Genomic DNA, 53,328 nt, shown 5'->3' on the forward strand with positions numbered 1-53,328 from the left:
GAAACTCTCCTGCTTGGAATAAAGGAGCAATCCAGTTCTCTCATTCATCAGATGATGTAATAAGGGCTTTTGAAGCTCAAATTTCTGAGGACATGGACTGCTTCCTCAATGCGACGGCAAAGAAATTGTGTGCGGAGGACTCATGGTACTTATAGTTGCAGGACGGCCCGATGGTATTCCTCATTCAGAATCTTCACTAAATGTGATCTACCACCTTTTAGGATCTTGCCTCATGGAAATGGCAAGAAAGGTAAGCAGCGCAATTATTCAATTAACATGATTTCTCTAGGTTTAATTTGTTTTAGAGTATGCCACATCATATCCATTGGCATTAATTGTTTTCCTGCAGGGAGCAATTAGTGAAGAGAAAGTGGACGGATTTAACATACCTATGTACTACATGCCGATCTCCTCAAGAAGTGAAGGGTGCTGTAGAACTTAATGGACGTTTTAACATAGTGTATGGAAACCTTACCTCGTCTCTCCACAATTGACAAAGTCACTGAAAGTGCCCAGCTGATTACATCTCACGTTAGAGCTGTCACGGAGGGTCTCTTCCAGCAGCAATATGGAGATGAATTCTTAGATGAGCTCTTCGATTTGTATCGTAAAAAGCTCGAAGGGCAGCCTTCCATCTTTGACCCAATGAAGGCTATAAACTTTCTTCTTGTGCTTAACGTCATAAAAAATTGTTTTGAACAAAGCTCTTTTGGAATCAATAAAACTTTATTGTCCGTCCAAGCTTTATTCTAATGGATGGTTAATTTAGATTTCTTGAAGCTTAAGAATTAAACTTAAGGATGTGGTGACGTACAAGGCATTCAGTCCCAATAATGCTTTAGACCTCGATCATACTAGAAAAGTTTGCATTAGCCACCCCTTTTGGATACTCTTTTTCTTAACGGTATTGTTTGAGTGGAGCAAATGACACCGGTTTAAAGTTTTAGTATCCTTTGTTCTATGGATACTGATAATCGTGACACAAGGAAAAAAGATAGTCAACAAGATAATTAAATATATTTATTAAAATATAAATCTATTATATGGATACGATTATGAGTGTGTAGTTAAATTACTTATATTTATAATTAACATTTTTTACCTTTCAAACGTGAAAAATTCATGTATACTATTTTGTTAAATTCTTTATATTAATAGAGTTTCAAATCCCCTATCTATTATTAGTACATGTGTATAAATGCAAAATATCTACATATATACGTATCTTCACAATTAACATTGGTTTACTAATAATTATTAATAGTATAATATAATAAATTAGTTGTAGGGAGAAGGCAAGTTTTAGTTTAAATGGATAGGAAATATGAGTACAATCCCAATTTTTTCTATAGCATACGGTTATATTTATTATTTAATGAGATAATTAATAGGCACAATCTTAGCATCCATATCTAATGCTAATTGTGAACCCTAACATTCCGTGATCAATACTAACCCATGATTTCCGTCTTTGATATGAGGTAGGAAATACATGTATATACGTACTATCAGGGTCGATCCGTCGTATTTGGAAGCCTTGTGCGAAATATCAAATGTGGCCCTTTTATGTACTCCTGAAAAAAACCAAAACTAAAAGCATAATATCACAAATAAACATCTATATTAGCAAAGTGAGTAAGCTGATCAACAATTAAGATCACAAAAAAAAAACCGAAAGAAAATTTTCTATAAAAGCATAATAGATTGACATTAAAAGCAAATGTTATGTAAGCATATTACATTGACTTCAAAAGGAATGACCAAAAGTCATCTCAGCTTCTCTATTAAAAAGACACAACAAGTACAACAATACTACCAAGATGAAATAGCCAGTGCAATACTGTTTTCTAAATATTGATCTTCTCGCACTCTTAGATGCAAAATCATCAATTAGTCTATCATAGTTAAGCTCTTCCAAGAACTCATGTTCAATAGAAATCAAAGCCAAAGCATTTAGTCTTTCTTGAGACATGGTTGAACGCAAGTAAGATTTCAATATTTTAAGCTTTGAAAAGCTTATTTCGGCTGATGCTACTGTCACTGGAACTGTTAACAAGATTATGTATGCAAGACAACTAGTAGGATAACAATTAGCTCTTTTCAAGAAATTTAGTATTGCACTAGCTGAATCATGCACATTTGGTAAATTTTTCTGCAATAGTTCTAATTCATTAAATAAATCATCACCATCAATTTCTGAGGTCTGGCCATTCTCCAGCTTCTTTTCAAGGTTGTTGCATCTTCTTTTCAGTTCATCAACATCTAAGGACTTTAGTTTCTTTGTTGTAAATAAGAACCCAAATATCTCTTCATATTCCTCATATTGCTCAAACCTTCTTTCCAATGAACCAATTTCTTGATCAATGAACCTTCAAACAACCATTGACCTGTTGTATCATTCACAACCAAAAACTGCAGAAAATATTCTTGTACATGTATTGGAATTGTGGAGACATCAACACACCTTAATATCAATGTTATTTGTTCTTGCTTACTGATATCACGAGTGCAATCAAGTATTAATGAAAAATACTTGGCTTCTTTTATTCTCTTCAGGACTGCACCTTTGATTTCAACAGCTATTAAGAGTATCAACTCGTTTTGAATCTTGTGACTAAGATAATGAAACTGAATTTCATGATTTTGTTTTCTACGTATATGCTCCTTCAAGGTCGAGTCCCATTTAGTAATCATTTCAACTAAAGCCATAAAATTTCAATTGCTTTCATCATAAATCTTCTCATTACTTCCACGAAATGTCAAGCTTTGTTTAGCTAAATATATCACAATTGCAATCAATCTTTGCAGTACATTCCGCCAATGTTTAGTCTCTACTTTGATTTGATTTTGCATAACTTTATCAATTACTTGATTAGTTTCCAGCTGTACACGTAACTCAACCAAACTCAAGTAATGATTTATATGGTCTGAACATCTTTCATGTGTCTTCAAACTGTGAGAAAGATGTCCCCAATCCCTTATTTCATCATGTGCTAACTGAGTTTGTTGTCGTTTGGTTTTGAAGACTTTACAACAAAAGCATAATACTCTATCAAGATCCTAACAATACACAAGCCAATCCCGATGATGCTTCTCTCCATTTGTTAAGTACTTGGTATAAAATTCAGATGTGAAACGCCTTTTTTTTAATCCATCTCTCGGACCTATTCCTATCAACAAATCTCTTACCGGACCTCTTCTCACCAAAAAATCTCTCCATTTAGGAGCAAGATTATCCCAATTTTTAGGATCAAAGATGTTGGAAATATCATCATTCCCTTCCAAACCAACCTCCATAGTTTCTTCTACATTAACATCAACATCTTCTTCCAAAGGTTCCTACATTGGCTGCTCTACATTTTCTTCTAGACCAACATTAACATCTTCTTCAAAAGGTTTTTCCATTAGTTGTTCCACATTTTCTTGTAGACCAATATCAACATCAACATCAACATCTGCGACATTGTGGTTCATTCCCTTTCTTGAAAATAAATTTGTCCATAACTCCTGATTGACTTTGAATAAATTTGTCCCCTTCCCTTTTTCTTTTGCGTCGGGAACTACCAGATGAAGCCATTCTAACATTTTCAAAATTCATCACAACAAACATAATATATTCAAACAAAGTTTAATTATCATTTCAATCTAATACAAATTCAAATTTAATTCAAGACCAATATCAACATCAAAATTCAATCTAATACAGTAATACAATTGGTGGTTTAATCAATTCATTATTGAAAAAGTTCAAAAAACAAGCATTCAATTCAGACTAACTAAGTAACTAACATACCTTGGATTTGGATTTTGGAGAGTGGAGACTTGGAGGCTTGCCGATTGGACTCAGATTCCCATAAGACAAAAAATCAGCCGATCCCGTCGTTCCGATAATGCTTAATCAGTTGATTACTTGTCAAAGTCGAAGTCTCGAGGCATGAGAGTGGGAGAGGAGATGAGAAGAAAGGAAAAGGACAAAGAAAGAGAGTGAGAGAAAGGAATAAGACTATAAGAGCACGTCTGGGAATAATGGGATAATGACAAACCAAGTTAATTGTTACAAAATTTTTTTTAATCTTCCAAAAGAATTGACCATGTGCCACTGCACACTTGGCATAGCCGATGGGCCGGGCCTGCGTACTATTATGAGCCACAAATTTCTGATTTCGTATCTATTGTGATAATTAATAGGTACAGTCTTACTATCCATATCAAATATTAAGTGTGCGCCCCCATCTTTCCGTACCCAATTCTAACTACCCACAATTTCCGTCTTGAATATACCTAATAAATACAAATATAAATGTATTATTAAGGGCCACAAAAATCTAATTCCGTGTCTAGTATGATAATTAATAGATACACTATATTATCCATATCAAATGCTAACTACGCACCCCTAACATTCCATACACAATTCTAACTACCCACGATTTCCTTTTCCATTATAGTTTGGTTCTTATTGCTAATTACCTACTGTTGTTGGTATTGAGGTAGTATATATATATAGTCCTTATCCAGAGTGAACCTTCACTCTGAAATTACATAGTGAAGTTCTAATTTTGACACACTTTTCGGTCAAATATTTTCATCATAAGTGATTCAATATTTAGGTATGCTATTCAAGATTATCTCTACAAAATTTCATCCAATTCGGACATTGCTAAGGTATTGAAATTAGATTAAATCAATGAACGACGTAAAGTTGTTCAACGTGAAGCGTTCGTGTAAATCTCAATTTTGAAAGCTCAAACCATTGTTAAATTGGATGAAATTTTGTATAGATGATCTTGAATAACATACCTAAATATTGAATCACTTATGGTGAAAAAATTTGACCGAAAAGTGTGCCAAAATTAGAATTTCACTCTGTAATTTCAGAGTGAAGGTTCACTTTAGATAAGGACTATATATATATATAGTGTAGTGGTACATGAATTGATTAAAAATAAAATCACACGTTGAGTTGTAAAAGAGATAGCAATAATCAAATGTACATATATATGAAATATTTGCAATAATCTATGTTTTGCCATTCTTTATTATTAATCAATATTACTTGTGAAGTTAATCTACTAACTACTACTGTATAGTTTTCATACACAGCAGCTAGCAATTGGTTACATACATTATTCAAACAATATGGACAAGGAATGGGTATTTTTAGACAAAACCAGTGAAGAATATAAAACAGGTTTGAATGCCTTATTTGATTATGCCTTACAACACGCTTCCTTTAAAGGTATCATCAAGTGTCCATGTAAAAAGTGTCGGAATCGCTACAATAGACTGACTTCTGTGATTGAACAACATCTTGCAGTAGATGGCATGTGTCCGAAGAATGCGAACAACCCTTGGGCAGAGCACGGCGAGCAATTGCCGAATGTAGTTGATCATGATGTTCCAGGATCAATGCCACATCAAACAGAGGGACCCTCGTCTAATATGAACGATCTGTTGCATGATGCATTTGGCATGTATGAAGGTGAAGATGATTCATCAGAACCACAGACTTATACTGAAGGTCCATCCTTGCCAAACGGCCCCACCCATGATGCACAAATATTTTATCGACTATTAGAAAAGGCTGACACTGAATTATACCCTAGTGCGGGAAAGAAGATGTTTGATTTTTTTATAAAGCTTATCAAATAAAGGCATTGAACAGATGGAGCGACGTGTCTTTCACACAGTTGCTTGGATTTTTAAAAGCTTATTTGCCTCAAGGAGAAGCTCTTCCTACTTCCTTTTATCTAACAAAGAAGTTTATTAAAAGTCTCGGCCTGAAATATCATAAAATTGATGTTTGTCCTAATGACTGCATGCTAATATTGGAAGGATGATGCATATAGAATAACTTGTCGTGAATGTCATACCAGTCGTCAGTCGATACAAAGAGAAGACATCTTCTATGAGGAACACATCCACCACAGAGGACACATCCCCAAAAAAGAAGGTGCCGGCCAAGGTATTGCGTTACTTTCCATTAGGGCCAAGACTTCAAAGATTGTACATGTCTCGCCACACTTCAGAATTTATGGTTTGGCATTCTGAGAAGACCACAAGATGGGGTTCTACGTCATCCAGCTAACTCCCTTGCTTGGAAAGAATTAGATAAAATTGACAGTTTTGGCTCCGAGGCTCGAAATTTACGTTTTGGTCTATCGAGTGACGGATTCAACCCTTTCGGTATCAAGAGCTTATCCCATAGTACTTGGCCAGTTATCATCACTGTTTACAATCTCCCTCCTTGGTTATGCATGAGAAAGCCATACATGATGTTGTCATTGCTTATACAACTATACCAGGCCCTAAAAGTCCCGATATGGATATAGATGTGTACATGGAACCTTTGATAGATGAATTGAAGAAATTATGGACAGAAGGGGTTCCTACATATGACGTGTATAAGAAAGGTTTTTCATATGAGGGCTGCTGTACTGTGGACTATAAATGACTTCCCTACGTATGGAATGTTGTCTGGGTATAGCATATCGGGTAAGAACGCTTGCCCAACTTGTGGAGAAGAGACTGATTCTGAACGGTTGCATTATGGATTGAAAGAATGTTATAGGGGACATAGAAAGTGGCTTCCAAAATAACCATATTTTTTGCTCATGGTACTGTAACTTCAATGGATCAACTGAGAGTATCGCAGGCCACCGAAACCAATGACAGGTGTGGATTGTTTAAGGGCGTTGCAAAGCTTAAAATTCCAGTTTGGAAAGGGGAAAGAACTGACTACTGGTCATAAAAAAAAACGAGTTCAGAATAATGATAACACAGAGTACACAGGGCCGTGGAGGAAGCGAAGTATTTTTTATAAGTTGCCTTATTGGGAGTACTTATTGTTGGCCATAATATTGATGTCATGCATGTTGAGAAGAATGTTACAGATTGTATCATTGGGACTTTGCTTGGAATTGATGGGAAAAATAAAGATAGCTATAAGGAACGGCTTGACATGCTCAGAATGGGTATTAAGCACTCACTTCATCCTCAGACACGTGATGGTCGAACATGGCTACCCCCGGCGAAATATACTTTATCCAAAGATGAGAAAACATTAATGTACTCATCAAACATTATTTCGGCCTTCTGATGGATTTTCATCAAACATTCGTAGATGCGTAAGAGTTGAACAGAGAACATTGGTTGGTCTAAAAAGTCATGATTGTCATCATGTACTCATGCAATATCTACTTCCGGTGGCCATTCGTTGTTCGCTAAATCCAAACATAACCAAGGTGTTATTGGAACTCAGTGCATTTTTTAGACAGTTATGCACTAAAGTTGGCACTATAGACCACTTTCATGATTTGTCTAATCGGATTGTCGAAACACAATGCAAGTTAGAGATGATAATGCCACCATCTTTTTTTTGTCATCATGGTACACCTGTTAATACACTTGGGGACGAAGCAGCAATTGCAGGGCCTGTACAATTTCGATGGATGTACCCAATCGAAAGGTATGTCATGAACTAATTTTGACGAGACAATGTTATAATTTGGAAGTGTTAATGTGACTATAAATATAAATTTAATGCACCAGGTTGTTAAAAATTAGTGTAGAATCCCAATGTTGGCTTTGTATTCAGGGTTTAGGATTATATAGTACATATGTTCAGTAATATTTTTGTAATATGCATAATATAGTCATAGTCATTACATAATCCCAAATTCTCTTTTTTTCCATTCTTAATTTGTTCATCTTTTGAGGCAGATACTTACAGGACTTAAAAAAGTATGTGCGGAACAGAGCTCAACCTGAGGCAAGCATTGCAGAAGGTTACATAATCAAAGAATGCCTATCATTTTGCACAATGTATCTATCTGAAGGAGTGGAGTAAAAAAGAACAATGATCGGTCGGAATGCCGATGACCCTGAAATTGTTACTCGTGAAGGATTACCATTATTTGCCAAATCAGGGCGATCAATAGAACCTGGACATGTGTTTACACTAACTGATGTCGAGTGGAAACGTTTACATACACATGTGTTGATAAATTGCCCACAGATTAAGGAGTGGTACTATGTGATCACATGCTTGCTCGATCTGTATCCTACATACTCTATAGTAACCGTTTTTTTTTTTGGAAAACCAATTATTTGAATTTTTGGAATTTATTAAGTTTGTAAGATATATTAAACGCATTGGTTTCACTTCGCGACTTTGTTAGTCGAAAACGAAACCATTTTCTGAAATTTTAATTAGGAAAACGTTACGTTTTCGCAACACGAGAATTGACTTTTACTCCGTCGTTCGTTTGTGAAAACTTTTTTCACAAAAGTTGTAGAGCTCGTCGATACGGGTTCGTGGACATGTCAGACGTTCTAATCGGACGTCATACGTGAAAGTTATTAATGACAGAAGTCAGTTTCCGATTTTGGAAATGGGTATAAAAGGGAATTAATTGGAGCTACGGTTTCCATTTTCGGAAACCCTCACCCCCGCCTCCTTCTCATTCTCTCTCTTCTCTCTCTCTCTCCCCGACCTCTCTCCCCCCTCAGAAAAACCTTACCTCCGATCTCCCTACTACGGGCGACGTGGCCCTCACCGCCGGCCCCTAGGCCCTCACCAGCTCGACTCCACCCTCCTCTGAACAAGGCACAACTTCCCGCGCCGCCATGAGCTCTCACGCTACAACCCGAGGCCTGTGATTCCTCCGCCGCTGTTCGAGCTCTCCTCCGACGAAGCTAGGGCTCAAGGCAAGCGCTCCTCCACCGCTCTTCACCCTCGGTGCCACCTGCAACCGAAGGGGGAACTCGAGATCGCGCCGCTCCTTACCACGAATCGAGCACGGTCGGTCCAAGCTCTCCGACAAGCTCCGGCGATTTCCAAGGCGTGTAATAGGTAAGGGTTTGATTAATTCGATTGTTGAGATGCTTGTTGGTAAATTTGTGGTTGAATTGGAGTGATTTTGGGGAAGATTGGAGGAGGTACCGCCGCCTAGGGCGGCGCGTGTGGGAGTGTGAGGAGGGTAGGAGGCGGCAGGAGGCCGTGGACGGGAAGAGGAGAGAAGATGGAGGGGTTTGGGAGCAGGAGCGGCGGTGGCGAGCTACGCGCCGATATTAGGAGAGGCGCGTGGGCCCCACGTGCTGTCGTCAGAGGTGGCGCGTGAACCCCACGCGCCGCCACGTGTGGCGGCACATGAACAGTGATTTTTAAACAGTAATTTTTGTAAAAATTATTTTTACGTACGGTGAATGTAAAAAGCAATTTATATACAGTAAATATAAATTTATTTTACATACAGTGATTGTAAAATTATTTTACATACAGTAATTGTAAAAATAATTTCTGAAGGGTAAATCAGTAATTATTATTTACTGAAACAGTATTTACGATGGAATAGTACATGGACGTACATGAATATGTAAATAGCATGTATACGTACAGAAATACGTAAACAATATGTACCCATATAGGAATACATAATTAATATGTATTTGTACATTAATACGTGAATAGTAATTATGTGAACAGTAATTTCATAAAACCCAGAAAATTGCTGAACAGTAAAACATTATTACTGTTTCGGCATTTAAGGTTTTACGTAACGATTCTAAATTCACTTCTTATCTATTATAGGTGATCGATGCATCAAGTAAATGATTCACTTTCGGAATCGTGGAAATTACGCTCATGATGATAAGGTGAGTAATCTCTCACAGTGACGAATCTACCCTTGCGGAGATTCATGATTATGCTTAATTAAAAATAATGAACTATGATATGTATATGATATAGTGGATTGTATATGTGTATAATTGGTAAAATCGGTATATATATATATATATATATATATATACAGTCCCTATCCAGAGTGAAGCTTCACTCTGAAATTTCAGAGTGAAGTTCCAATTTTGGCACACTTTTCGGTCAAATTTTTTCACCATAAGCGATTCAATATTTAGGTATGCTATTTAAGATCATCTCTACAAAATTTCACCTAATTCGGACATCGTTAAGGTATTGAAATTAGATTAAATCAATGAATGAATTAAAACTGTTCAACGTGAACCGTTCGTGTAAATCTCAATTTTGAAAGCTCAAACCATTGTCAAATTGGATGAAACTTTGTAGAGATGATTTTGAATAACATACCTAAATATTAAATCACTTATGGTGAAAAAATTTGACTGAAAAGTGTGCCAAAATTGGAACTTTACTCTGAAATTTCATAGTGAAGCTTCACTCTGGATAGAGACTATATATATATATATATATGGTTTGCTATATTATATACTGTCATAATTTCCGTTTGCGAATGAGTTCATTTTAGTGTTGATATTTATTTATTTGAGCATGTCGATGTGATTTGTACAATATCATGTGATGATTGTTTGTACGTGGTTTTAACTTGAGTTATGTTAAAATGTTTTGTGGTCTATGGACATGTTTTCGGACATGTTGGCATGTCGGAACTTAGCATTGGCCGGGCGACAGTTACGATTCAGTTAGAGCTATAGTCTGTCTGCCGGGGTACTAACATGAGGGGTAACAGAGCCACAGAGGTGTGTCAGCGCTCATGAGTACCCATATTTTTTTGGATATTAGGTGGCGAGAGGTTGCCCAATGTCGGGCGGCGTATTAACATGAGGGGTAACAGAGGTGTACCAGCGCTCATGAGTACCCGTATTATAAATGCATTTGGGTAAACATAGGGGTTACCCGATTTCTCATGAGTATATATATTTATAGTCAATATTGGAAAACCAGATGGGTCGTCCAATGACTCATGAGTGCATTTTATGATTTATGCTTTGTGGATTTTCGTATATATTTTTATGCGAGTTATATTGTTGTTTTACTCATACGAGCTGCAAAGCTTACCGGATTTGTGTTTACAATCCTGGTGCACCTATTCGATGGTGTAGGGGATAATTCCGCAGGTGTGGATCAACGGAAATCGACGGACAACTCTGAAGACTTGAAGTTGTTTTATTCTATCTTGTGGTGAGGATTTGAGAGGATTTTTACATTTCCATACGATATAATGTTGAATTATAAATTTGGTTTGTAATAATCAATTTGACTGAGTTGTACTATGAACTCAGTAATGATCCGCTGTGACATTAAAATGATTTCGATATATTGAGATTGTTTTAGAGTTTTTCATGACTTCGAAATTTGAGTTTCATACTCGAAATTTTGGGGTCGTGACATACTCATTGCATGCATTCAGTCCCAATAATGGCCTCCATATGATGCCAATGTTTCAGAGTTTTGGATCCCGGTGATTTTCGGTATGACTTCTGAAATCTTTTAGGTAACGACGATTTTCGCTACTATCGAAGGTATTGGACCTGATCATAAGTTCATAACACATGTCCTTGGATCCACTAGCTAGAGTTAATATCTCACTTGTAAAGCTCTTTCCAAACAAATGAAGAAGAAAATAGCGTATCAAAGATTGATCTCTTTTACTGGAGACCAGGGCTTTGCCTTTCTATAGTGCAAAAATTGTGTCATGACTTTCTAAGAAAATCCGTAATTGATGCTTCTGTCCTTTGATGATTCGCAAAGTGTACGTAGAGCCGTAGAGGGTTTCTGACAGAACGGAACCAGAAGAGTATTTCTTTTGAATCTTCCTCTTATTGGAATGCCAATACTGAATAATTGTTACGAGCAAGCGGTGATAACCATTTCGTTGTATCAAATATTTCCTTGTATGCCTGGCCCGCTCGAACATTTTAATGTAGTGATGTACGTATTGAAGCCCAGCTCTTGGTCAATGCAAATCTTAATGCCGGGGAGTCTTTCTCTTTGCTCAGCTTTGATACATAAGAGTGTGCGTGGGGTACCGGCGGCAGTCGAGCATCCCAGCTTTCTTGTGCTTGGTAATTGATGGACTAGCCAGGTCTACTTAATAGAGTGTTGTTAGAAGTTGATCGACTAGGAGTACACATGTGATCGATCAGGGTTTTTGCTGTCAGCATCTGTTAGTAAAATAGTAAAATTAGATTAAAGCCAATCCATATCCACATATAAAGTTTTCATTCTATTTAGCCCTTAATGGATTCCCTCTTGATTAATTTGGAGTTAAAAACTTGACGTATTGCATAGGATGCCAAATTTCCATTGGGGATATCTTCTAAAATCTAAATTAGTTTCCAATTGGGGTAGGGTTCCTATTCCAAGACCTAGTTACAAAGGTCACCCCAATAGATAATGTAAACTAAGACTTCTTCTATGTCATGCTCCACATGCATCCAGACACCTAAACACGAAATATTAAGACCAAATAAACAAACATAGAATAACATCAGTAACTTCCTGCTATGTTTGTTATAGAATTTCCAAGGATGTCGATTGCAATCTTTATTTACAATGCATTTTTTGTTCCTATTATACCTTCAAATTCAACATTCAATATCAACCTGTTTAAAATTTTCAATGTGGAAAGCTACAGTTTTGTACAAGTCAATAATGCACCGAAAATAAACCAAAAAAAGTCTCCATCTTTGGAGATTATGAGCAAACCAGATTTTGTAGGCTTGTAGCATAGCCATGTATATACATGGTCAGCCCTCATTTATAGGGACCTTATGCATAAAGATATGGACAAAGACTCTTCCAGTCAATTGTGTATCACCAGTTCGGGCCAGTGCCCCGACTCTTTATTCTATTCATGACAGTGAGAAAAGGAAGGCTGCACTGGAAAATATCGGCATTAAATCATGTAGAAACCCACACAAATTCAAAAGAGAAATCACACATGATCTATATAGTTTCTTGTTTTTCATTTCCTAAACTCTATACCTATTCCAAGCTAGGGTTTCAAAAAGAAAAAAGAAAAGAAGAAGAATGGCATATACATATATCCATCATGCATGAGTCTCTATGATCTTCCATTGTTTTGGTTATGGCCATTGGTGACACCATTTTCCGTTATGGCCATTTCAGCCTCAGCATTTTTTTCTGCCTCCTCTCTAAATTTCTTGTATATGTCACTCAGGTAAAACTTCCTTGTCCTTGCCACTAAAATCAGTGAAACAAGTGCCCCAAAAAATGTTGCAGCTGCAATTATAATAAAGGACAACTTGAAACACTCTCCACCAAGACAAGTCAATTGCTCATTTGGCTGCCTAATCATCCCTTTAGCCGCCAATTGCTTCCTCGCCTCCGTATCGTATACATGACCGGTGAGTTTCACGTTGAGCAAGTATAAGCCAACCGGGCTTGCTGCTGAGCCGAAATTGTACAAGGTCGCGTAGTACTTGAGCCCGAAGAGCTCGGAGATTATGGCGAAGAGCAAAGGCCATTGAGCGCCGAAGCAGAACCCTATTATGACTGAGGCGATGTAGAGACCATTTTTAATATTGAAGGCAATAAGGAGGTGACCAATGCAAGAGACTAAGAGGGTTAGGGTTAGAATGAGAGGACGAGGGACTTTGTATCGTTTTAGCAAGTATTCCGAGTAGAATCCGGCAACGACCCTACCGAGATAATTCCATATGCTTACTAGAGACACGAAAGTACTCCTGCTATGTTCGGGATATTCCAACGAACTCCCAATCTGACCCAAGTTGTCAATTGCGGTCAATGTGCCCCCAACACCACATATGCAAGCAAAGAATAGTATGAGCATGTCAATGCTGAATAGGGCTTGGAGAATTGTGTAGTCCTCCCCTCTATTTGGAGGTCTAAAACAAGTTCTCCAGCAAGATTCTGTAGGTTCCGTCGTGGACTCAGGAGCTTCATATGTAACCGGCCCGTCCATTGACTGCACTGATAAATGTTCACCGGTGGGGAGGGCGGGCTTTTCAGTCACTACGTTGACGTCCCCATTCATCTCGAGCATTTTCCTCTCAAATATCTTGTACTCCTCGATTACAACCACCACGATGGGAAGAGCGAGCAAGAAGAACACCATGGCGGTGCTGGCGCCGTACTCCGCTTGAGTGAAGTGCACCCTATTCTGTACTATGATCATGATCATCAGAAACCCGGCGAGTCCAAGAGAGATGTACAACATGTTAAAGAACACGTTGACCTCGTTGCTTTGTTTGATCACCTTCATGATCCTAATGGTCTTCAGAAAGGCGAATGATATGGCTGCAGGAAGCCACCCGATGAGCAGGATTAAGGACCTGTGGTCGTCGTAGTAGAAAGCATAGTACATCTGCGTGATGATAGCGCCACTGAGGCCGACGTAGCCCTTAAGAAGCCCCAAAACAACGCCGCGGCTCTCGGGGAAGTTCTTGACGCAGGTGACCAGCGAGCCGGTGTTGGCGAACGACTGGGAATTGGCGCCGATGCAAATGTAGAGGCACATCTGCCAGACTTTTGGCCGGGCGACTTTCTTGGTGACGGATAGCCAGATCATTAAGTATCCGAAGAAGTTGAGAATAGCGCCGACCAAGAGAACCACCCACGGCGGCGTGACCTCGTTGAGGAGGCCGGAGAGGATGCCGACGTTGGAACCTAAGTCCTTGAAGAAGCTGAGGAGATTGAGTGTGCTTTGGTCGTAGGCGAGGACCTTCTTGATGTCAGGAGAGTAGAGGCCGAACATGTAGGTAGCGCCGGCGGCGGACATGATCAATAGACATGCAAAGACCATGAACCACCGGCCGTTGAGGACCTGGAGAGTCATACTCTTGGTGTCGGCCCATCCTCCGGGGCCGGAACCCATGATGGATGGATTTAATATATGTATCTCGGTTGGACCAGAGAGAGTTGTAAGCAAAGTTTGGTGTGGAGTGAAGAGAAATGTAGGAGAAATATATAGAGGGAGTCACACAAAGGAAGCAAGTGACCAAGAGATAGAAAGAAGAAGATACAGTCACCAAGACTTGGTTGACTGAAACTCTCGAGTAAGGGAAGGAGTGAAATTTGCTGAGGAACAAGATAGGAAAGAGGAGCCCTAATATAAATTTCATCTTATCCAGAAGAATATTAATGTGGGGGAAATTAATCAGTGAATTTCTTTTAGTTTTTGTAAGTGGATATAAGAAAAATTTCCGAAAATTCTGTTGTACGCGGAGGTATGACATGCAACATCTTAATCCACCGCACACATTCCCACCCTACGTGCATCTAATGAAAGCCTCTATCACTGTCCAATATTGTATGTATAGCATGCTCTTCGGCTGACAGTTCGGTGTTCGCCGTCAAATTAAGCCACCAATTTGGACAAAGTCTACTTATCCAAAATGGATTAATAAAAAATAATTAGTAAAATGGATAAATTTCCTAGCGTCGAAAGATTGATTGTTTGTTATTGGAAAGTTTTGGTAATTTTTTTATCTGAATAAAGGGGTTCAACTGCTGTGCGGCAGCTGCATGCCATACATATGGTATTGAATGGTGGATAGAGGGGTTGTTATAAAATACACAAGGGGTGTGTGGTGGATTAGACTGCTGCATGCTATACCTCCGCGCACAACAGAATTTCCCTGAATAAAGAGCATATGTGTATTAAATGATGCTGAAGATGTTCTCACATTAAACCATTACCTAATACGTACAGAAAAATTTTGCATAATTTGTCACCCCCAGATGGATTACGTCATTCATTTAAATTTAAAATATACATTATACCACGATCATTATGTAGGACTCCATAACTTATGACTTTCATAATCTAAAGTAAAAGACGAATACTCAAACAATGAAAGGAAATTTTGCCAAAAAAAGACAATAAAAAGAATCCTCCTACCATATTTAATTTTTGATAAACTTTATATATATAAAGGGTGTATGTGTAAATAAAAAAATATAAAAAATAAATACAAAATATAATTATCTACAACTTTTTCCACTATCTTCACAAATAACTTTTCAACTTCTATTTTTATATGCGGTTAACTTCCTCCTCTCGCTATATTCGTATATATAGCATATGTGCCGAGGCTAATACAATTGAAACAAAGAGATGCCTCTCTAATCATAGAAGAGAGAAAAGGATCGAGAAATTTATAAATACATCATTCCAAATACAGTAAGATCCGGATATAATTTGTCGACATCGCATGCACGTACAATCAAATCTTACAACGTTGAAGTTTCATAAGAAATCGGACTTTGTAGATTATACTGGCCTAATATGGTTACTTGCCCCTATGAATCAGCTTTCTCTCATGAATATTATATATACTTTTATTTTCATCACATTTAAATTTCCAATATTAATTGGCCGTCCAAAAATAAAAATAATCATAGCTTTCATCAAATGCTCTAAGTAGTAAGTATCGTTGATGATGAAATTAAATAATATGAGCATATTTTAGCATATGATTAGCATTAGTCAAATTTCAACCAATATAACTTAAAATGATATAGTAGAATGAATTTGAGAGAATAATAGTAACTTTATTGATAGATATGCGACCTTATATATAGACATTACATACAAGATCTTATTGAATCAAAGATAAGATATTATTTCTTAACTAGTTAGGCTATACTAATTAGGATAAGATATACAAAGAAGATTACAGAGATAATTCTCCTACAATATAAAAGTTATTTTTACCTAGTCAATTTAGAAATACGTCTACATCAATTCTCTATATTTTATCTTTATTTGAATTCAAAGTATTCATTACATACCTAACAAGTATTTTAAATTTATTTATAAATTATATATAATTCTCTACAATGAATATTTTAACTTTAGGTTATCTCGCTATACAAATTTGTTGAGTGAGATAACTCAAAGTTAAAGCAAAGTTATTATAGAGAGAGTCTGGTGCAGTCATTAATTTTCGTAAAAAGCTAAATATACTCTCTAAAATAGTTTTAAAGTTATAATATATCAAAAATCTGATGAAAATGTTCTAAACGATGGTTATAACTTATAAGCAGTGAACTATATAATTGAATCAACAATCTATTCGGTTCTAAACTTCTAATTAGTATTATCACCCCTTCACATTAAAACATTAGTATCATCGCATGCAATCGATGTATTATAGATAGCAAAATATAGAGAGAATTCAACAAACGGTACTCTAATTATTGGTCATTCTCACTTTTAGCACCTCACATTTGAAAATTATTGCATTGTCACCTCAAGTTTCTATTTCAGCCTAATTTTATTCATTCCATCAATTAACACTGTTTGTAACTTATCTCCCACCATTTTAAAGTCATTTTCGTTACTTTATTATTTTTTGATTTCATCTTTCATTTTCCTCTAATTTCAAGTTATATTTTAAAGAAAAAAACCAAGTTAATTATTTCATTATAAAATTAAGGAAAAAGTTTAGAAATAGTACATGAATTTAAGACCACTATTAATTTGTGTAAATTAACTTCAAAATTATAAATTTTCATACATTCAAAATAGATACACGCCGTTAGCTCTATGTTATTATTGATTCATTGAAGGGTAGTTCAGTTGTTCATCTAAGCCTCTCCCTCTCTCGCATTCTTTCTCTTAGAGTCTCTGCACACACATCCCTTTCTTTGAGTTTTCTATCTACAGATCCAACCTCTTCTCTCTATGGCAAAGACCACCAAATTAATCACCTCTCATATGCACATGCACCCACCAAAAATCAATCAACCCCTCCATCACCAATAGATCAACTCAATTTCTAATTTTTCACCAAAACCTAATTTGTATCTCAACATTGGAAAACGAGGAGCTTGGGATCGGCTTGAGCTATAAATCCTCAAAGAAAACAGCTACAACGACAAACGAGGGTGGAAGGATGAGCTTATCGAGGTTTGCAGCAGGAGGAGGCTGAGCCAACTTTTGTCTTCTGGTCGTTCTCATGGGTATTGGGTTCATGTGGGTATAGTTAAATATAACTAGATGAATTTCTGATATTTTATTTTTCTCACATTGGAGGCTATATATAGAAGACTACAAGAGTACAATTGACATACATCTCTACTATACAATTGGTAAGTATTAAACTACAATATTCACATTCCTAATACTATATCATGACTCACGCTAACACTCCCCCTCAAGTTGGTGCATACACATCAACCATGTCCAACTTGATAAGTGAGTCATAAAATACTTTCTTAGACACTTCTTTTGTGAATATATCCACAAGTTTATCTTCTATAGGAACAAACGGAAAGCTAATGATCTTAGCATCTAGTTTCTCCTTTATAAAGTGACGATTAACCTCCATGTTTAGTGGGATCATGCTGCACATGATTTTGTGAAATATCAATAGCCGTTTTGTTGTCACAGTACAGCTGCATAGCATACTTAGAAAACATTACTGCTCTCCCTAGAGCTGACTTCAAGTACCTCAAAATCCTCACAACAGCATCTATGTGATCCACACTTGGATTACGCATGAACTGACTCACCACACTTACTGCATACGCAACATCTAGTCTGGTATGTGCTAAATAAATCAGGCATCCAACTAACCTCTGATAACGAGGCTTGTCTGTAAGCACATGATCTGGATACTCATCTAATCGATGATTATGCTCAATAGGAGTGTCAACTGGAGTGCAATCCAACATACATGTCTCTGCTAGTAGATCAATGATGTATTTCCTCCAACACAGATAGACCTCACTCCCCCTGGCTACTTCAATGCTCAAGAAGTACTTGAGTGTACCAAGTCTTTCATATCAAACTCTGTGGCTAGCTGTTTTTGTAATCTATCCATCTCAACAAATTCATTACTAGTAACCATCATATCATCAACATATATAATTAGGGTTGTTATCTTCCCTTGTTGGTGTTTGAGAAACAATGTGTGATCTGAATTAATCTGTTTGTAACCAATCTTTCTCATAAATTGAGAAAACCTTCCAAACCAAGCACGAGGTGATTGTTTAAGACCATACAAATATTTTCTCAATCTGCATACGAGATTGCCTCGAGAAGTAGCAACACATCTGTAACATCCCTGAAGAGCAGTATCAGAAGAGGTAAAATAACTCATGTATTCAAAGAAAGTAACATCCATAGTGACATTATACTTCCTGGTAGGTGGATGATAGCACCTGTACCCTTTCTGATGTCCTCCATAACCAACAAACAAACATTTAAGTGCCCGGGCATCCAACTTTGTCCTCTGAATTTTAAGTGCCCGGGCATCTTGCACCATCTAAAGCTCATTGATCCCCTCCATGCCCATCTCCCAATTTGTCAATCAAGGGTTGCAATTCCTCCTCGATCCTTATGGGCATTAGAACGATTATGCTCAGACCTATCGAGTATGCTTCATAAGATCATTCGGGAGGATGAAGTTATACAGTGCACAAATCGAGTACCAAGCCTAGGCATGCAAATTCGGTGGTGGATTAAACTGAGGTAAGGTTGGGGGTGAAAGTGTCTATAGTATTTAATTGTTATTTATGGTGGTTATGAATGCATTGGAATACATGCAAGACGAGAAGGAGTGGAGATAGGGAGACTGTTTTATCCTTTAAAGTGCATACTCTGTTAGAGAAATTAACGACCACATTGACGTCGTGCATGTATATGAGGTCGGGATTATAGTTTCATGTACTAAAGCTCATATTTTAGAACTTGATGTACACATATTTATAGTGAGTCAAAGTTCATGTACACTTAGTAAAATTTTCCCTAAAATTAATAAGTATTTTTCATTTACCATAATTATTACAAAAACTTTAGCATATATTTCATATTATATATATCCATCAACCAACAACCATATTGTTATAAATGATATGATCAAAAACTCTACCATAGGCATTTAAATATTTCAAAAGCAAAAGAAAATTCTTATATAACAATTAGTTAATTTGAATGGTATAAAATATTGACTATAAACTAAGTGAAATCAGTAAAAAAAAAAGTGACGAAAATGCCCTTACAAATTAGTAAGAAATAAAACCACTAACGGTGTTAATTGACGGAAATAATTAAAATTAACTTGAAATAGAAACTTCATGTATCAATGTGATAGTTTTCAAATATGAGATACTAAAAGTTAAAATAACCGATAATTGAGGTACTATTTATTAAATTTACCCCGAAATATATAATGAGCACTCCTACCCATACCCACGATGCAACGTCACAGTTTGGAGATATCGATCTTCTCATCATCGGAAGTTCTTAATATGGTAAATATATATCTTCTTCTATTATGAGCACCATCATATATAAGAAGACGTGTATTGAGTTGGCGTACATTTTACAATTTCTTTTAAACAGTAGCATACGACTTGCATCGTATTATTGCTATGTATATACCAACTACAAAAAACTAAATAATAAGCTGGAGGAAAGCGATGGTCTCTAAATAATTAGCGTGGAATTAATGTTTTATATAGTCAGATGAACGTCCACCCAACGATTAATTAAATCATCACATACGAATCACTGTATATTTATCATCAACTTTGAAACAGATCTCATGTTTATTAAGGAGTAGCACGTGTTCGCTGAAAATCTGCGATTGCCGAAGAAATCGGATTAGTTTGATATCTGAATGTGAATATCCCAGGTGCTGGATATTTTTATATAGACTTATGGAGCATTGCATAATGTTACGGACCTAGCCATTCGGCTGCCACACTTGGTCCATGCGGCGCTCCATTCCCATGGAGCCAGCCTTATCCAACGGGGCAATACACTGGTTTCGCCCTGTCTTGGGCTCATCAAGGGATCGGCTCCAGACCCCTACCTGTGTGTAGGGCGGCCAACTCGCCTCTTTGACGTTAAGTCATCGACTAGCAACAAGCTCTCCGAATTTAACCGGGTCGGCATGCTTGAACCCCTCGGAAGGAGCAGCCATATATCTCTCACACATTGAATCTTGGAGCAAATCCCATATATGCATGAAGTTCTTTCAACCACCAGCCCACGATCGACACTCCCAAAAATAGGGACGTGACATCCTCCCCCACCAAACTTTGGTGTACGTCCTCGTACACAGCATCCTCCCTTGCGGCCGCGCATCCCTTGTGCGCCTGCGCAACCCTTGTGCGCCCGCGATGCCTAGAGCGACGAAAAGGAGTTCCTAAAGATCTTCCACCCAACAATGACTTCGCGCCGGATCTCTCTTGTCCTGGACATTGCCACATATCTTCTCGTCCGGTCCTCCCCCGTGGAGGCGACCCTGCCTACTCGACTCCCCCGCGGAGCTCCCCGTATCTTGGAGACACGACGACACGTGTGAGCGCTTGGCGAACACAACGATAGCGATGTTGAGGTGGCTTTGATACCACTTGTCACAGACCTAACCATTCGGCTGCCACACTTGGTCCATGCGGCGCTCCATCCCCATGGAGCCAGCCTTATCCAACGGGGCAATACACTGGTTTCGCCCTGCCTTGGGCTCATCAGGGGATCGGCTCCAGACCCCTACCTGTGTGTAGGGCGGCCAACTCGCCTCTTTGACGTTAAGTCCTCGACTAGTAACAAGTTCTCCGAATTTAACCGGGTCGGCATGCTTGAACCCCTCGGAAGAAGCAGCCATATATCTCCCACACATTGAATCTTGGAGCAAATCTCATATATGCATGAAGTTCTTTCAACCAGCAGCCCACGATCGACACTCTAAAAAATAGGGACGTGACAATAAGGACAGTTGGTGAAAGGTGATGCGTGCTTAGCTAGCTCGCAAGTTGCTGGGAAGTGGGAACACAATTCTGGAATTTTCAAAGTCATTAGCATTGACTATGAAGACAGTGATTGATATGGATCGTATTGATCGACGTTCAAACGTCAATTCGAAAGTGTGCTGCGTGCAATATAAAGTGGGAAATGACTAGAAGTACCGTATGGTCAAATATATACTATGAGCTAGGATTAATATTTATCAAACTACAAGCAATTAATAGGCGATCGACTTCTATTGTTCGATATCGTTGAAGAAATATATATATATATATATATATATATATATATATATATATATATAAAGGACTTAAAGGACAGTTTTAAACTCTTATGTGGCTAAACCCCTGACACTTTGTTCATTATGATGGTTCATATAAACCGTTGCATGCATGCCGATACCTATTACAATTCTTATCACTGTGAATCTGTTACTATTCTTTTGGGATATAGTCATATCACTTACTAGTTAGATAAGACTATATATAAGACTTTCAAAAGTGGCATACCCTTCAATTAATCACTGAATGCCAGTGTAATACGATGCATGCTGCGCTGAAACTCCAGTCACTTTTCTTCTTTCTTCATTCATGAAATTTTTGTGCTAAACCCAAAAAACAATACAGCCTTCGCGTTTAGTGTATGAAAACGAGGAACGTAGGTGTACATGGATATCTGAACTCAAATGAACAACATTAATTAATTAATTTTCCCTCGTTGATTAGAATCTTAATATGGAAAATGTTTTTACGTCAAATTCGGTGCTACAATCTTATGTGACATACCACACAATTTTGCCACATTAATAATTAAAATAGTCATAAAATTCATTTTTGAATAAAAAGACAATCATATTCATGTTAATGCAACTACTATAGATTATTATAAAAATATAATGTTTTTCTTTATTTTTTATTTTTATTTTTCATTACAATAATGCTTTCAAAATGTAATTTTTTTTATATTTACGAAAGTATGCAAAATAAAATTATATCATCAGTGAATAATATAGAAGTGTGTGCGAAAAATATTTTAAAATAAAACTATTTTATCCTAAATAATTTTGTTAGAGATTTTTCATATTTTTGTGATAAAATGATGAAATTTTCTTTTATGTTTTATTATCATTATAACATAACAAAAATAATTTGTTATCTTACCTATCCCATAAAATCTAAGAGCGAATTCTTATAATTAATAATCTTCTACCTTCATTTTAATCATCGGCAATGAGATCCTGAGGCATGCATGCCCATAATATATAACCTTGATCGAATCCACAACCCAAACGCGATCGTTTATATTAAGAGAGTTGACACCTGTCCATGTGCGACTCATAAGCAATATATTCGTGAAAAATAATGACTTCATGTTAATTAGTTTTCGAACAATTAGCGATCCTCCTCCCTCATTCTATTCCTTAGCCACTTATTTATCGTTGGTTACTTTCTTCAAAATGGCAATGCCATCTCTTTCTTGCTTGTGATTTGAACATGCATGGTTACTTCCATTGCCAATTAAATAGATATATTGATTTGTTTTGATAAAGAATTAGATCCCAGTCGCTGATAGCTAGTGTGACTAGCTTTTAATTAAGTAGTGTGCATTGTATCATCAAATCATTGATAAGCCAGCTTCATAAGAAACAATGCACCAAAAGGTCAGCCTTTGCGGCAAAGATCGAACTTCTTCTAATTAACACTATTTGAATGACATAATTGGTTGATTACTCGAGCCTTAACTCCCCTTAAGTTGAAGGAGCAAAGGTACAAATATAACTACACAAATTGAGCGTATTTATATATACCTAACTATGAACGCTCATTGTTTCGTAATTTAAACGTACTTAACAATATTCTGTTAAGCTTACCAGTTAGCACCCAAGAGTGACATAAATTTGCATTGAACGCGCGGCTATGTACCCGTCATTATAAGCACAATCACTTGAATGCTACATCCAAAAGCTTTGCATCAGATAATTTTCCTTCATTTCTTTGATAAATAAACGTAGATGATTCAGTATTAATTTAATATGGTAGCTAGATAGTTAAATAGAATTCTCATGTACAATTTGACAGCACGACATATTTACTATTTCACTACTAATCTACCTTGTTAAATTTATATTAGTTAAATGCACTGATGCACACATGCTTGTAAGTGTGACGTATAATTTTTCATTGGTCCATTCAGTACGTAACTTTCATCGTCATGAATGAACAAAGGATAGTTGAATATTAAGCAGACTAAGTCGTCACCAAGTTCTCATACTATAAACAGATACAAGCCAAACCAGAGGATTGATACTGGTGAAAGCTACAACATTACATACGTATACATAGAATCATATATAGTATCATTTTTCCGCAGCTCATTCATTTGGGGTCAATGCCACTGTCGATACGCAAGAGCATCCACACGTACTTGCACAGAAACTATGGAAAGAGATTAAATATTCTCATCGAGCCTCATATGTTGACGATTTGAAGAAGCAAATATTGTTTATTTCTTGTTTGCTCTCAGTCTATATATGTAAGATCAACCCAGCTAGCTAGTCAACTCCCTTGAACTTCAAGCACTGTTGTTTTCTGAGCTATGCTTTTGGAAATTTGATAAAGAAAACAAGAAATTGAGGCACAAAGTGATTCTGATCGCTTTGTTTTTCGCCTTTGAAAAGTACGCAGACCAAGTGTTTACACAATGAAAGTGAAATGGAACAAAATTCTCAGTCTCAGCCCGCTTCCACTGTTCCACATGCTTGTAAATCTAATTAGCTTAATATAAACCAATCAATAATCTTCAAAATTATGAACTTATTTTGTTTTTGTTTTCCTAGCTAGGCTGGTGTCATATCCACCACTGGAACTTCCAGTTGATGACATCTTAATCCATTTCATTGTTAGAAGCTTCTTATCTGACTTTGGGGCCAGCCTCTGAGTCTACTTCTGTATTGTAAAGTAGAAAGTTACTTGATGCTTTTCTCAAATCTTCTCCTAGCTAGAACAGTGACACTAGGGTAAAAATTCCACCTTGGAAAAGAGACCCTTGGGAAGCAGCAATTTCAAGCGATGACCTCAAAGCTCAATGATCTTTTATTTTATTTTTGAAACTCCTTGTCCATCCGGAAAATTCCAAAAGGAAAAAAAGACGAACTTCTAGTATGTAATTTATAGAATACCTCAGGATACCTTACGTGTGGAACCCCGGAGACACAAGAGGATAGACCAGACGGTCCAGACTAACCAAATTCTCAGCCACAAGGTTAACTTCACTATAGATACGCTCAAATTGGACAGACTCGTGATATGCGGACTTTGATATGGTTCAGTATTCAACAGGAGTTCAGAATTTGAATTCAAACATTGCAAACGGCCAAATACGTGCCATTCACGCTGTTTCATCACAGAAAGGAACCCCAACTTTGAATGCAGATAAAAGGTCTAGAGGACTAGAGACTAATAGTTGGGGTTAGAGAATTTCTACCGCAAGTTCAACCAAGAGAATACGAATACAAACGAATACCGTTGCCAACAGGTTTTTTTTTTTTTCCAACTAGAGGTACACCCTAATCAATTATACATGTCAACAACAGAGTCAAGGATAGAAAGAGATAGGGTCACAACTCACAAGTTATACTTAAAACAGGCAACTAGAAGTCCACAATACAGGCATAAAATCATCCTACAGAAATTTACTTTCAACATCCAACATCAAGAATCTAACAAGAGTAAGCATAACAGCTACAAGTTCCATTAAACGACCACCCAACATTCAGAGACTAGTAGCGGTCAAAGGAAGATGGGCGTCCTCCCCTGCTAGGGCGGTCGTAAGGGCCAGCCCTGCTACGGTAACCTCCCTCATCTCTTACTGGACCTCCTCTTCCATATCTATCACTGCCACCTCTTACTCCACCATCCCTATCATACCCTCTGTCCTTTCCATAGCCATTTTGAGGATAACGATCAGGACCTCCATATCTGTCACTAGCAAAACGATCACCAGCTGGGTACCTAGAGAGAATAACCGCAAAATGCACAGCTTAAGTACAAATGTATGGATTTCTTCTCCCATAACAAATACATGAAGTAGAATTTTTTTTTCTCTAAACAAAAGAGAGAACAATAAAAGGGACCCTGTTACCACGCATAATGACAGAATCGTACAAACCATGGATAAATAATATATACCTGTCACTCATATAGCGATCACGGCTCCCATATTTGTCCTCCCTGCTGTCAAACCGATCCCTATCTCCATAGCGTCCTCCATCGTAACGGTCATCCATGTAGCGATCATGATCTCCCCCAAAGCGATCTGCACGGCCACCTGCCCCAAACCTAGAGTGCGAAGAGAATGAACCTCCCCCTCCACCTCTTCCACCACCAGCTGAAGGGCAGTCTCGAGCCCAATGTCCTGTACGGCCACACTTGAAGCATTCATCTTGGCCCACAGATCTATCCGCACCTCCTCCATAGCTTCTCCTGCCACCAGAAGAGTATCCTCCCCCTCCCCCTCCTCTATAACCGTGGTCAGAATCGTCACCTCCCATTCTGGGTTGGGCTTTGTTCACGGAGATAGTGCGAGAACCCAACTCCTGTCCATGCATCTCCCGGATTGCATCTTCCATTGCTCGTCGATCTCCAAATGTAATAAAACCAAAACCACGAGGACGCCGTGTATCTCTTTCCAACATGATCTGCATTAATTTTACATTAGAGATACTCATGGGAATAACAGACAGAGATGGCATAAACATAAGTATAAAGTCTTATTTTACATTACTAAGAAGATTAAGGATGCATTGCATAAAGATAACTCTCAAACTAATCACGTTCCAAACTTCCGATATGAACAATGTGATACCACTGAACTGACATATGCTTTTCAAAGCGTAACAAATACTGAGAAAACAGTCTATGAATAACAAATAGGACAGAACATTGCAGGTAGGGCATGACCCAGTTTAAATGAGATTCACAAGCAATTGATATTATTAAGGCAACTGAAAACTGGTAGAGAAATGATAAAACTGTACAAAAAAAAACAAAACAATTGTGTCAACACACATGTAAAAAGTGTTAGGCGGTATCAAGCAGCGATATAAATAACCCAAACATGTTCCCACCACCACACACACACACACACACACACACATAAGGGAGGACATTTTAAACCAGACCAATCAAGAAATGAGAATGTGATTTCAGTATTTATTATCATGAGTGACCAACTAAAGAACATCAAAAAAAGAGATGCGATACGGGTTTGTACCTAAAATACGTTTTTGCATTGATCCAGCTGGTAATTAAAATTCAATGAGTTGATACTTACTTTCCATTATATATGGATCACAGAGCACCCTGTTCATACTGGAAATTTTCTGATATTAGAAGAATCCACATCTGACAATAGATGGCCACTGACCTTGGATTCCCACAACATCAATGTACTAGTTCCAGCATAAACTGATAACTAATCCCTAACAAGATTCAAAGTATAGTATATATGCCCAGAACACTATAAAGCATATCAGCAGTTACATTGACACCACAAAATCCACCTTGTAGTCAAAAAACCAATCTAACTTCTGGAAGCACTACACAGATCAGCCAGAGAAAGGCAGTTCTCGCAGCAGTTGATCTTTACACTACTCAAAATTAACAACTTAAGAACACCCAAAAACATCTAGTTACTGGCAGCAACCCTCTTTACTCTGCATATTTTGACCAAATGTTCCGTAACTACCTAGCTCCTTCAGTCTTTCAATAAGTCGGCAACATTTGAATAGATTCCTAAACAGCCAAGATACATCTAGTTGACTGGCAGCAACCATCAGTACTCTGCAATTTAGGACCAACTTATTTTATACTCCCTAGCTCCTTCAGTCTTCCAACAAGTCAGCAACAGTTAACCAAAAATTCATATACAGCCAAGATACCCTCTCCAAGAAAATGCTGATTCTCTTTCCAACAAACAATCTAGATGCAGTAAACACCTGAAATCATATCCGTGTTCTGGGTTTTTTAAATTTTTAAGAGGAAGTAGATTTTTTTAGTACTTTTAAATTCACGCTCTCAGATAATTGAATCTTAAGTCAAAGTTGCAACTACATGTACACTAGTAACCACAATAGACAGTGCCACACGGATGTTGCTAAACACTCAGACTTGTCCATGCAGCATAATAATCAAACAGAATACTCCTTCTGATGCCTTCAAACAGAAAACTATTCTGGACGATGACTCAAAACACCAACAGCCTGCATGAGATAAACATCGCCAAATGTGGACTTGCCAGATTGACAGTGTTGGAGGATCCAGAGCTAATGTCAAAAAACTCTACAAGGTCTAGATGATCTTCATTCCCCACTAAACCGGCAAGAATAACTTAATCATGACAACAAAACAATAACAAGGAAAGAGCTAGAAGTAGTTCAAACAAAGTTCAAGTTCAAGTGCAATCAAAAGCATGCTCATACTTCAAGAGTGCTCCGCATTAGCAGATGAGAGGATCCCATTGCCAGCCAAAAACAGATTAGAGTCACTAACCCAGACTAACAACTCAAGGAAGGACTAAATAAATTGGAAACTTTGGAACCTCAACCAATCAGTCATCAGAAGTTTACCATAACTGAAACAAATTGGCAGAGACAACAAAGCTTTGTGCGGCCATCAACAAAGTCTCCACATAACAGATGATGAGTTGAGGCAGATGGTCCACTGAATTCTATGAGAATAGAAATATACGAACTTGGAAGAGGAGGAGGAGAGACTATCCGGCTCCAAAATCTTTTTCAAGAAAAACAGACATAGGGCCTTTCTTTGACTAAGAAATATAAAAACCTTCTTGCAGCAAAAGCACCATCTTTTTTTATTTTCTGAGGAATCAAGAAATAATCATCTCAGGCTTCGGCACTTGATGAAAAGAACCCAAAAACAAAAGGCATAATTTCAATGCTAGAAACTTCTCATACGGCAGTAAATTGTTGATAGTTGCTCGATCCTCTAAGCAATACATATGGTCCAACTTCAAAACACACCACAGGATTTTCTCACGGAACCCACAGCTCTTTCAGCAACGAATACTTTGTGACACGTGAGACTAAATCAGGTCGCTATGTTCACCTACCTTGAACCAGGATCCACACATCCCAACACCGTCTGCTAACGATTCTATTTCCTGGCTTGAGATCTGTAGTCCCAACAGCTATAAATCTACTACCAAAAACAACAGTCTGCAAACTTGATGCAACCCAGTTAACAAAAACAGCTCAATCGATAACCCATCTATGCACGGCTTTAAAAGATCATAACCAGCACTCCATAAAAACAAGAAAAACAAACGAGCATTAATATCCAAAATATAAATACAACGAGAACATCAGAGAAATATCCAAACATTACCAAACACTAATACGATCAACAGTAGCGTATTATATCCATATGAATCTCAATCACCTCATTGCTCAACTCAAGAAACCAAACCCACCACACATCATTTAAGCATTTTATACTTGAATTACCTTCGAAAGTTTCAAATTTCTCAAAACCCAGACTGCAATTTCTTCTTTAACAAAATACAAGGAGTTATCAACCATAGAATCTGGCTACTGATAAATCGAGAGCTTCAAATTAATTAGAAAAAAAAACATCTTGAGTCAAATTGAACCGATTTTCAGCAAGATAGTTCAAATCTTTGATATAGTTTTGGATTAAAACAGCAGCCTAGACCTAAAAATTCAAGGCGCACAATCAAACAGAAGTAAAATTTTCGGCGTCGGAGAACGGAATAGGGTTTACCTGAGACTCATGAACTTTACCAAAGCGAGAAAAGGCGTTCTCAAGCTGATGCTCAGTGACGTCGTAGGCCAGACCTCCGACGAAGATTCGGTACTCCTCTTTTCCGGCCATCTCTTTCACTCTCTCTGTGAATTTTGCTTTGTACCCAAACCCTAACCGCTTCGGCCCTCTTTATATTGCCTCCGTCTTTACTTTGAATTTCCCTTTTCCTTTGTTCTCTTTCTTTTTATTTACTTAATGTACTAGGATATCCCAAACTTTTTATGTATTTTCACTTTCGTCCTCAAACTTTTGTATTTAGACTAAAATTGTTAGCTTAGGTTGGTGTATGAACTATGTAGCACGGACACGGACACAGACACGGACACGGACACGAGAAATTAATTTTTTTTTGACACGTTAATTAAATATTTAATTTTAATATATATACTTATTAAAAAACTAATTTAAAGAGTTTGAAAATATTTACATTCATATATATATATATATATTAGAATATGCATTAATGTTAATAAAAGTCATTCTTCATGAGTGGTTAAGGAGTTGCAAGGTAAATGAGACATCCGTGGTTTCGAATATGATTGCTCACAATTTTGGATTTTTTCTATTAAATTGAGTATTTGTGTGTTTATTGTGTGTCCCATACAAGATACATGTGTCCATGACGTGTCCCCATCCGATATACGCGTGTCCTAGCGTATTTTCTCGTGTCCGAGCGTATCCGTGTCGGACACGCGATACGGGAGTTAAGTCATGTGTCCGTGCAACCTAGTGTATGACACATGACTACGTGTGAGTAAAGCACTAATTCAACAACTCTCAACTATGTTTCAATACTCTATAACACTGTAAAGAGAAAATTCGTACAGTATTCCAATTATAGATTATTGTCAACTTTATTCATTTCCGTCTTTTCAATGTAAAGAACAAGTTTAACGTTCGCATCGGTGCTTCCATGTAAGGTTCTGTCTTGTTGGCATTAGAAAGTACGGGAGCTTACTGAAGGAACTATGGCAAAGACAAGAAGGAAAGAACTGAATCACTGATCTTGATTGCAAATAGTTACATCTGTGAAATAATTACAGAAATGGACATACATAATTTACAGGATACTGTACATGAAATGGTACAGGTATCATATCAACTATCAACAAGTGATTGAAGTGTGTTACATGTTCAGGCTTTTCATCCCAAGTTCTATTGTTCTGATAAAAGAGGGAGCCTAGTAACAGTATTACCTCCATCACCATCGGTTAGTGACTTAGAGTTGGTTGATTTTATAGAACTGGATTTCACAGGTTTTGAAGAACTCTTCTTGTTTATCCTCACGGGAAGAATCTGCAACCTCGGATTGCGCTTAGTACCTGAGTTTTCAGCAGCCAACTGATAGCTTTCCACTAGCTCCAGTTGTCTGGCGATTATTTCGGAGCGTCTTGGAAGGAGCTCGACTGCCTCTCCACCAGGAATCACAATATACTCGATTGCAAGTCGAACCTCCTAAAACAAAGAGAAGGAAATGTGGTGGTATTATTAGGCAGGTCATATATGTTAGGATCAAATGGATATAAGTTATTGACAGATCAAAATCAGAAATATTGAAAGCAAATGTGGAGTTGCATGTCGTACAACAGAGAGGACAATTTCTCAGAAACTGCCGGTAGAGGTATCCACAGAAAATAGGTGGGATGAGAAAGGAAATGCACCTCCAAAGCATCGATCTCTTCTAAAGATGGTTTTCTTTTGGGTGCATCATCTTCAATTTCAATGTCAAAGGAATCATTGACAACCTGTTTTGGCAACGAGCCAACTGATTCCATTTCCAGGATCATACGAACTGCCTTAACGATTTGAGCCATGGTATTTGACTGCAAGATAAACAACAAATATGCAAGTGAATCCCAGGCCCCCAGCAAGCTTACAGGAATATACTAATAGAGTACATAGACGAGAAAGTCCAAAAAAAAAAAAACATTACCTTCATGACAAATACAGGCAACTGGTGAAATTTTGCTACACTGCGAATCCATGGGTTTTGCTTCATCTCAGAACCTGATGCTATAATTGCATCTGCTGTTCCAATATCATCAGTTACCTCAATTTCATTCTCAAGCCCCATTACCTTTGCTACTTGCAATATGTCAGCTTCAAGGATCTGCAATCAAACAAAAATGAAAGGATCAATTGAGATCATCTGCCTAGACAGCAACTATCGGCAATACAAGTTCTTTGAAGGGTCTGGGTCAAAACACATCTTCCATGGGTGCAGATTTTCCAATTACAGCAGAAAGTGAACCATGTCTGCACCAAGGATTTTACCTTGTATATATATATACACACTGGTGAACTTCTCTTCTTGACAGATTTATCAATGCTCAATCTTCTAGACACACTGGGTGAAAGATCTAGATCATCCTCGTCAGACTCCAAAACACTAGCTACAATGTCTTTAGTAACAACAAAATCTGATGCTTTCAGATAGTTATGTTCAGATACTTGAGTAGGCATGCTAGAATCATCAGCATCGGGATCAATACGACGAACTTCAAACAAAGGAGATTTCCCTATAAGCGAGAAACCTTGAAATCAAATTAGGTGTTCCCTAACAGAAAATCAACTAATAAGTAGAAATATAGGAGCAAATGTAAAGTACCAGCTAGTATAGCATCCACGGTTGCATCTAATCTGTGATGAACACGAAATTCTGTTTTAGATATAATCTCAACAGCACATGTAAATGTAGGAGGCCCCTTTCTTTCAAGAATTGTCTTTTGAACTTTCCTCTTCCTTGCTTCTTCATCTCCCAGGGTTACACTCTGCATTCACATGAAGAATTCCTTTAATTAATCAACTTTTTTATTCGGGAAGCCCTTAAATTGGTAAGACCAACACACAATGAACCATGCAGTGTAAATGATGATGATTTAACAAGATAGCAACTTGCACAACTAATGGCACCGCAGACAACTATAAAATGACAAACTTGATGCATACCAGAAACTCAATTGGAATATATATATATATATATATATATATATGAATCAAATTTGAATGAATATAGCGTGGATGGGATTGTACCTCTATGCCACCAACAAGGATTTGTAAAGAAGGATTCTTCATTATGTTATCTATTGTCATTCCATGCGCAGTTCCCACTAGTTGAACTCCTCTTTGAGCAATAGTACTGGCAGCCAATGCTTCCAGCTCAGTCCCGATCTCATCTATAATAATGGTCTGAGGCATATGATTTTCAACTGCTTCAATCATAACCTGCATTAAAAGAAACAGTAAAACAAATTATACAACCAAAAGAGTTGCAGAAGCGTAAACCACTTGGGAACTAAAGCAACAGTTACAGAAACAATCCCCATCATCGATGTCAACACTCACATTATGCTGCATGTTCACATTAGGAACCTGCATCCTCCTCGCGCAACCTATACCTGCATGCGGAACATCCCCATCTCCCCCAATCTCATTCGATGTATCCACAATGACTACACGCTTCATATGCTCATCCGCTAACATTCTAGCAATCTCCCTGCACCAATACACTAAAAATCAGAAACATGTCCACTCTTCATTTCCAAGTCACACTAGGAAACACAACTGACTAGTACACACACCTACACACACCTGATCAAAGTAGTCTTTCCAACTCCAGGAGGTCCTATCACCAAAATGGAACCTCCACCCTCAATTAAGTCTCGGATGATTTCCGCACTTCCTGACACAGCTCTCCCCACCCGGCAAGTAAGTCCAATGATTTGCAGCTTTCGGTTTCGAATAGCACTTATCCTATGTAATGAGTTATTAATTCCAGAACGGTTATCATCTGAAAACTCACTCACCTGCAAACAGTAACAAAAATTTACAACATCTATTAAAAAAATACTTCCTTCTTCATCAATCATTTTCCAAGTGTAAACATATCAAAAGCTTCACTCTTGTTTAAATTGTTTAATCAAAACTGATTAGGTATCTATTTAAGGAAACTAAATAATAATTAATAATTAACATCACTAACCACCAAAATGAAGATACTTAATCAATACTACTCAGTTATTCATGATCACCTTAGATACAGCAAGCCGGAGATCATCGGGGCTGACTGGACTCTCCGCGATCAGCCAATCGCCGGACGGAAACCTCGCAATCGGAGGCCTCCCTAAATCCATCACAACCTCAATAAGCTTGTCGATCTCCTCATGCCTCTCCAGCTCGCTCTTCATCCTCTCCGGCAGCAGCTCCAGAAACAGCTCCATCTCCGTCGACGCCGCCGCGCTCGTCGAGGGACCGTTCCCGGAGAAGAAGCGATCCGACGGGCGGCGAATCTCCGGCGACGGAACGGCGTGCCGCGACGAAGCAACTGCCCTGCGCACGCCACGTGTTGGACGGAATGAGGAGGAGAGTTTGGAGGAGCGGAGATAACAGAGGGTGGAGATGGGGATTTGATTGGCCGAGTGCCATGAGGTCTGGAGATCGAGGAGCACCAACTGCGAGCTCAGAGCTCTCATTTTTCTGTTACAGACCTCCTCGGATTGGTTGCCTGGATTTTCTTTTTTCTTTTTTTTTTCTAGAAGAGTTTGATTTTCTTGTTGGGTTGGGATCAAAGCTTAACGATTTTCGGTGAGAAGATTCGAGGGTATCGCCACTGTGATTGGCGAATATTTGGAGGGAAAGTGGGGTCCACGAACAACCGTTGAAGTAAGGTTCACACACGTGGGGGCTGCTTCAGCCGCCACACAATTTTTTTTTTTGAATTTTCAGGCAATTTTGGTTTTATAAGCTTCTTATAAATATTGATTTTTTTTTTCAAATGGATGTGATGTTTACGATAGGGAAAAATGCACAAGAAACTTGAATATTAAATTATGGAAAAGGAAAAAGAAAATCACTATACGCTTCCGGGGGAGGAAATTTCTTTGTTCAATTTTGTATTTTGGTTGACGTTAGAAGCTTTGAACACGCCACCGACGTAAATGAATCGTGTTTCAGTCGTGCAAGGTTGGTCAGACCTCGTAGATCTTTCTGTGCATATAAGGCTAATATCCTAATACAGATCTGTAAATAGAGTTCAAATACATACAGTTCTGGTAAAACTAGACTCGTAGATCTTTCTGTGCATATATGGCTAATATTCTAATTAGAATCTAGCCGAGAGATGTACTGGCCCGGCAAAGTGGACGTACTGTTCTGGCCGGATTTGGAAACTCATACTACAGTGCAAGATCAAAGAGAGAAAGAATGCCGAAACGTTGACATTTTTTATTTATTTATGCACATAATGATTTACACTTCAATGACTTCATATACACAAGGTTGTAGCCGCAGCATACATATGCTGGATGCTCAGAAACTACACTGTACAGTGATAAAGATAGAAGCCGCGCGCTGTGACTAAATTTTATGCAATCTGTTCCCAACCCATCAGTATATTTCGTACATCCTCCTCGATTTTGTTCCTTGGCACCCAAGGTGAGACCCCTTCGTCTAGCAAGAATCTGTAGACCTCCCACTCCCGATCTCGGATCTTGTGTCTCACTATCTCTGCCTGAAATAGGTTGTCAAGAAAACACAATGAATGGTTGAATGACAAATTAAAGTGCTATCACTCCTCAAAGTTGCAAAAGATCGATGCAGGTCACTGGTATAGGACACTCAAGTGTTGGTTAGAGCTAATACCGAAAAGATGTGTGTGCTCAGATCTTTGAGGGCAAGAGTGATATCATAAAAGACAAGAGGTCGACCCCTGCCAGACAACTCAACCGGGTTCGCTACCAACAGCTCAGTGTCAGGACCGCGGTTCACCACAGCCACTCGAAGAGGACACAAAAGCTCCGCTCTCAAGCGAGAACACAAGGCATCCTGCTTATGACGATCAACAATCTTCTTGCCATCTGCTTGCATTATGAACAAGTCCAGCTCACAATTCCCTTTTGTTATTTTATAGAATCGCACATGAGACACCTAATATTATTCCCATAGTTTAAAATACAGCGGTCAGTGTTTATCAATAAGATAGTAAAATCTTTAAAGAACAAAAATAATAATAATAAGAGGACTAGATAGAATTTACTAGTTGGAAATGGCCACAAGTTCTGGCATGTTAAAATCCTTTGGTTTTGGAACTCTTGTATAGGTCTCATCTAAATATATGAAATATACCAATCTTACTATACATACATCTCTCTAGTATGATTTTACCTGAACTTCATCAACCATCTACAGTTTATCAAAGTTTAATTAGAATATGAAGAGTATACATCAAGCACTTGAGGCTCGTCAAATTATTCATTTTCTGCAAACTAACATTTATATTGACAGTGATGAATTCTGAGACAAATCCAAAATTCTTTTTCACCCTCAAACTACATAACGATAAGAAGATGTACCTGAATGTTATAATCCTTCAGTGTTCTCATGATGTCATACACTAGACCTTTATGATCCGGACATAATATTTGAATTAGTGAGTGAGATGGGCTGAGGTTATTGTCCACTGTTATTGAAATGGGGATGGAGGTAACTGGTCCTTTTAGGCGGCCATTGGCCCACTCTAAACTTAACATTTCTTCAGTGATTACAGAAGGAAGATAATGAGAACCTTGTGAACATGCAGTAACTTTTGACTCGGCCAATTCAATTTCACAACCCAATAAGACATTTCCCAAGACAGATTTCAGGCAGTGAATTGTTTCATCTTGTCTTCTTTTTGTATGCAGCAGTTCTCTGATTGAAAAAGAACAAGAATATGACTAGCCATAATTTAGAAGGAAAGATGAAACAATCTCAGAACTGACTCTCAACTGTTATGCCCTCACACAGACATGAGGATATACTAACACCTAGACTCCATAGTAGTTTGGACTTTGGACCAGTATATAAAATTGGAAACACAAGTCTAAAGAGCCTCTGAAAACAATGCAAACAAAAATTCGAAAGAGCCATTCTTTTATGAATTAATTTCAGTTTACCCCCCCCCCTAAACTTTACACTCAAAATTAGTTCACCCCTTAAACTTTTATTTTAATCAGTTCACCCCCTATACTTTCAAATAACATCAAAGAAAGATAAAATTTAGATTTTCTTGGTTAAAATCCGATCAAAAACTATCAAAAGAAGGCTTCTAATCATATATGTAAGATCAAAACAAAATTCCTAATAATTTTACAACATTGAAGCTTTAAAATTAGATCTCGTAGCATAATTATCGATATAATCTATATGAAAATCTGAATTTTGTTTTTCTTTGATGTCATTTGAAAGTATATGAGTGAACTGATTAAAATAAAAATTTAAGGGGTGAACTGATTTTGGGTGTAAAATTTATGGGGGTAAACTGAAATTAATTCTTCTTTTATTCTACAATGATACTAAAGAAATTTACATAACAAAAAGAGAAAAGGAAATGCAGAAATGATGTATCATCAATAGATAGGAAAATGATGTCAAAAGTGACAAACCTGGAATCTGTAACAAAAAAAAGGTCCATCACTTTCCCATCTGGGGTAGTAGACACCTTCACTCTCTCTATTGTGAGCTCAAGCTCACAAAGGACCTTAGTGACATCTATAGGATAAAAAGTATTAATGATAATCTCAAACTAAATATAGCAGCATACAGATCACTTTTAGCTAAAGATATGGATGCATTCAAAGAAGTAGGGAATACCAGGTAAAGGGAATGATAACAAAAACAGATAGAAACACCACTTCTACATTGACATGCACCCTGTGCTATGCACCTCTTATTCATTTGAACAGGACCTTTTGTTTGATACCTTTATTTTTTTTCCCTAAATGGGGTTTATGCAATGACTGCAGTCATCTACATAACAAAAGATCACGTTAACGCTTTAAATTTCTTTTTCTTTCCTTACTAGGCCAGTCTAAATAATAGTATATAAGTTATATCAACCTTTTTGTAATAAATTGGAAAAATTCTAGTCTATTCCAAGTAAAAGTTACTTGTTCAACTCATTTCCTCTTATACCTAGAAATCAATTATCTTCAGTCAATGCTCCGATACAGATCTGTCCATATCACAAAGTCAGAAACACCAAATAGAGATGATCGGCTATCTCAGGTGTCTGCTAATACAAACGAGACTATCTTGTCGAGCTCAAACTGTTACAAGGATAGTTGCATTTAAGATTGAGAAATGTTGATGAATCATTTAGCGAGATAAAATAACTGAAACATTTCTGTAAAAACTCAAATGAGAAAATTTTAAACTCTTCTATCTAAAAAACTAAGCTATGAAGATTCGAACATAACAAGTAATCATGCAAGTTACAATCTTAGAAATGAAAGTTTACCGTGCAATAGGCCTTCCTGTTCATAAGAGCACCAGAATTTCAAAAGGAACACGTCTAGTGGCTTAGGCTGCTGGTTCTCCAGCCGATAATAGTATATTCCAGAAGTTGTAAAATATGATGGACACACTTCTAACAATCTCTTTGTCAGCAAATCCCACCTTGTTTCTGGTTTTCCCGCCACCCAAAACACTATGTAGCACCATTTTCCATCCGTCGAAACATCTTCAACACAAAAACAACAAAATTGTTCACTTTCATCAAAACAGTAATGAATAATATTATTTTGCCATTATAAATGCTATGACCCAATTTCTGTTTCACTAAAAAAAAAAAAAAACAAAGCTGAAGACTCATTCTTTGCTTCTAATAAAAGCTTGGATTCACCAGTTAGTGTTTTAGAATACCTCAAAAAACCCCATTACATGCATTCTAAAGAATTTCAGATCCAAATAGTGAACTTTCCAATTAAGAATCTCTTAATACCTATAAACATCAAAACAAAACATACGACTTTCCCAGCTCCAAATCCAAAACCCACTTCCAGAAAAGCTTCAAATTACTCAGAAAACAAAGCCATCAAACCACAAGCCAGAAAAGAAACATCACCTCCTCGGCAAATGCTGAGCCCAAACAGCAATATGACCCTGCACAGATCACAGCCTAGCCCAGTTTTGTCAGGGCAATTCACAGTGATCACAGTGGGATCTCCGGCCTTCTCTCCCTGGCTAATCACCACCACGTCCTCAAGCAAAACACCCATTTCCTCCCGAGCTCCTCTGTGCTCTGTTTTCCGGTGACCACAAAACTCAGCAGAACATAAAAAGATTCCAAAGACCCGTTTGGATATCTTCGGATTCTTGCTCTTGTTTTTTACTGAGCTAGAATGGTGGGAGATTCCAAATAACAGAGAGTGTTTTTAGATCAGATGGAATCGTACAAATAGAAAATAACAGATGGTGCTCTGTTTCCTTCTCTTGGAATATCAATTTCTCATACTTGTTGGTGGGAGAGTGAGTGAGAGACACATAGAGATTAAAGTATTTGAAGTCTTCGGAACGTGGTGATTAGGTGGTCTCCAGTTCGGGTGAGACTGATTTTCCAAGATAACTTTTTGGTATTAGTTTACGACCGTCCTTAATTTTCTGCTATAACAATGAAATATAATAAATACAGAAGTTTGGTAAACCAATTACATATAAGACACCAAATCATGATAGTCATTTCCTGGCGAATTCTCCGGCCGATCTCTGACAACATCTCTGGCGAATTCTCCGACCGTCTCTAATAATTTCCAGCCGACTCCGGCGAGGTCTCTGACGACTTCTTGCAAGTTCTGGCTAGGTTCCGGCGAACACTTGCCAGCTCTGGTGAGGTTTCGGCAATTTCTGCATGACTCATGAAGACTCAGGATGATGTTATAAAAGATAATGTCACAGGACCAAAAGGTATTACTACCGGCAATAAAAACTACTCCGATGAGGTCTCAAAAGCTACTACTAAAGCATACAAAAGCTACTATGAATGTCTACAAAAGCTATTATCAATGAGAAACAAAGCTACTACCAAGTTGTCCAAATGAATAAACTCTACTACCGTGCAAAGAAAAAGATATTACCACTATCACCAAAAGTTACTACTAACAGGAAACAAAGCTATTACTATACAAAATTGTAGCTACTATCACTGTCAACACAAAGCTACAATAAATTACAAGTAAAGCTACTACCAACAGCAACAAAAGATATTGTCACAAGCAGAAAATATATTATTTCAATGTTAAAAGTTATTGTTAATGAATTGGAAAGATACTACTAGAGACCTAAATAGATACTATCACGGTTTAAAAAACATACCAGCCTAAAAAAAATATCATCCTTGTATGAAAAAGATATTTAAACAACTCAATATCGTGGTAGAAGGAGGTGGACTTGATCCAGTGATAGAATATCGGATGTATCACCGACGATGCAGAATAGGTTCACAGCAATGTGGCAGAGCTCTGGGTACTTTACGGCATTGAAGGAAGAAAAAGAGCGGAGGGAGGTGGTGTTGGACATATCGATGATGGTGTTCTAGAGATCTCGAGCTTGAGAGTTCAGGATTGAAGTGTGGTGGCTCGATTGAGTCAAGGATCGCTGAGAGAGTAGCCGGTAAGCCTCTGCTAAATAGTCACAATCTCGGAGCCGTCGTTCATCCTGACAGAATCCTAAAGTGTGATTGGTTCTCAAGCACCGCAGCAAAGCCCTCAACTCCTCTGATCGCGTCTCCGGTGACTCGGCCTAGTGGCTCATGCTCTGCTTTGAACTAGACAATCGAGAGAGAGAGAGAGAGAGAGAGAGAGAGAGAGAGAGAGAGAGAGAGAGAGAGAGAGAGAGAGAGAGAGAGAATGTGTGTGTGTGTGTGAGAGAGTTAGAACAAAGAAATTGACGGGTTTGGCCGAAAAAGTAGCCTTATGTGGGAAAAGAAATTAGTGTGTCCTTAAACAGGAGAAGGTGGTGTAATATGTCCTTGAATGAAATTTTCTACAAGTTGAAATGGATGAGATCAACTACAATAAGGAGAACACACCACTAATCAAATTGTGGAAAGAAATATGAACTTTGATATAAATAAAAATGATTATGATGTGTAATTGTGTATCACTAATAACTTATTAATATGAAATCTTAAAAAGGACACAATCATTAAGAAATCATTATGTTTCAATTACAATAATTTAAGTGGTGAATAACGTCGATAGATGAATAATTGGTAACCGACCGGCACATCCTCTATATCGACATAGGTAGCGAGAAGACATGAATATCATCCGTTTAATTTGTTGGGAGTTAGCACAAAAACAAATGTCGTTTGATTAACAAATTGGTTTGTAATTGTATTGGATCGAGGAATGATATTAGTAGGCCATCACATGCATAATACACATTTATGATGAGCGAGTTAGATCAAATCTTAAGTTTATTTTAGATTTGATCACTCATGTTGCTCTGAGGGATCCATAAAATTACAAATGAGCAGTCGGTACGTAGGGTTCAATATGTTTGGTAGAAGGGACATTGCGAGCCTCCGTTGTTAAGAAGTAAATGAATCTAAAGACATTTTGATTTGTCAATATGTTTGGTAGAAACTCAGTAGTTACTTCGTTGCGGACTAATATGCAACTCATCTCTACTATGGCTCAATTTAGCCGTTGCATGATATGATATGTTTGAAGTTCACTTGGAACTCATATGACTATAACGAACAAAGCACAAAAGACTGTTGGAAAAATGGTTAATAAACCATTTAAAACCAAATTATAATTGATTAATTTAATTAAGTTAAACTTATAATTAATTAAAGATGAATATAGATTTGAGTTCTTTATAATGAGGGCTACAAGATCATATGTTTGTTTGTGTAATTTGGTTTGTGGGTGAATAAGAAATTGTCACTCAAAGATGGCTACTTAGAATGAGGGAAAAGTGTGTGTCCCACATTGGAAAAGAGAAGTGTTGAAAAGACTTTATATAGAATCTATTGTGTATGGATTGTAAAGTGTGTAAGCCCCCTTATACCCTCTCGTGCATTCGCAGAGGGAGTGAAAATCCCAGGTCACAAGGGAAACTCGTGTATGCTCGTGAGACCTGCGGACACGAATGCAACACCGAATTGAGGGTCGGAACGCAGATTCTTTTTGCATTTCCGAAAATTCGGTTTTAACTTTTCTTCAAATTCTTCTTTTGTAACAACTGTGTTATTGTGTGTTATGGAGAATTATAACAGAATTAAAATCAGTGCTTGTAACATATGTAACTCATATATGTTATGATCTTTTGATTTCTATAATAACCATCTTATTCATTGCTGATTTCAAATCCTCACTGTATAAATAGCCACCATCCTTTCTTTGTAATTCAATCCATTTTCGAAACACAATCTGCTCTCACACTCTCAAAGTTCTTAGCTGTTCTCTGGTAATAGATAGAGGTACCTTTCGAGTTCGTTGAGGGTTCTAGTTAGTAGTGCAATTTTCTAAAACTGTTTAGTCGTTGTATCCTGGGAGACAAGCGCCAATCATCCTTGCACCGGTAGAGGAGGCGTAAACGTCTTAAGTACAGTGTGGTATCACACACGTCTCGACTAGTTCTTCCATCACCAATCATTCGGTATTTTGGTTGATTTTATTTCCGTGTTCTTCGTTATTAAAGTTACATGATTTGGTTTATGCTTTATAATTATTTATAATTTAGTTTATTAAATTATATATGCAATATATCACTGTTTTTCTAAAAATCTTAAGACGTTTAATTTTTGTATTGCTTATATAATTTGTATTTGATATTTTTCTACAAACTTACACCTTGTGTGTGTGTGTTTCAGTTTCAAAAATAACTAACGGAGAAAATTTTGGAAATGACAAGGGACCTTTGGTGCCAACTGTGCATGTTTCCCCCGTTGTACCTGTCTCAGTATCCCATGGGGAAAAACCTGAGAAGTTCAACGGTTTGCATTTCAAGAGGTGGCAACAAAAGATGATGTTTTATCTGACCACTCTGAATCTGGCAAGATTTTTGACGGAGAATGCTCATGAGTTCAAGGAAGATGACCATGGCGATCAAGCAAAGATTACTGCTGTGAATGCATGGAATAATTCTGACTACTTATGTAGGAATTATATCATGAATGGTCTAACCGACTCATTGTATAATGTGTACATTAGCATGGGAACGACAAAGGAGCTATGGGAATCCTTGGAGAAAAAATATAAGACCGAGGATGCCGGCGCCAAGAAGTTTATCGTGGGCCGCTTCCTTGATTATAAAATGGTGGATTCAAAGACCGTGATGAGTCAATTCTCTGAGATTCAGCTAATCTTGTATGAGATTCACGCTGAAGGAATGCAGCTAGGTGAAAGTTTTCAAGTGGCATGTGCTATTGAAAATTTACCACCTGCTTGGAAGGACTTCAATAATTATTTGAATCACAAGCGAAAAGAAATGACCATGGAGGATCTAGAGGTTAGACTTCGCATTGAGGAAGACAACCGAGGATCCGAAAAGAAAGCATGGATCAATGATGTCTCTGCCAAGGCAAACATGATGGAACATGGTCAAGGTTCCAAAAATAAGAAAGGAAAGTATCAAGGGTTCAAGCTAGGGTCGAAAGGAGACATCTCCAAGAAGCCAAGGTTTGAAGGCAAGTGCTACAACTGTGACAAGACTGGTCAAAAGTCTGTCGACTGCAACAAACCAAGGAGGAACAAAAAGAAGGAGGCAAACATAATTGAAGCCGTCACTCAGGAGGTTGCTGACATGAACCTCTGTTGTATGATATCAGAGGATAGCATGAAAAAAGTCAGTGATTATGACTGGGGACTAAATGACTTAGAGCTATGGTATGACCAAGCCAAGTTTTTGGATTGATATGTAGAACACAACTGAAATTATCGAATAAATTGATGTATGTTCTTAAGGGTTTTATGAGTATAAAACTCAGTGTTGACAAATGTGTTTTGTCTGAAATTGATATAGAGCCATGGGTGGTGGATTGTTTATTATCAAAAACTAGTTATTACACCTATATGAGTCTTCCTAATTTATGGTAGTGAAGAATATAATATATGTCAATTAACATGCATAAGTGTGAACTTGTGTAGAGACAAAACTGACTAGATCATCTTTCTAAAGTGTTGAAAGGAACACTAAACCCTTTGATCTGATTCATACAGATATGTGTGATTTAAAATCAACTTTATCTAGAGGGAATAATAAATACTTTATTATCTTCATAGATGATAGCACGAAATATTGCTATGTGTATTTGCTAAAATGCAAAAGTGAGACTATAGAGAAGTTCATTCTCTATAAAAATGAGGTTGAGAACCAACTCAACAAGAAAATTGAGGCACTAAGAAGTGACCGAGAGGGTGAGTATGAATCGCCATTTGCTGAGATTTGTGCTCAGAATGAGATTATACATCAAAGAACTGCTCCATACTCACCACAATTCAATGGTGTAGCAGAACGCAAAAATCATACTCTAAAGGATATGATGAATGCTATGCTACTTAGTTTTGGGATGTCACTCAACATGTGGGGAGACGCGATTCTCACGGCAAATTACCTTTTAAATAAGGTGCCCAAAAAGAAAGAAGAGAAAACTCCATCTGAGTTATGGAAAGAAAGAAAACCATCCTACAAATACTTAAAAGTATGGGGATGTTTGGCAAAAGTGAAAATTCATAAACCTAAAAAGGTGAAGAATGAGCCTAAAACAGTTATTTGCATCTTTATTGGATATGCACATAATAGTTCGGCTTATCGATTCCTAGTCCACGATTCGAATATTCCTGAAATCCATAATGATACGATAATGGAATCGAGAAATGCATCATTCTTTGAAAATGCATTTCCACGTAAGTGTAGAGAGGAATTTAATTCTTCTAAACGGGCACGTGAAGACAACCGAGCCGAAACTGATGATGCTCAGGATCAAGAATCTGAGTCGGAGTCCGAATCTGAGTCTGAGGTTGAACCTAGACGAAGTAAAAGGGCAAGGACCACAAAATCCTATGGACCTGACTTCCTGTCATATATGGTTGAAGGTGATCCCCGTACCTTCAAAGAGGCAGTAAGCTCTACTGATGGTCATATGTGGAAAGAAGCAATCAAAAGTGAGATTGACTCCATCATGCAAAATCACACTTGGGAATTAGTGGATTTGCCACATGGGTGTAAGCATTTGACTTCCAAGTGGATTTTCAAAAGGAAATTAAAAGCTGATGGGTCAATAGACAAATACAAGACTAGACTTGTTATTAAAGGCTATAGGCAAAAGGAGGGTTTGGACTATTTTGTCATTTATTCTCCTGTGACGAGAATAACCTCCATACGGATGATACTTGCAATTGCAGCGTTGCGCAAACTTGAAGTACACCAAATGGATGTAAAGACGGCTTTCCTAAATGGAGATGTAGAAGAAGAAATCTACATGGAACAACCATAAGGTTTTTCTTCTCCTTCTCAGAGTAAGAAGGTGTGCAGATTGGTTAAGTCATTATATGGCTTAAAACAAGCACCAAAACAATGACATGAGAAATTTGATAATGCCATGATCACCAGTGGATTTAGAATAAATGAAGGTGATAAGTGTGTATATGTCAAAAACACTGAAAATGGATATATCATTCTATGTCTGTATGTGGATGATATGCTTATCGTTGGGAGCAACGATAAGATGATCAAGTCCACTAAAGACATGTTGAATTCTAAGTTTGACATGAAAGACTTGGGACTTGCTGATGTCAGTTTAGGAATTAAAATAACGAGAACATCATAATGGCTTGTGTTGAGTCAAACACACTATGTGGACAATATTCTTGGGAAAGTTGACAAGGAAGGTTCTAGAATTGTCAGAACTCATGTAGATATGAATCTACATTTTTCCAAAAATAAAGGAGAAAGTGTTTCTCAATTAGAGTATTCAAGAATAATTGGGAGTCTAATGTACTTAACAAGTTGTACAAGACCAGATCTAGCTTATGCGGTTCATAAGCTAAGTAGGTACACGAGTAATCCTGGAGCTATGCATTGGCAAGCTATTGGAAGAGTATTCAAATACCTAAGGTATACTCGTACCTATGGGTTGCACTACACATGATACCCAGTTGTTATAGAAGGGTTCACTGATGCGAACTGGATATCTGACATGAAAGACTCAAAGTCTACTAGCGGATATGTATTTACGCTAGGGGGTGCAGTCGTGTCATGAAAGTCCTCAAAACAAACAGTTATAACTAGATCCACAATGGAGTCTGAGTTTGTAGCACTAGACAAATGTGGGGAGGAAGCAGAATGGTTACGCCAGTTCATAGAGGACATTCCTAGATGGACAAAACATGTGCCTGCGATTGGTATACATTGTGATAGTCAATCTGTAATTAGCAGGGCACATAACAAGATGTATAATGATAAGTCTAGACATATTCGTCGAAGACATAATACCATTAAACAACTACTCTCAACTGGAGTTATCTCTATAGACTATGTAAAGTCTAAGGATAATATTGCTGATCCTTTAACCAAAGGGGTAAACAGAGAGTTAGTTGAAAAATCATCGAAGGGAATGAGACTAAAGCCCATTGGAAATTAAAAAAACCACTACAGTGAATACCCAACATAGCTGACTGGAGATCCCAAGATCTAGGTTCAAAAGGGAAAACCAAATTGTGGAGATTAGTTCGGATCACTGTGGGGAGTTCCCCAAGTCCATTCCTATGATGAAAAATAGTGATACCCGTAAGGATGAGGTTAAGCTAAAACTTTTAATGATTCTTATGCGTCGAGAAATCGAGCAGAGTAATGCGGGTTACTCTTAATTAAGAGATCACCTATGCAAGAGAGAAGTGGGGCCGCTTCTAGGAGAGTTAATGAGGGCATAACTCTTATCAAACTACTTACAGAACCAGGCGTGTGTTTCATGGCCAAAATGGGCATAAAAAAGAGAACCGAAATGTACCAGGGAGACTCCTGTTTGAAGTATGTCATCATTTACACAAATGACGAATAGTTCAAAGACATCGCGTCTACTTTAGTTAGTAAAGTAAGCATACTTTCATAAGGGAAGGTTCAAATGGTCAAACCTACCTATCATATGCAGGTTTCAACCGTAGAAATCTATCACTAAATTCTATCGAGTCTTTGGTGGCCAATTTCATTCATGTGGGGAATTGTTGGAAAAATGGTTAATAAACCATTTAAAACCAAATTATAATTGATTAATTTAATTGAGTTAAATTTATAATTAATCAAAGATGAACATAGATTTGAGTTCTCTATAATGAGAGCTACAAGATCAAATGTTTATTTGTGTAATTTGGTTTGTGGATGAATAAGAAATTGTCACTCAAAGATGGCTACTTAGAATGAGGGGAAAGTGTTTGTCCCACATTGGAAAAAAGAAGTGTTGAAAATACTTTATATAGAATCCATTGTGTATGGATTGTAAAGTGTGTAAGCCCCTTTATACTCTCTCGTGCACGCGCAGAGGGGATGCAAATTACAGGTCACAAGGGAAACTCGTGTATGCCCATGTGACTTGCGGACACGAATGCAACACCGAATTGAGGGTCGGAACGCAGATTCTTTTTGCATTTCCGAAAATTCAGTTTTGACTTTTCTTCAAATTCTTTTTTTATAACAACTGTGTTATTGTGTGTTATGAAGAATTATAACATAATTGAAATTAGTGCTTGTAACATATGTAACTCATATATATTATGATCTTTTGATTTCTATAACAACCATTTTATTCATTGCTGATTGCAAATCCTCACTGTATAAATAGCCACCATCCTTTTTTTGTAATCCAATCCATTTTCGAAACACAATCTGCTCTTACACTCTCAAAGTTCTTAGCTGTTCTCTGGTAATAGATAGAGGTACCTTTCGAGTTCGTTGAGGGTTCTAGTTAATAGTGCAACTTTCTAAAACTGTTTAGTCGTTGTATCCTAGGAGACAAGCGCCAATCATCCTTGCACCGGTAAAGGAGGCGTAAACGTCTTAAGGACAGTGTGGTATCACACACGTCTCGACTAGTTCTTCCATCACCGATCATTCGGTATTTTAGTTGATTTTATTTCCGTGTTCTTCGTTATTAAAGTTACATAATTTAATTTTTACTTTATAATTATTTATAATTTAATTTATTAAATTATATATTTAATATGTCACTGTTTTTCTAACAAAGACTACCTGGTGCCCCAAATGTACTATGTAGACCAAAAACTCTAATTCAGAAATGAAAATGCTATCAAAATATTTATTCTCGATTCTACTATATCTAGCTGGAAGCTCAACGCTAGTGAGTCAAACTCAAATTTCTTTAATCTCACTCATCCAGTACTCTACACTTGAATCTTCTCAAAAAAAAACCTACACTTGAATGATAAACTACGTCACCTAACAGCTATCTTAAACTAATTCGCATATAAATGTACTTGGTTAATTTCTTTTTAGTAAATAAACTACTTCAGTTCACATTGGGCCACCGGGTTGGATCAAACAAACAAACCTTGAAATGGAGACTAGCTTGGTTCATTGGTTTTAGCCCAATGTAAAAGAAAATATTAATGTAGATCTGGAGGCGCGTCTTTGGTTGGATCTAGATCTGATATGGGGGTGTAGTTTTGGATGAGTTCGACATGGAGCGGTAACAATGGAGCGTCAATGATGGTAGTTGTCCGACAAACGTGGGCGGACGGTGTCCTGGGTATCCCATCAGCAGTGGTCACAGTAGGGTCGGGGTAGGCTCTTTTGGCTGCCAATGGTATATATCCTTGTGTCCTGGAATAATATTTGGGTTTGGGCTCTCATAGGTCTAACCAGTTTTATTTTTATTTTAGTTTTGTTTAATTTATGTTGTTATTTTTTTAATGTAATAATATGATAGTTGTGTATGACGTGGCAGGCTGTGTATTCGTGTGCGCACTAGTGTGCGTTGTTTGCTCTAAGTGGGTGACGAGTTCTTTATTTTGTCAAATGATCGTTGTCGTCTAGTGGCAGAGCAAAACTAAGTATTGTTGGATTTATTTTCCAACAACAACATAGTTTGAGAGCTGATTTATTAGACATTAGGATATGTAGGTGATGCTCCATCGTTCTTAGGGTTACATTCTACTGTGTTTTCATCTGTGTCACTGTTGTTTCAAAGCAAATAAAGTCGTCATTAGAGTAGTGCTCTTTGATAGTTGATGTTTACTGAGTACTTGGTTTGTAGAAAATTATAATATTATTAAAGGTTTTTATAATCAGAAATTTAAGTTTCACGTCATCCATTTATATTCGATAATTTCATTAATGAAAATTTAAGGATAACGCATCAGCCATTTATTAAAAAAAATTAATAAGAAATCAAGAAACTAGTTGACCAATTGTGAAGCTACACAACTAAGCGACTACCACGCGTTGCATGGAGACGTCGGGTTCCTGTATGCAACTCCGCCAACCGCCGTCTGTAAATTTCCTATTGACAACAGTACCCCTCGATTTGCAGATACCGATGTATAATCCGGGGACAAAACGGTAATCAACGGTACTCTTAGCCGGACATAAAACTAAGCCAAGAACAAAGGAGCCACCACAGGAAAAATGGCCGGACCACCTCTACCTCCACCTCTTCTAACGTGCTTGGTGGGTGTTGCACTCTTAACCTGCGCACTAACCCTTTCTGAAGCCCTAGATGTCACCCCTCAAGACCCAATCATCCACCAAGTCACATACCATGATTACAACCCTCGAAAATTCTCGATGGATGCCCATAAGCTCCTTGGAACCGAGAGAGAGTTCAAAGTTTTCATGGAGATATATGGGAAGAAGTATTCTACTAGGAAGGAGTATATGCACCGCCTCGGTGTTTTTGCCAAGAACATGATCAGAGCCGCGGAGCACCAGGGTTTGGATCCGACGGCGGTCCACGGCGTCACGCCGTTCTCGGATCTGTCCGAGGAGGAGTTCGAGAGGTTATACACTGGAGTTAGAGGTGGGCCCGGCTTAAACAACGGCGGTAGCAGCGTGGGGAGTACGGTGGAGCTTACGGATGTTAGCGGATTGCCTGAGAGTTTCGATTGGAGAGAAAAAGGAGCTGTTACTGAGGTCAAGAAGATGCAGGTGATTAGTTAGTTGAACAGTTTCTAATTTTCGTTATATTTATTTATTTATTTGAATTCTAATGTTTCATACTGTTGGGAGTGTTGGACACACAATTCGACCTAACTAGCATCCTTGTTGCAAATTAAGAGACTACACGTACATACGTACACGGCTACACGCACTATAGACCTGAAATCATTTTTTTTAGGTGAAGGAGGTCAGATAGACCTGAAATCATTTAGCTGAACGTCCTACGTACGGATGCTATTACTTTTTAAATTTTAATCGATCGATTCTATAATCAAATGTGTTTTGAGCTGGAGAATTTTAAACAGTAAGACTTGTCTAATGGAGAGTGTATGTAAAAAAAATTTGTTTATTTTGGCGCAATTCACGCCGTTGTTCAGTACGCCCGAAAAGGACGGCCTAGCTGAAGCGCCGAAGAGCATAAAATTTTGTATTTTTATTCGGGCTCGATCAAACGAATTGTACCGTAATTCATAGCACTTGTAATTAACTTGTGGATGCAGGGCGGTTGTGGTTCATGCTGGGCCTTTAGCACAACAGGAGCCATTGAAGGAGCCAATTTCATTGCCACTGGGAAGCTTGTTAGCCTCAGTGAACAACAGCTCGTGGACTGTGATAATGTGGTAATTAAGCATCTGGAACATGAAATTACTAGTCAATTTTAAGGGGATTATAGTTTACTTAAGCTTGTGTTTGTGTGTGTTTAAATTCATAGATAGATATAAAATATTTTGCTTTCGTACAATTAGTTTGTGTTGCTTAATTGTTTGTGCAATTAATCAAGTGCGATGCGAAAGAAAAAGATGCCTGCGACCGTGGTTGTGGTGGCGGACTTATGACAAATGCCTACAAGTATCTAATGGAAGCAGGAGGGTTGCAAGATGAGGCTTAATACCCATATACAGGCAAGAAGGGTGAATGCAAATTCAATCCTGACAAAGTAGCTGTAAGAGTGACCAATTTCACCACTATTCCACTTGATGAGAACCAAATTGCAGCCAACTTAGTCCACAATGGTCCTCTTGCGAGTGAGTACTAAAACTGACAACATGCAAATATGGAATACATACATATATAGCTTGGCCGCCATGTATCTATGTGTCCATACATATATCTGTTATTGTTTAGCATAATGAGATTGTGTTGATGCATGTGCAGTTGGGTTGAATGCTATGTTTATGCAAACATACATTGGTGGTGTATCGTGCCCTCTTGTTTGTTTCAAGAAATGGGTGAACCATGGTGTTTTACTTGCTGGATACGGTGACAGTGGCTTCTCGATTCTCAGGCTCAGCAACAAGCCGTATTGGATCATTAAGAATTCATGGAGCGCAAAATGGGGTGAACACGGTTATTACCGGCTTTGCCGAGGCCATGGCATGTGTGGGATGAATACTATGGTCTCTGCGGTTGTGACCACTACTCGGGCATCCTAGATGCATCTCCCGTGATTTAGCTGTTAATTATACGTTGTGATTTATATATTCTCTATTTTCGCTTTTTGGGTGAATTTGTTTTTGCTGTATCAACAATATTATTGCTAATATATTGAAATGAGAAGTTTCACATACATCCTAGGCTCCTAGCTGGTTATAGCTTCCTCTTTGAAAAGTATGTTAGCATTCCATGTCAGATTGTCCGGACTTATTCAGACTTGACTTGGAGAGTTGATCGACACCTTCTAATATTCAATGTAGCTTAACTTCACCAGTTCACTCTTTTGTATAAATAATGCACCGGATTTATAACCATGCAAATACTAATATAATCTTCGATCAAGAGCTGTCCGAGTACTTAGTTAAGGAATGTTTATAACTATGGTAGTTGTTAACCCCACCCCTTGCGGGGGCTAGAAACACCGGTGAGAGTCTTTCGGTTCTAGCACGGGCACACTGGGCGGTGGGAATCAAACCCACCGTTGTTTGTGTCAGACCCAGACCCAGCGGCCGGTTGCCGCCGATTAATTTAGGCTTAGATATGTTGTCATCGACGCCTCAAAGGTAGTCTGCCGAAACAATTTTTCACTCTCTTAATTAAGGCAAGAAACTGTCACACATGGAGCCGAATATTGCTCCAACCCTATAGAAGTGGAGCAACTTGATTTCCAAAATAGGTAATCGCTCTCTAAGTGATTAACTTTCGGCTTGACTCTTTTACAGACTTTTATTTAGTATAAAATTAAAATTATAATCTATTTTAAGTATCTATAAAAGTAAAATAGAAGTCTATTGAGTAAAAAAATATAAATACCGTTTTTAGAGGTATGAATATAATCTCTCTTAACATAATTGGGAGCAGCTCAGTTGTAATTTGTGAATATGACAATATATGTAACAGCTGATGTATCTACCTACTAATTTACATTGTAAATAACGTACGTAATCTAGCCAACCTTTACCGACCACAATAAGCTGCGTACGGCTGGGCGTACCATATACAGTAGTACCATACGTACATCAACTTGAAATGTCTGATTACTCAACCACTTCGAATTCGCGAAAATGGAGAAAGTGAAGGTCACTGAAATTTCCAGAGACACCGTTAAACCATCAGTTCCGAGACTGAACCTTCTCCCATTGCTTGGAGTTCAATTTGCATTTTCAACTTCGGAAAAGCTTCGGTGTCTCCCTTTCTCACGTTCGCTCACCCATGGCGGGACGGCGAAATGGTTTCTCCAGTCTTGGCCCCTTGGGCTGCTATTTTCCATGAGTGTCGAGAGCCGCATTACGTATATCAAAAGCAAATAATGGCTCTGCTAGAACATGCAAGATGCTCAGTTTCTAGCATTAGCATCTCACAATCCCCCAATTTCAAGGTTTTGATTAAAGAGATTATGGGGCTCAGGCAATGTTTCCATTTTTCAGTGAATCTTATGTTATTTTATGGGCTAATCAGTAAAAAAGATTACAGTAACTTCCAAGATTTGCATCGAACTACTGTGCCATCTTTGACTTGTTATTGGCAAATCAGGTTTCTTAAAAAAAATTAAGAGATTAATCTCTTAATATAATCTATCGACCTTGAGATTCTTGAATTCAGTAATTTTATATGTACGTATCACATACTATTTTTTCCAAAATTATTATTCAATCGATTACTAATAAAGAAATTCGTAAACTTGATCAAAATTAATGAATTTTGTATAGCATTAAAAGATAAACAACTATAGCCTAGCACCGGTTGGTCTATGAGGAGTAGGAGCATATATACATGTACGCATAATCCTATATCATTTGGTTTAGTGGAATAAAAATGATTATGTAGCTTGTGTAGTGTTTTCATTTCGTTTTTATTTTTGTTGACCCAAGTTTTGGTTTCTTTTTGTGTAAAACTCCTTTTCAACTAATGAATTTTTTGTGTAAATCCTGTTAGGTTTAGCTTGTTTCTTTTTAATTAATTTTTTGTTTTGTTGAACCAAGTTTGGTATTCTTTTAGATTTATGGAATTAAAATATGAGAGGTTTTAAATACACACCATATATCTCTTAATACACACTCTGTTATTTTAATTTTCACATAATATGGGTCCAGTTTGGTCTTGAGGTGAGATTGGAAAAATCTACGTTTGCAGATTTAATTAGCAACAACTTCTAAAAGCTTCATTACAACTTTCATAATTTGCCTAAAAATTACATCGGAGTTCGTGAACTTAGTAAATAAGCTGATTTACCAAACACATTGATCATATTATTTGAGAATTTACGCCCATAATATGAGCCAAACTTGGGGACAAACACGTCTTTGTTGAGTTCGTTCTATACTATCCATTCTCCAAAGATAATGAAGTGAGTTTTGGCTATTAAGATAATGGCAAAAATGCCGATTTGCACCCCAAATTTGGTTGAAATTGTCAATTTGCACCATGAACTTGTATTTGAGTCAATTTACCTCCTAAACTTGGTAAAAATTACCGATTTGCACCCTATCCGTTAAATTTAACTGTTTCTATCCAATTTTGTGTCACATGTCATGCACATGAGGGGTAATGTTGTCATTTTCTATATATATTTTTCTTAAAAACAAATAAAAATA

The 53,328-nt window shown here is 37.6% G+C and overlaps 5 protein-coding genes and 1 pseudogene across 8 annotated transcripts; 2 read left to right on the forward strand and 4 right to left on the reverse strand.

The window, feature by feature from the left end:
• LOC126803685 (loganic acid O-methyltransferase-like) overlaps nt 1-753 on the forward strand; it is a 1,399-nt pseudogene extending 646 nt beyond the window's left edge.
• Nucleotides 754-12,657: 11,904 nt separating this feature from the next.
• On the reverse strand, nt 12,658-14,763 carry LOC126802722 (uncharacterized). The gene has a single exon (XM_050530402.1). The coding sequence runs from the start codon at nt 14,637-14,639 to the stop codon at nt 12,846-12,848; it is 1,794 nt and encodes a 597-aa protein (XP_050386359.1). The 5' UTR covers nt 14,640-14,763; the 3' UTR covers nt 12,658-12,845.
• Nucleotides 14,764-25,137: 10,374 nt separating this feature from the next.
• LOC126802726 (glycine-rich RNA-binding protein RZ1C) lies at nt 25,138-29,513 on the reverse strand. Of its 3 annotated transcripts, none has more exons than XM_050530406.1 (3): nt 29,324-29,513; nt 25,712-26,220; nt 25,138-25,534 (listed from the first exon to the last, which is right to left on the reverse strand). In XM_050530406.1, the coding sequence occupies exons 1-3, from the start codon at nt 29,432-29,434 to the stop codon at nt 25,303-25,305; spliced, it is 852 nt and encodes a 283-aa protein (XP_050386363.1). In that variant the 5' UTR covers nt 29,435-29,513; the 3' UTR covers nt 25,138-25,302. The 3 variants fall into 3 exon arrangements, with proteins under 3 accessions (XP_050386363.1, XP_050386365.1, XP_050386364.1); XM_050530408.1 differs by lacking the exon at nt 29,324-29,513 and adding an exon at nt 26,856-29,310; XM_050530407.1 differs by lacking the exon at nt 29,324-29,513 and adding an exon at nt 26,796-29,310.
• Nucleotides 29,514-30,350: 837 nt separating this feature from the next.
• Nucleotides 30,351-33,933, reverse strand: LOC126802721 (protein SEEDLING PLASTID DEVELOPMENT 1). 2 transcript variants are annotated; one of them, XM_050530400.1, is made up of 9 exons: nt 33,397-33,933; nt 32,957-33,171; nt 32,711-32,861; nt 32,399-32,590; nt 31,974-32,136; nt 31,640-31,884; nt 31,299-31,475; nt 31,027-31,188; nt 30,351-30,820 (listed from the first exon to the last, which is right to left on the reverse strand). In XM_050530400.1, the coding sequence occupies exons 1-9, from the start codon at nt 33,835-33,837 to the stop codon at nt 30,521-30,523; spliced, it is 2,046 nt and encodes a 681-aa protein (XP_050386357.1). In that variant the 5' UTR covers nt 33,838-33,933; the 3' UTR covers nt 30,351-30,520. The 2 variants fall into 2 exon arrangements, with proteins under 2 accessions (XP_050386357.1, XP_050386358.1); XM_050530401.1 differs by having other exon boundaries at nt 30,657-30,820; nt 30,950-31,188.
• A 635-nt stretch (nt 33,934-34,568) lies between these two features.
• Nucleotides 34,569-38,662, reverse strand: LOC126802725 (ACT domain-containing protein ACR10-like). Its single transcript, XM_050530405.1, has 6 exons — nt 38,247-38,662; nt 37,641-37,862; nt 36,787-36,892; nt 35,716-36,052; nt 35,006-35,290; nt 34,569-34,874 (listed from the first exon to the last, which is right to left on the reverse strand). Exons 1-6 carry the CDS (start codon nt 38,398-38,400, stop codon nt 34,728-34,730), a joined length of 1,251 nt encoding a protein of 416 aa, XP_050386362.1. The 5' UTR covers nt 38,401-38,662; the 3' UTR covers nt 34,569-34,727.
• Nucleotides 38,663-48,626: 9,964 nt separating this feature from the next.
• Nucleotides 48,627-50,799, forward strand: LOC126802805 (probable cysteine protease RD19D). Its single transcript, XM_050530514.1, is given in 4 exon segments — nt 48,627-49,278; nt 49,794-49,920; nt 50,082-50,325; nt 50,456-50,799. Coding segments are annotated over 4 exon segments (1,158 nt in total). The 5' UTR covers nt 48,627-48,769; the 3' UTR covers nt 50,734-50,799.
• Nucleotides 50,800-53,328: the final 2,529 nt, after the last annotated feature.

This window comes from Argentina anserina, chromosome 7, assembly GCF_933775445.1.
Source record: "Argentina anserina chromosome 7, drPotAnse1.1, whole genome shotgun sequence".
NCBI lineage: Eukaryota > Viridiplantae > Streptophyta > Magnoliopsida > Rosales > Rosaceae > Argentina > Argentina anserina.

What these genes read in the sequence shown, in the direction of transcription:
- LOC126802722 (XM_050530402.1), bottom strand. Translation starts at nt 14,639, where the DNA reads ATGGGTTCCGGCCCCGGAGGATGGGCCGACACCAAGAGTATGACTCTC.
- LOC126802721 (XM_050530400.1), bottom strand. Translation starts at nt 33,837, where the DNA reads ATGAGAGCTCTGAGCTCGCAGTTGGTGCTCCTCGATCTCCAGACCTCA. An exon ending in CGTGGATGCTATACTAGCTG is followed by an intron (nt 31,885 to 31,973) that starts GTACTTTACATT and finishes TCTCGCTTATAG; the next exon opens with GGAAATCTCCTTTGTTTGAA. An exon ending in TGCCTGTATTTGTCATGAAG is followed by an intron (nt 31,189 to 31,298) that starts GTAATGTTTTTT and finishes TTTATCTTGCAG; the next exon opens with TCAAATACCATGGCTCAAAT.
- LOC126802725 (XM_050530405.1), bottom strand. Translation starts at nt 38,400, where the DNA reads ATGGGTGTTTTGCTTGAGGACGTGGTGGTGATTAGCCAGGGAGAGAAG. An exon ending in TTTTTTGTTACAGATTCCAG is followed by an intron (nt 36,053 to 36,786) that starts GTTTGTCACTTT and finishes TTTTTCAATCAG; the next exon opens with AGAACTGCTGCATACAAAAA. An exon ending in TGAAGGATTATAACATTCAG is followed by an intron (nt 35,291 to 35,715) that starts GTACATCTTCTT and finishes GAATAATATTAG; the next exon opens with GTGTCTCATGTGCGATTCTA.
- LOC126802726 (XM_050530406.1), bottom strand. Translation starts at nt 29,434, where the DNA reads ATGGCCGGAAAAGAGGAGTACCGAATCTTCGTCGGAGGTCTGGCCTAC. An exon ending in GTAAAGTTCATGAGTCTCAG is followed by an intron (nt 26,221 to 29,323) that starts GTAAACCCTATT and finishes AAATTAATGCAG; the next exon opens with ATCATGTTGGAAAGAGATAC. An exon ending in GATCGCTATATGAGTGACAG is followed by an intron (nt 25,535 to 25,711) that starts GTATATATTATT and finishes TATTCTCTCTAG; the next exon opens with GTACCCAGCTGGTGATCGTT.